A 72,089-nucleotide genomic window follows, 5' to 3' on the forward strand; every position below is an offset into this window, starting at 1 on the left:
TAAATTTCTCATCTGGAAACATTTTCAAATGCCTTATGAGAAGTGGTTTAAATACTAAGGTGCAAAAGGTAAGCAAAGGAAGTGGACATGGAGATGGGGTTGGGGACATTCGGGAATATGGTCCTTTGTAGCCTCTGATATTTCAAAGGAACACTAGACTGAGAGTCCAAGTCCAGCTCCCACATTAACCAGCTGTGTGATCTCAGGCAATTCTCTGAGCCTCAAAACTTCTTCAATTGTAGGATCTCAGTATATTATTTGAAGGATGAAGTGAGGTAATACATACAAAATGTTATCTAGGCATTCAGTTCTATGCATATGTGATTTACAAATGATCCAAGTTTTCTGTCTGTTTTTTCATTTTTCATAGCTAATTGAGTGTAAATCAGCTAAACCTGAATTTTAAGTCCAAGCTTTCAACATTTAGTTCATTTGCTGCTTGATACACTTTTGTCATGACATTTTAGAAGCACGGTTCAGATTTCTCTTCCTTTGTTCTGAAGGAGAATGAATCAACTTGCAAATATCACAGAGGCTGCATCCCTATCAAATTTAGTTGTGTGTGTCAGTTTCAGAATTTACAATCTTGCTGTTGTAACTAACAAGGCTATTTTCAGAGAAGTACTTCAAAAGAAAAGAGAAAGGGGGAAAATAGGATAAAAAAGATTTCTGTTAGCCACTGTAGCAACACAGTCTTGAAATGTGTGAGCTGTGTTGAACAAGATACATTGTGTCTTTTTCTGGATGAGGATAGCCTTGAGCCCTGGTGAGTCCCATACCAAGCATGCTCCAGTCATTTGTGCCTGTTAAAGAAGAACTATTTGCTCCTGAGCCCAGTTGTGACACCAGGGGCACTTGCCAAAAATTCTAGTGCAGCTCGTGTGGCACTGAGTCAATGCCCTGTAACTGTCTGACCATCCCATACTGCATGCTGCAAACTTCTCAAAATGGGGTTGGTCTTTTGCGGCCACTGAATCAATCCCAAATATATCCTGTCACCAAATCCAAAATAAATATGAGTGACAGGTGAAATAAAGGTATTCACTCAGTGAGACATATTACAGAGAGGAAGCCTGAGATAAAGACATCCTCTTCAGCACTCAAGAGAATCCATTGATTTGGGTGAAGAGGTTGCTATTTGAAAAGTAAGCCTTTTATGCTTTGATAGATTACATTATCCTGTGCTTAAGATTATGACTTTATCCTGGGGTGAGTTTAAGTGTGTGTGTGTGTGTGTGTGTGTGTGTGTGTGTGTATGTACTTTTTTCTAGAACTGGTAATAATATATAAGCCAGATCAAGCTCAACTGGTACTTTTTCTTTAAAAAAAATTTCTCTCTCTTTCATATACATGTATGCATAAATATGCATATATCCACAATATAAGTATCCTTTTCTTTCTTCCACTCTCTTTTTCTTTCTTCCTTTTTTCTCCCATCCTTTTCTTTCCTTCTTTTTCTCTTTCTTTCTTGTCCTTTTGCTTTTTTTGACCCTTCTCTTTCCCTGACAAGATAAATATGTGATTCAAAATCATTCTTCTCTCCTCTTTCCAAACTTCTTGGATTAAATAATATTCCTTTTGGTATCATTCTTCTATAAATTCTCCTTTTTATTGTCCTTATTTCTATCTACCTCTAGTCTATCTTAAATTCCATTTTTTTTTTCATTTATGGGCATACCCTCACTTGTTTCTTCTTTATTCTGCCTGTCCCTCTGAAAGATAGAGTTTCTGGAGAATCAATTTTGACCTCCTCTTTCTTTTCCACTTTTTTAAAATTTTGATGTTAATCACCTTTAACCCTGTGTAAATACCCTGGGGGCATTTTTCTGCTGTGTCTCACTCTTAAGGAATATCACTCATGAAGAAATTCGTATTATATAGTGGGAGTCATTCTTTATCCCAAGCTATCCAATGTATCCCACCCCTAGCCTTTACCATGATTACTTACCACTTCTCATATGAGGTTATGCTACTTCTAGTTCTATGTCCTCCCTAACATCCTGTGTACTGACCATGATTGGTAACTTTTCCATCTCATCCTGGGAAGGATCCAGTCCTTGGATTGTACAATATTGGTTACGGGAATGTAATCTCTGAGAGTTTCCATTTCCCCTAGGGGAAAATTTATATATAATCATTATATACACAAATACATATATTCATGTATGTGTACATACACACATATATGTGTGCACTTACAATGCCCTTGCCTCTTACCAGAGACATACAGTTCCCTCAATGCACGAGAATGTTCTTTAATGGCACTCAGTGCTTTCCCCTTCTAGGGCAAGATCCGTCTTTCATTTCCTCTCTCAAAGTCCTTCTCCTTCTTTACTTTTTTCTTATTCTTTCACAATTCTTACATTTATTTAGAAGCTAAAAAAAATTATTATTCATTTTCTTTGCACCTGGACTGAGTCAGGGAGCATCTTTATATCTCCTTCTTACTTCCTCTCTCCCTAGCAAGCAATTCCCAAATGTGTTCTTTCTCACCAAAGTTATTGATTCACTAACAGGGGAACAAGGGATTTAATCCATTCCAATTTTTAGATCATTTAAAATTATTAACCCATGAGGTCCTTTTTTGGATGATTCCTCTCTGTTCTTTCTTTTACCTATCATCCACTTGCTTTTTTGTTAATAGCCTATAAATATGAAGTAAGTTATTTCATTGCTTTTTTCTTGATAATTGTACTTATTTAGCTTTTTTGCAATTCCCTTATTTGTAATATTTGAAATTCCTGCTCATTTCTAGGTTTTGTAGGTTCTAGGATAGCCTTTTTTTTATTATTAAAGGAATGCTTCAAATGGCTTCCTTTTGTTGAAAGTCTATCTTTTTCTTTGCTGGATATGTTATTTTAGGTTACAACTTGAACTCCTTTGCTTTTTGGAATATCTGATTTCACTTTTTCCCCTAATTCCTCATGGCTATGGAATTATTCTAAATTATTTGAATTGATGTTTTATTATTAATGAAGGTCTTTTTCTTGGATGTTTGCAGAGTTTGTTATTTGGTAATAAACTTTTGAAATCTCATCACCATATGCCTTGGAGTTTCAAACATTGGATTTTTCTCCATGGTGGCAATCTAAAGATTCAATTAATCAATACTTCATTGTCTGTATTCAAAAGTAGTAGAAAAGTTTGAATTGTTTTCTGTGATATAGTATCCAGGTTACATTGTGTTCTTCTGGGACACCTATGATTTTTAAGTTGTCTCTGGGAGTCCCATTTTCAAGGTCAATTTCTTTTACTACTACAGACTTTACATATGCCATCAGAATCTTTTGTTTCTCTTCTAAAATATTTCTTCTACTTCCGTACTTCTTGTTCTCTAGACCTGTCATTTTCTTTTTTCAAAACTTCTGTTTCTTAACTTCTACAACCTACTGTTTCCTTTCATTGATTCAGACATGAGAATTCTGATTTCTGATCTAACTTCTCTCTTTTGAAACATTCTAGAATTCCTTGCCTCTTGTTAAATGATCTCTGGGAAATCCACAAAATGTTCTTTTTCACTATGAATGTGATGTATGAGAGTTTTATAGGTGGCACAAATTACTCATGACATGCTTTTCCATATTTGAATTTTTATTCATTTTATTTAAATTCATTTAAATTCATTCAATTTATTCATTAAGTCAATATGAGTCTCACTTTTGGTATATCTGCTTAGGAGCTAAGCTTATACCCACCCTACCTCTCTTGAAATTTGTGTGTGTGTGTGTGTGTGTGTGTGTGTGTGTGTGTGTGTCTTTTTCTTCTATAGCCTTGACCTTTTTCTCTGGCTTCCCTCCTCATTCTCAGCCTCTCATTCACCTGTGGCTGAAGAGCTTGTCAGCATTGGAAACTATGTAGGTTCAGCTGGCTCCCTGCTCAGAGCAAGCTCAGTGGGGATAGAACTGACTCAGGTTGGGCTTCTAGTCTGCTTTTCTGAAGTACAAAAAATCTTAGAAAAAGGGTTCTTAATCTGGCATTCATGAATTTGCATACACACATGTGCAAATTCATGAAGAGTATGTGGATGATAGATAGATAAATGAAAATAAATTGTATTTTAATGCAATTGGTTTCCTTTGTATTCCAAAGGTATTTTATTCATTTAGAAACATCATTCTGCTAAAGAAGCAGGTTTCACAGACTGCCAGAGGGATCCATAATACACACACACACACACACACACACACACACACACACACACACACACACACACACAAAAGAGTTAAAGATCCCGGTGGTAGCACTTCTTTCTACTTGATCTATGATATCATATTCTCCCTATCCCCACCTCCCTCTCCTCCAGTTACACTCCTTTTCCTCTGAATGAATGGGCAGGATCACAGTAATTCATTCTGCCTCTTGTGAAGCTATGGACATGAGGCAGAGGCAGCTAGGAGGTATAGCAGATCAGTGGAACTGGAGTCAAGAGGACTTGAGTTAAAATCTCACCTCAGACATTTATTAGCTTGAGTAAGTCATTTAATCTCTGTGTGTCTTCGTTTCCTCAAATATAAAATGGTGGTAGTGACAGCATCTATCTCACAAGGTTGTTGTGAGGACAGAATGAAATAATTTTCATCAAGTGTAATGCTCGGTGGATACAAGGCACTTAAAAATTTTGCCCCTTCCTTCTTTAAAAGGAGCAGGGTTCAGACTAATTGTCACAACAAAACTTGTCGGGAATCTTGGCGGCATATCACGAAACTCAAACCTTCAAGGTTGCTTGTGTTAATCACGCTTGGCATGAACCAGAGAGAGGAATGTTCTATAAGGGTTCTAAATATTTCAATTATCCGGTGCTATTTAATTTTTTGAGATTCCTATCTTCTCATCTTAAAGTTGATTAGCTTTTTAATTATTCTAGATTTGGTGTATATTTTATATCTTTTGAGACTATTAAATTGGATGAGTATGTGGAAAATACTACCTTGCCCATTACATGTCACATTTGTTATCTTTTAAAAAAAAAAAAGTCTAGCATTTATAGAAGCACTATGTTCTTGCTGTTCTTCAGTTATTTCAGTTGTATCCAACTTCTCATGACCACATTTTGAGATTTTCTTGACAAAGATACTGGAGTGATTTGCCATTTTCTCTCCAGATCATTTTACATGTGAGGAAACTAAGGCAAATATGGTGAAGTGATTTGCCCAGGGTCACACAGTTAGTGCAGTCAGATTTGAATTCAAGAAGCTGAATCTTCCTGACTTCAGACCCAAACACTTTATCTATCCACTGTGCTACCTAGTTGCCCATATATAGCACCTTATGTTTTTTGTAAAGCATTTTATTTAATAGTAATTAATAATAATCATAGCTAGTATTTACATAGCACTTTAAATTTATAAAATATTTTATATATGTTATCTCATTTGATCCACTCAACAACTCCGGGAGATGGGTACTATTGTTATGCCTATTTTACAGGTGAGAAAATAACTTTAAAATGGGCAAACATTCATTTTAATAGAAAAAAGGGCACTTCACCCAGGAGTATACTGGAGCCAGCTTGAACAAACCGGCCAAAACCAATTAATAAATTTTCAATGGGAGTATTTACACCTCAGAAATAAGAACAAATCAGGGTTTGATTCATTGTTTTCTTGATTGTCTAGACTTAAGGAAGTGTTAATGCAGATGAATCTTAAAAGTGTGTCCTGTGTAAATTTCTCACCCCCTTTACTTGTCATTTACCAGAGTACTTCTGACCCCTCCACCCCCCAATTTTTTTTAAAGGAGAAGCAGTGGGGAACAAGGAAAAGACCACTCAGTTTGGAGTTTGGAGGGCACGGGATCAAAATCATCTCCCCTAGTTATTACCAGTGAAACTGAACAAGTCACTTAACTTCGGGTCTCAGTTTCCTCATTAGTAACATGAGAGAGCTGGACTAAACAGAAGATTTTTAAGATTCTGAGGAGGTTGGACTAGACAAATTGCCTCTAAGGTCCTCTCTACCTTCTAATTCTATGATTCTTAAAATTAAGCACTAAAAAGTGGTTTGAATTTTTTCTCTTCTTTTAGCAAATCTCAGAAATCTCACTCTAAACCTTAGGGCTTAAGGGACATTACTGTTGCCTTGAATTTCCTTAACACTCATTCTGAGGATGTCCCTGACAGTCTAGTAAAAAGTCAGAAATACTTTTGCACCTCAGGAGATTACATTTTGACAGTGACTTGGAATGAAAACAGAGATATAAACAAGAGAGATCACAAATAGGAGAGTCTTCTCCATCAATCACAGACATTAAGGTTAATCGTATTTTTAAAACATTAAAATGAACTTATTAAAATGACAAAGCATTCCTGTTATACTGTAACACTAATTGAGGTGTAAACTCGATTTCAGTTCCTTTATCCTGTCACTTTAGCCTGTGAGCAACAGACTGGTTAGTTAATGACACTCCCTAATTCCATGATAAACAGTCCTTTTTGTATGATGACCTTTCCATTTATTTAATTCACAGGCAGTATTCAGCACAGAGAGTTATGACTGATTCAGTCACTTTTCGATAAATTGTCATATTTCCGAGTTACTTGCACACTCAGGAAAGCAAAAGCTTAATTATCTGTGATTTATACATCAGAGAACATTTAAAATAAATGGTGAGTAGATAGACATCAAACTATTTGTTTTCTTAAATTCATTAATGTCAAGCATCCTAATAACTTCACATATCACAGAACATTTTTTTAACCTGTTTCTATAAGTAGTGAAAATAATAATGGTGACAGCTAAAATAATACCAAAAATTAAGAACGCTGGATAGTTCATTAGAGTTAGATGGGAAGTTTTAAATTGGAGGCAGGTACATTACACAGCGCTTAGAGCCCTGGACCTGGAAGCAGGATATACCTGAATTCAAATCCTCACTCAGACACTTAGTATGTCTGTGACCTAGGCAAGACACTTACCAGCTTTCTGCCTCAGTTTCCTCATATGTAAAATGGGGATTTAACAGCACCTACCTTCCAAAATGTTTGTGAGGACAAAATGAGATATTTGTAAAGTGCCATAAGGATGCTAATGATGATACAAAGCTGAGACACCATCTATTCATGATGAGGAGACTGAGACCCAAAGCCTCAGTGACTTGCCAAAGGTCATATTCAGAATGAATAGAAGGTCTCCTGACTCCTCGTACAACATTCTTTTCATCATCAACGATAATGTCTTACATTTACACCATATTTTATACTTTGCAAAACCCTTTCACACAGATTAATAAAGTGGAAAGAGTCAGGGACTGGATTTAAAGTCAGGGAACTTCGATTTCAATTCCAGTTCTGACACTCCTATGTGACCTTGGGCAAGTCACTTCCAGGACCTCATCTACAAAATGAGAGGAATGAACTAACTGACCTCTAAGGTTCCTTCTAGTTATACATCTCTGATCCTATAATAATCTCATTTATTTATTTATTTTATTTAGAAGCCCAGCTTCATATTTCCCTTCTCTACTAAGAACATTTTCATAGAGAATAGTAAGGAGAAAGCTATCTTAGAAATCATCTAGTTAAAGTCTTTCATTCTTCAAATGAGGAAAGAAACCTAGAGAAAATATGCCTTGTCTAGTTGAATGGAAATTCCTCCAATAGAGTATAAGCTCCCTGAGGGTATGATGTGTTTTGTCCCCAGCACCTAATACAATTTCTGGAGCTGTTGTTGTCAGGGGTATGCCCAAGTGTGAGCATATACATCTGGGAAATCAGCAAGTCAATACAAATCAGGGCATGGGTTTTGGTTTTTGGCTTTTATCATAGATGGCTTAGACTTAAGAATGCAATGGAAAAAAATTTATTAACACAGATTAAACTTAAAAGTGTGTCCTGACATACATTTCATTCTCCCCCCTCAAAGAGTCAGTTGTTACCAGCATAACCCTGCACTCAGCACAGTGCCTGCTACATAGGAAGCACTTAAATACTAGCTGACTGACTCCTTGATTTAATAAATGCTAGCTGAGTTAAATTGAATTTTAACAATTGTGCAGTTAGATGACACCACAAAAATCTAACTTTTCTGAGTCCCCATCTCTTCTACTTTACCCTGCTTTATTTACTTGAGAAGGCTAGGGAGAAGCTCTCAACTTTTCTCCTTTTAACTTGCTTCAGTTGTGTTAGACCTTTAGAATAATTATATTCTATACTTTAACATTCTACACTCTAACATTCACTGTGAAATAGCTAAACAAATATATGGCAGGATTGTACAATACAAGTGGGGAAATACAAGTGCATTTGATGACACCTTAGGAAACAACATAAAGTAACGGAAAAACCAAAAATAGAAACCAGGACAGCAGCATTCCTGACTTCTCTCTATTAGTCAGCCCTCTTTTTCATGTTAAGTACAGTGGTTTCCAAACACTTCTGATCATCAATAAAAAAATTTTGAGCACTTCCCTCTTGCGTACACAAATTTGCTTATTTGTACTATACAACATATGTAACATATAATTACATATATGCACACGTGTGTGGTATATGATGCATGCATGTTATAATATAATGTGTGGTATACATGTATGCACATAGAACATATGTTTGAGATATGCTTATTTATAATAGATACATTATATATAGTTATAAAATGTATTAAGTACATATACTCACACATGTATATGATATACTGGTAATATATTAATTGTACTTGTAGGTGTATATATTTATGTCATAATTTCATAACCTATATAATACACCTATACATGTATATAATCTATCGATGTGTCATATTATGTATTACATACATATGTATAGCTCCTCCTCAGGAAAGGGGGAGATTAGGACCTTGCACAGCAGAGAAGAGCAGAACAGAGGAGGAATTCAAGGGAATAAGGGGAACACTGATGGGATGAGACTCATTTTTCCACCCTCTGATTGGTCAATAACATACTCTTGGAGTCACTTCCAGGATGAGGCCACAACTCCCTCTCCTCCCTAGGGATTCTAGCCCACACTCTGGAGAACATTGGTCTATTATGTCAGCAAAATACAATGAAGAATTTGACTATTGTAGACTGTGCTTCTAGGTGATTAAAGTCATACTGAAGTGATTTGGACTTCCCTGTTGTCTTTTTTTTTTTTTCTGAAATAACCAGAAAATTTTGTTATTTAAGCACAACCGTAGGAAATTCTCCAACATTAAGACTAGCATGTCACAATCTTGATTCATTCCTAAATCATTCTGATCTCATTTTGTGAAACTCCTATAGGATTTCTCCCCATTTGCTATACAAAGTATATATATACACACACACATATATGTATATGTATATGCACATATGTATATATATACACATATATATGTATATATACACAGACACACAGACACATATATGTGTGTGTATATATACACAGACACACAGACACATATATGTGTGTGTGTATATATATATACATATATATAATATCATCTAAGTGACCTTTAACATTTGCCCTTTGTCATTTACAGCAAAATTCGTTCAAGAATTGCATGTTGACTGTAATGAATTCCTTTCCTTTATATTGCAGTCAGTGTGCAAGAAATGAAAGCAGCAGTTATAAGTAATAACCTTCAGTATCAGACTAAACATTCTTCAGCTCTGGGGCTGCCTATAGAAAACAGATAATAAGAGAGAGAAGAATTTTGTGTTTGGTACTTGTGCACTGGCCTTTTATATAGACGATTATTTAAAGGATATTTGTCATTGAAGGAAGGAGAGTTAGAAAATTATGTAAGACCTCTTTTAGCTGAGCAGTCTGTTATTCCCAGCTGGCTTTCCCTGTGTTGTTTGCTTGCCTAAGGAAGCCTTGTGTGCTGGCCTATGCTGTGAGCTACCTGATAGGGCTGGGTAAAAATGACTTTGTGTCATGTCACTGCTAGTTACCTCCTTGACATCACCTTTTGAACCCTTCCTCAATCCCTCTGGAATGTCTGGATCAGAGGTATCAGGACCCTGAGATATGGACTGGTTGTATCTTTATTTTCCCAAGAAAACTGGTTGTAAAGCAAAACATTTAGAAAAGTGTGACATAGTCTGCAATGTGTCAACAGCTGTTGAGGCTAACTCTTCCACTGAATGGATCAATTCAGTTATTTTGTTATCCTGTATAATATAACTAGCTCTGCATCTCCAGAAGCAGACAATGGGTTATGATAACCTCCTTACCCATACCTGTGTCACTAGGTTATGGCTACTTAGATCCATCTGCTGAAATTGGTATGAAAACATTTTATTCTACCAGTAGCACTGTTCTACACAGACATTCTGACAACTATCCTTATAGATGGATAATTTAAGAAATTATTTTTGCTAGTGACTAATACAGATGACTCATTCTCTATATAAAGTGTGATCAACATAGTAGAACTATGTAGTTCAACATAGAGATGAAAGATTTTTCTTTTACATTTCTGAGAAGAGTGGCATTTCCTTTACATTTGAAGCTAGATAAGGAAAACTAAGCAAATTATGACAACTTTTCTCTTTTGAAGAGTAGGACTCCAGTGTAGTGGTCAGAAGGCCATCATTGGAATCAATAAGATGTGGGTTTACATCTTATCTCTGATACATACTGCAGTAGTATGCAGATTTCTTGGAATAAACAATATTTTTAATATGATTTTAATTCTTTTTTAGAGGGGAGAAGGCAAGGCAATTGGGGTTAAGTGACTTTCCCAAGGTCACACAGCTACTAAGTATCTGAGGTCACATTTGAACTCAGGTCCTCCCGACTCCAGGGCCAGTGCTCTATTCCCTGAGTCACCTAGCTGTCCCATGATTTCATTTTTAACAGTAATAATTGTGAGTGTATGTTCTGCTGACATTAAGCTGACTGAAAATGACTTAACTTGACCAGATGAAAACAGATTGGACTAATTTCCACATAGTTTGAAAGTCTCTATCAGCTGAGTGTTAAATTTCATTCCATGCAAGCATTTCTTTGCTCTCTTTTGTTGTGATTCTAATTCTGTAGTTGTTAAGAACAGATATTACTCCAAAGAAATGTACAAAAGTTGTAGCTTTTTGGAGCACACTTCAATGATTATTAGAAATATTTCAATGGTTACTGGTATAGGGAATTCTAGTGTTTCAAGTATGATTCAAACCTATAATAAAATAAGATCAGTCCTATAGAAGGGCAAAGGAAAGTTTTGTTGAGGGAAACAGCACCCACAACCAACAAACTATTTGTGCAAAACAGCCTATTTAAGCTTCAGAAATAAGTGAAGACCTTCAGAGGGATCTGGAAACTATAAAAGTTATTACTGATTCCTCTAACGTATGGTAAAGGAATATACTTCTTGAAATTCAACAAAACAGGAAGATTAGTAAAATAAACAAAAAAAGAAACCATTTGTTAATCATCGCTATGTAGTAAAGTAACTTGCCATGAGCAAGATAATACAAAGACAGGAGTATTGGAGAAAAGTCATTTTTACTGATAAAATTCACTTTTTCATTCAAATGTATCCCCAAACCATTGTTAGAATGTTATATGAGCCTGTTAAATCTGAGCATGTTCATCAGACTGTAAAATTTTTACCCTAAAAATGTTTTGGGGAATTTTTTACTTCCAGTAGGTCTGGAAGTCTTTTTCCCATTCAAGGAATGATGAACTCTGATAAATAGGGTGATGTATGAGAATTTGTTTTGGAATCACAGAATTCCCAAATGAAAATGAAATACCAAACATGGTCTTTTAGTATGCCATACATCTCAAAAGATTACAAAACATATGCACGAGATGAAAATAAACAAGTTTCACTGGTTTAGAGATACAACAAATCATTTTAGAAGCCTATTGACTGTAATCAAGGCTAGAGTTGGAGAAATGGATTTTTTGTCAAAAGTATACTCCTTAAAGTTTGATCCTTGAATAACATACATACGGATTCTATCACTAGAATCAAATTTAAAACCTTTACAATTTGGTGGGACCAACAACAGAGTTTATATGCCACCCCATAGCTTTCAATGCGTAAGGATTTATTGGGTACCTACTGTTGTCACGCACTTTTCTAGCCACTGGGAGTAAAAAGAGCAAATGAAATAGTCCCCTACCTATAAGGTGCTTAAAATATTTACATATTAAAATATAGACACTATAAATACATGTAATTTATATAATAACTAGAACCTTGGGGGATCAGGAAAAGTTTCCTATAAAAAGTAGGACTTGAGTTGAGCGCTGAAGGAAACTAGTGATTCTAATAGGCCTCAATGAGGAAGGAGTACATTCCAGAAATGGCAGTGGAGGGGCAGAAAGCAGCCACAGAAAAGTCACAGAGATTTTTCTGTGTCAGAAATTAAAAAAGATCAGTTTTCTGAACTGTATAATATATAGAGTCAACAAAAAGGTTGTTATCATCATGTTTACCCTCTTCTGAGTACTTTCCAACTTATTAATGTCCTCCTAAGAGGGTGGTTACAAGAGCTACACATAGTAATCTTTGTATGTAAGAGTGGGAAAGATAGGTTAGGGCCAGATTGTAAAGAACTTTAAAATATCAAACGGGGGGATTTATATTAGATCCTGGAGGTAATAGGGAGCCCCTGTAGTTTTTTGAGTAGGAGGATTACAGGGTCTGATGTTAACTTTTGAATATTCACTTAGGCCATTGTAAGGAGGCTATGGAAGTTGGAGTATACTGAGGCTTCATAGAATTGAAGAATATGGATTGGAAAAGAATTATAGTAACATTGTAGTCCAACCAAGACATGAATGAATTCTTACTCTAACATACCTGATAAGTGGTCGTTCAGTCTGGCTTAAGACATTCAAGGAGGGGAGCCCACCATCTCTCAAATTATGTGTCTCGAAGTAACCCATTCTACTTTTGAATAGCTCTAATTGTTGGGAGTGCTTCCTGACATCAAACCTAAATTTATGTCTTTGCAACTTCTACCTACTGTTCCTAGTTCTGTCCTCTGAGGTCAAACTGAACAAGCCTATAATCCCTCTTCCATAAAACAATCCTTAAAGACGACTATCACATTCTCATCAGTCTTCTTTTTCTCCAGGCTGAACAATTACTGGGCAGCTAGGGGATATAGCAGTTGGAGCGACGAGCCTGGAATCAGGAAGACTGACTCATCTTCCTGACTTCAAATCTGCTCTGAAACACTAACCGTGACCCTGGAAAAGTCTCTTAACCCTGTTTGCCTCAGTTTCCTCATCTGTCAAATGAGCTGGAGAAGGAAACAGCAAACCACTTCAGTATCTTTGCCAAGAAAACCCCAACTGGATCATGAAGAGTCATACATGACTCAACAACAAAAAAAGATCTGCTAGTTTAATAATCCTATCAAAAAAAGGAAATGAGATCAGTGTGGTATGATAAAGCCATGAAATCATGCTTTAAAATCATTCTTTTCTTTTCTAGATGTTTGACAACCTTCATTTTAATGATCTGTTTTTAAAAGTTCCCAAAAATTGAAGTCAAACTCAAAGCCCTTTAGTTTATACTGTTCTCTCACCATTTCTAAAAACTGGGACACTGATCTCCCTTCTGCAACCTTGTGGGACTTTTCATGGTTTCCATGATCTTTCAAATAGCATGACAGTGACTCAGCAACTGCATCAGCCAGTTCATGTGGGCCAAGTGACCTAGGTTCATTGAAGGTAGCTAGGTGCTCTTACTATCAATTTGATTATACAGTGGAAGTTTGGATTACAGTATACGCCATGGAATGCTGAGCCTAAGTCATAGCTACTTCCAAGGAAACTCTTATGCAATTAGGACTTTGGTGTTTTGAAACTGATGTACCAATTCTTATATTGGTCACTGAACAGGAAGAGCTGCTGTCTCAGTAAAACTTTTAAAAGGGAGTAATTCTGCCATCTTTTTCTCTTTCCCTCCTGTTGGCAGATTATGCCAAGACTATTTGGTACAATCCATGCGAGGGTAGAGGAGAGAGCTAGTGACCTTCTCTCCACTCTGGGAGAAATGGTGAACTAGGATCATATGACAGCAAAGGTACATGGACAAGTTTAGGTGAACTTGAGCCATGGGGTCCCCCTGGTTACCTCTTCTTTTTGTTGTTCTTTTGAATATAATTAAGTAGCAATACCTTAGGTGGACATATCCAGCTTTGGAAGACAACTTTGTGACTTTGAGTGGGTTGGGTCTTTGAGTCATAATTGACTGCCAGTAAGGAGATTTTGCATCAGAGAAAATGACTACCAGTGAGGGAAGGAGCTCTGTTCATGGCCTCTCTTGATAGAAGTCATGGACCTGGAGGGAGTTAGACAGTGCAGAGCCAAGGAGAATTATGAAATGCCTTTTTAGAAGTCTCTCAAATGATTTATATTTCAATGACCTTAAAGTTCAACCTCCAAGGACAGTATGAAAACAGTTATATTACTACATCCTGTTTTATGTTTCTGAAAATGCATGCTTGTGAACTTTATTTTTTTGCCTTTAGCTTCTTTTGTGGGGAGAAAATAAAACAAAACATGGTCTAGAATGTATATTGCTTACTTTTCCACTCATTCTGTCCTTTGGGGAAACCCTGGACTTGAGCCAAATATAAGTTTTAAGGAATTTTCCCCTGGTCATGATGATGGAAAAGTGAAAAGCTAAAGAGTAGAAAACAAGAGCCTGACCTTTATATTAGGAAGTCTTGCTCCCTCAGAACTGAACCCAGTCTCTCTAAATACAGCTCTGTCTTCCCTCTGTTTTCAGTTATTATCATCAGATCTTTCCCAAGTAAAGGTCCCCCTGCATTAATCTTTTTTTTCACTATAGATTGAAACTTTGGCTTGTCTTTAGTTTCTTTTGCTTGAGCATTCCTGATGCTATTTTTGCAGAATAGTGCCATGATCTTATATTAACTTTTCTGATATCTGGTCTTGCTTCCATTTTCTGTACATATCTTCTTAAAATCTAAGTTGCCATTGTAGAGAAAAGCAATCTCAAAAGATTTTTGAACTCTGGTCAATGCAATTGTAAGGCACAAATCCAGAGGACTGAAGATAAAATCCTCTGCTCACCTCCTGTCAGAGAGGTAGTGAACTTAAAATTCAGAGAAACACATACATTTTCAAGTACAGTCATTATTGGCATTTGTTTTGGCAGATTATACAAGCTTATGATAAGTTATATTTTTCATATTTTTTCCTTGGGTCAATCAAAGGGCAGTGGTGGGTGGGACAAATAAATAAGTACAATTTTAAAATAAATGAAATAAAATCTAAATTTCTTGGTGGGTTGCCAATATGTCTACATCAGTCTCTTCAGATAAATTCCAATTTTCCTCTTCCTTCAAATGATTTCTCTTTGCGTCTTTGGAGTTTCACTCTTAAACATCTCTTTCCAGAATTGATTTCATCTGTAGTATTTTAGTCCATGACATAATAATGCTCATCTTTCCTCTGAACCCTTTGAAAACTGCTTTTCCAAAACCTAAGATGTATGTCAGATAATGTTCAGATTTCTTCTAGCTTTATATTACATTCTCTTGAAAGCAGTATATTCTTCCTTACAGGGTTTTCACCAGAGTATTCATTCTCTCCTGTTAGTAAGAACCAGATTCAGGAAAAAAAAAAATCTGCTTAAGTCTGAGACACAACTTCAGAGGGAGTGTAATAATTTAGGAGCTAAAGGCCTAGATTGTGAGCTCTCCCATGAATTCGTGAGCTCCCCGAGAACAGGGACTTTTTGTTTATTTTATTTCCTTTCTTTGCATCTCTAGCACATCATAGCATACAGTTTGGGGAGGGATCTAGAATTTATTAAGTACCCACTATGTTCTAAATATATTTTACAAATATATTTCATTTGATATTTATTTGATGAAAAAACAACTCTATGAGGCAGGTGCTGCTTTTATTCCCATTTTACAGCTGGGGAAACAAAAGCAAACAGTGGTTAAGTGACTTGCCCAGAGTCATATAACTAGTAAGTATCTGAGGACAGATTTGGACTCAGGTCTTCCTGACTCTGGGACTAGTGCTCTGTCTGCTGCCCGACCTGGCTGCTACTAGACAATAACTGCTAACTGTGGAAAATGGAGGATTGTGGTTAGAAATATTGTGGAGGTACAATCACCAAGATTTCTGATTGGATATATAAAGTTAGAATGGATGAGGAATCAAGGATCACACAAATTTACCAAGCTCATTGGAAAAAATCCTAGTTTGATGTTAGGAGAGGAATGTGACTTTAGAGAGAAATGAAAAGTCTTGATGTACTTTCTATGTCTCTTCTTACTTCCTGTCCTAGAATTCATCAGTTTTTACAGTTAAGAAAGTAATAGAGAAGTCATCAGCAATATTGTTTCCAAGTCAATATTTTACTCCTCTATGAGAGTCCCATTAATACTGACAAAGTATTCCTAAGAAAATAGGGAAGCCCTCAGAAGACATTGTCAAGGACACAGCTGTCTCTGACCTTGTGAAATAATTATCAGCAAGCTTTTTAATGTCTTCTTCTGCTCCTAAAACCTTAGGCAGCTTATAGCAGATTACAGTGCGTAAGAGTTTCTCGTCGACACACTCAAAACAGGAGAATACAAATATAGATTTATGCCTTGATCTCCAGATCAAGGAGATCAGAAAGAGATCTCATCTCTCTTGCTCCACCTCCCAGTAACACACGTAGCTCCTTAATCACAGAAGAAGGGCAGCTTAAGAACAGTAGTATGGAAGACTGGACTTTCCCTGCTTTTCTATACCACCATAGTAAGAGATAAGTCCTGTGCTCACCTAGGTCTGTTATAAACAATGGCTGCCTTCCCATGCCTTCAATTCAACTGCTCTGTCTCCTTGATCATGATAACATTCCTAAACTTTGCTATTGCTGTTTGGTCATTTCCAACATTTTGTGACCCTATTTGGGGTTTTTCTGGCAAAGATATTGGAGTGATTTACAATTTCCTTCTCCAACTCAATTTACAGATGAGGACAATGAGGGAAACAGGGTTGAATGACTTGTCCAGGATCACATAGCTAGTTAACTGTGTGAAATCAATTTTGAACCCAAGAAGATGTCTTCTTGAATCTAGACTCAGTACTCTATACACTGTGCCACCTAGGTCCTAATAAGAATGAAGGTGAAGTCTAATGTCTGGGTAAATACATGTGTTAGAGGAGAGGGCATCTAATTTCCTTTCTGGTTCCCATCCAGAATCTCAGATTTGGAAAGGACCTCAGCAGATGCCACATAATTCAAACTGTGGTTACTCAAGAAACCCTTCTACAATATACTTGACAAATTGTCATGCATGCTTCCCTTGGAGAGTGAGGAAACATTCCAATTTGAGAAATATCTAGTTTAAAGAAGTACCTCTCCCCTCCCCCCAAATCCTCCTATATTCAAGTTCATCCTTTGTTCCTAGTCTTTCCTTCTGGAACCAAGCAGAATAAATTTAATCCCTCTTCCACATGACAAACATTTGAATACGTGAAGACAGCTATCATGTCCCTGGAACATTCTCACCTCTAAATAGCGTAGGTTCATTCAACCATTCTCATTCGTGTCTGCCCTCTTCTGGTTGCTTCCCACCTTATTAATGTCCTTAAAATGTGGTATCTGCATTAGAACATTATAATCTAGATGTGTTCGTACCTGGGCAGACTATGATTTCCCTACTCCTAGAAGCTATGACTCCTTTGATATAAATCTAAACATATATCCTCATCTTATACCTATGAAATTGACTTTTTAAGACTAAGTATAAGATTTTATATGCACTCCTATAAACATCCACCTTATTGGATTTGGCCCAGCACATTGAGATATTTTCAGATCCTGTCATCTTGTCAGCTATTCATCTCAGCTTTGTGTCATCTGTAGCTTTGATAAACATATTGTCTATGACTTTATCTGAGTTATTGATAAAAATGTCAAATAGTTCAAGATAGTATTTGTCCCAAGACAAATCCTTGGGATGTTTCACTCAACACCTCCTCCCAAGGTGACACTGAATTACTTGAGGCAAGCCATTCAAGCAATTCTGAATTTTACCCTACTCTCTTGGGAGCTATGTAAGGCATTCTTGGATTTAAAATGAGCTTACTAAATAGTCTCTAATATGTGAGAGTTAATTTATGACGTAAAAATTCATACAATTACAAGAACATTCTAGGTCAGGCACATTTTGAGACTCTTTTCTTTAAAATCGGAATAGCAACACCTCCAGTATCTACCTCACAGGATTGTTACGAGGCTCAGATAAGCTAATATCTATTAATTTGCATGAGATAAAGTACTCTGTGAACTTGAAAGTATTTTATAACTCTCAGTTACTATATTACTATTATCATTATTACATTTTGGTCCTCACTTTCCCATACCATAAAGGGAGAAATGAACCATCATAAAATTCTAGAAGTACGCCCTAAGCATCCTCCTGTGCGTGTTTGTGGGATGAATCTAGCTATTCAATCAGTTCTGAATTTTACCCTACTCTCCTAAGAGTGATCTAAGGTATACTTGGATGAGGAGATTATTTCTTCACATGGGAGCTCTGCATTTGACCACTTAGCTCAAGGAGAACTCAGGCATAAGCCCAACTTTGTGGATCACATTCAGAACATGGAAGGAGCAAAGTTGAGGTTGTATATGACTGGTGTTTCTGAGGTTATTATTAACATCATAGCAGTGGTAGTAAAGAACCCAATAAATAAATATTAATTAAAGTGCCTACTACATGTAAGTCTAGGGACACCTAAAAGAAAATGGAGAGATTCATTATGGGTGTAAGCAGACTGTGATACATTATAAATGAAGGACTATATAGGAAATGTAACGCCAAGAAGGTTTCTAAATAAATGTATGATGAAAAGAGAAGTTAGATGGGTCATAAGTATAAACTATGGATAGCCCTCGTGCTCTATTACATTGAATGGAACCTTGTGGTGAACTTACGGGAGACATGGACAAGAGCTACGTAAGATGAGCAGGTATGAATGGTTTGTGGTCTACATTTCTGGGGAGATACTATATCGATGAGTGCCTGGCACACAGTAGCTGAGATATATGTGTGTATGTGTGTGAGTATATGTATGTATACACACACATATACATATATTTATGTGTATATATACATATATACTGATTAGCACATCTATTAAAATATTGGAGCATATGCAGGTAGCTTGTATGTTCTGGGGACACAAGTGCAAAGATGAGACAGTCCTTGTCTCAAGGAGCTTACAGACTACTGGGGTGACTTCAATTACAATCACGTCAAAGAGCCATGAGTAATTGTTTATTAAGTACTGTCCATGTGAAGTACAGTGTTCTAGGCTTCCAGGCTACCAAGATTTTTTAAGTGTCTTTTCAGGAGTAGGGACACAGAATGAGGATAGGGATGAAATATACACAGATAACTTTAATATGGGTTGGAATTAATTATATTCAACAAGTGTTTAATAAAGTGACTGTCATATACAAGACACCATGCTCAACACTGAGGGTACAAAAGAATAGTTCCTTTCCTCAAGAAGTTTAGGCTATGCTAAGAGAAAGGAAATGAATTTGCTATTTTAGCAATTAAGAAAGAAATCAAGTCAGGAGTAATTTAAAATCTTCAAAGTTTCCATATCAAACATTGGCTACCCATTGCTATGATCCTTTTTAATATCATCAGATGCTTAGTGCTTTGTTTTTGAACTCTGCGGTGGTTTAATGAATCCTTGAGACTGTTAAGTAATCTGGGTAAAGTAGGAGACAGGGCATGATCACTGAGATTGACTGGTAATACATATCAGCTTAACACCTACTCTGAGTCAATGAGCAGTTTTTTCTGCTTTAGCTGCAGAGTACATCACCCTGGAATGTTCTAACTCTGAGCCAGCCTAAAGGCTGGATTCCTGCCTGGTGTTCAACAGTATTTCATTTATTCTTAGGACTCAAGGCTTCACAGAGTAGTTTAAAGAGTCTTTGATTTGGATTCACACAGATCCTTAAGCTGGAGTTCAGGAAAGGAGAGGGAGAGGGAGACAGGGAAACAGAAGGAGACAGAGGGAGAGGGACAGAGAGACAGAGACACACAGAGAGAGTTAGAGAGGGAGAGAAAGGGAGAAACTGAATTTCAAAAAACTCAGTGTTCTTTATAAGCTTATGTATTATATTTTATGCACTTAAAAACATTATTGTGAAGAGTCCTCAGTCTTCATCAGACTACCAAAGGAGTCTATCACACACACACACACACACACACACACACACACACACGTTTAAAAACTCCTGATTTATAGACTCAGAATCAGGGTTAAAATTGTCATCTTGGTATTTATTGCTTTTGTCATCTTAGACAAACTTCATCTCTTTTGGTCTCAGTTTCTTCATTTGTAAAATAAGGGATTTGGTCTAGCTGATTTTCAACATCCCTTCTAAAATGTTCTTCCTAAAGCATAGGTCTGATCATGTCACTGACTACTCAATAAACTCTAGTGTCTCCCTACCATCTCTAGGGTCAAATATAAAATCCTCTGACTGGCGTTCAAAGCTCTGTATAATCTTCCCTACACATACCTTTCCAGTCTTTTTCCACCTTATGACCCCTCCCCATGTATTCTGTGATCCGGTGACAGTGGCTTTCTTTCTGTTTCTTGCACTAGATATTTCATCTCCTGGTTACTTCCATTTCCATTGCCTAGTCCACATACTTGCAGTTCTCACCCTCCTCATCTCTGCCTCCTGGCTTCCTTCAAGTCCTAGCTAAAAATTAAACCTTCTACTAGAAGCTTTCCCTAATACCCTAAATTTTAGTGGCTTCCTTCTGTTAAATATCTCCAGTTTATCCTGTGTAAAGTTTGTTTGTTCATAGTTTACATATTTTCTCCCCCTTTAGATTGTAAGGTCCTTCCTAGCAGGAACTGATTTTTCCATCCAAAGGACACAAAGACCTCTTTCTATATTTAGTGGTTTTTAACAAGTCTCTGGCACATAGAAGGTTCTAGGGGTATAGACTGATTGATTTCTAGATTTAAAGGTATTATTCATTTTTTCCAGAAAACTGGGAAGCTTTCTTTCAGATATCACCTGCCTCAGGTTGGGTCCTAATGATGTCCTCTGAATGCTGTGTGTATTCCTCTTGCCCATTTTGTATGAAAGAGCTAATCTCACTGATGCCATGAACAGGAATTAAGGAACGGAGTTCCCAACACTCTGACTAAAGGATCTGTGCAGATCTTAGGCAGGCTGGCTGGCTCTTGGCAGGGTCTGGGTGGTGAAAGGGGGAAAGTCAGCCTGTCATGAAGTAATGGATTGAAATCCCCTAATCCATCCCACTCACTTCACCCACAAGACAAAAACAGGTATCAATGATCAAAATGTATTTTACTGTGTAAATATTAAAAAATAGCTCCAATATTTTCCCTCTCTCTGTTATTTTTCTCTTGATTTCTTTTTAGCAAATCGGCCTGTCACCAGCTAAGCCACGCTCTTACCTCTGTTGAAATTCTCTCAAAATTTTCTCTCTTCTTAACTACTGCAAAATTCTTTATCACGGTCAAACACCTTTGCTTTCCAGACTCTGACACATGAAGCATGGTGCGAATCTTTGCTTCTCTTTCCTCTTCTCTCTCTTTATCTCTGTCTGTCTGTGTCTCTTTCTCTATGTCTCTGTGTCAGTCTATCTGTCTGTCTGTCTGTCTGTCTGTGTCTCTCTCACATACACATACACACACGCGCGTGCGCACGCGCACACACACACACACACACACACACACACACACACACACACACACACACCCCTCTCAAGAAGTAAGCTTACCTGGTCCTATCCTAAAGTAATTGCATTAATGCATTTTCCAAAGCTCAGTCTTTCAAATATAAGCTTCCTTATTATCTTTATTATTATTTATTATCTTGTTATCTTTATTCTTAGGATCACAGGAATGAAAGATTGAAAGCTGGAAGGATCTAGAGATGATCCTGCTCTAATAGTCTGGAAACTACTTTTTTATACTATCTTTTAAAAAAATGATCATCTTTACTAATACATTGTGTATAAGGGAGAGGGGGAAGGGAATCAGCATTTATGTAGTGCCTATTATGTATCGAGCACTATGCTAAGTGCTTTATAAATATTATTCAGTTGGATCCTCACCACAACCCTGCATGATAGGTACTATAATTATCTCCATTTTACAGTTAAGGAAACTGAGGTAAACAGAGGTTAAGTGACTCAACAGGGAGCAAAGTGAGCATCAGAGGCCAGATTTGAACTCTGACTTTCCATTCTCCAGGTCCAGCACTCTACTGAGCCACCAAATTCCTCTATTGGAAAATATGCTCAGAAGAAAAATTGAAACAGATGAAATAAAGATGTAATAAACAATATTTTTAAACATGACTTTATTTTATTAACAGAATAAAAAAATTTTTTCTCTCACTCCAGTGTTGGCATTAATGACCTAATTATATTTTTTAATGAGAACAATGAGATTTAATATGCTTCACTAATTTGGAAAATTTAGGTTTAAATCTTTGCACTACATTGATTGAAAGGTCTAGTTCTAAGTTCAATTTCTTCTAATTGTTGGTTTTAATGATTGTCATAGCTGAGAAAAGAGTTCACAAAGATACATAAATCCAAATAGAAGAGGGAAGTCATTGGCTGGGTTCACTAAATCATAGTACTCATTTTTCAATCCCATCCATCAAATGGAAAATGTGGTTTTTTTCTTAGTTCAAAAATAATTTATTATGTACTTACCATGTACCAATCTATCTGAGTGATATACAAAGATAAGAATGAAACAATACCTGTCCTCAAAAGCTTACATTCCGTACTAGAAAGGAAAACACAGATAAGCAAATAAACATATATAAAAAATAATTTCAGTCGCACCAGGGATAATGGCAAGAGAGAACACTGAGGGATGCAGAGATGAAAAAGTTTTAGGAAGAATGAGGCACTGGTAAAGACAGAATGAGAAAAGGGGTTCAGAAATTTCTCATTAAATGGGGGAATTTCAGAATTCATGATTCTTAGAAGTAGAATCCAAGTGGCTAATGGTTGAGAACAAGTGTATGGCCAAGCCCGCCAGTGGTTGAAGCACAGATCGAGGAAACTAGGAAGACTGATGAACTGGAAGGGCATTGTGTTTGAGGGAAGAGAGCAGGGGAAAGTAAAGGGAAAAACTGTGAGTCAGGAGGCTATATGTGTTTGCTTGTTTTTCTCACTTTAGAAAAGTTATTCTGAATTTAAATACCAAAATGAAAAGAATATTGCCATATAGGGGAGGGAGTGAACATTTATCAAGAGCCTACTATGCGCCAAACACTGTGCTAAGCACTTTATAAATATTTTCTCATTTGATCCTCACAACAGTCCTAGGAGGTAGGTGCTAATTATTGTTCCCATTTTACAGTTGTGGAAACTTTGCCAAAGGTTACGTGACTTCTCCAGGATCACAGAGCTAGTAAGTGCCTGAGGAAAATTTTAAACTTAACTCTTCCTGACTCCAGGCTTAGCACCCTGTCCACATCACCACCTAGCAGAACACAAAAAGGAAACTGTATATGAGGCAATATATGTGAAGATTATGCATGAAAAGAACATGGAATGTATTATGTGCACATTGTAAAACCCATTTACAAATCTATGTACAATATATTATATATTTCATGCTGTTATATATAATAAATTCCACAATGCTTCTATATGTTATATATAATACATTCCATGTACACACACACACACACACACACACACATACACACATAAAAAAACAACCTGTGTTGCTTTTAAAATTGCTTTGTCCATTTCCTTCTAAACATTCTTCAGTTCTGACCTGACCCCCCTAATTAAAAAATTATAGAGAGAGAAAAGCCTTTTAATAACATAATCAAGCAAAACAAATCCAGAAACAGCCAAGAGTAAAAAATGTATTTCTCTTTTTGCACCTTGAATCTACCACCTCTGTGTCCAGAGTCAGGTAATATGCTTCATCGTAGGTTCTCTGGAGGCACGGTTGGTCATTTCATTAATCAGAATTCTTGTGTTCCCAAGTTGCTTTACCTTATATGTTGCATGTGATGGTCTCCTAGATCTACTTCTTTCACTCGACTTCCATTTATCATACTCAGGATTTTCTGAAATTGTCTCTTTTTGGGTAGTCAAGTGATACAGTGGTTAGAGTGCTAGACCTGGAGTCAAGAAGACAGGAGCTCAAATTCAACCTTAGACACTTACTAACTGTCTAATCCTGGACAAGTCACTTAACTGCTGTTTACCTCAGTTTCCCTATATGTAAAAATGTGAATTATAATACCACCTACCCCCCTGAGTTGTTATAAGGATCAAATGAGGTAATAATTTAAAATAACTTAGTATAGTGCCTGGCACATTGTATCTGTTATTTAAATGTTAGCTATTATTAATTCCTATGACAGTAATATTCCTTTATATCCATACATCACAACATACTCAACCATTTCTCAAAGGATGCACACCACTACCACCACCTCCACCACTTAGACTCTAGTTCTTTGTTTTTCTTTCTTATTTTCTCTTTAATTATCCCTCCAGGATCAGAAAGTTTATTTTGTTTGCTACTGTTTCCTGCTTCCTCACTTGCCCCTTCCTACTACTGTGTATATTCACGTGTATGTTGAAATACAAAATGAATAGAGGTCAACTCTACTTTGTACTCTCCATATAAGATGGAGCTCTTCTGAAGTCTGCACTTCCATTCCCTTCCTCTATATTTGAATATATTTCATACACCCCAACTATAAGAATAAGTAAGTTACCACCCCCCTTTTTCTCCTTTCTCCTCCAGTGTATTCCTCTTTTTACCTTTCTTTTTCTTTTGCCCTCTTAAAACCCTCAGAATAGAATTAATCTTATTTAGTTCTCTCAATATCTTTTGAAGATATTAAGGTTCTGATGAAACAGCAGCTCCTTCTCCTGCTATTGGAATGCCATTGCTACATCATCATCAAGTACTTTCCAATTGCCCAGATACATATACCTTCCTATATGTCTCTTATACTTGTATTAATCTTTTTATCATAAGTTCTTCAGATTTTTCTATTCCATTAAAGGTCTATCTTTTCCCCCTTAGGATTATGGTTGTAAAGGCTTTTCTCTTTTAGAATTTTGTATTCCACATGTGGCTTTTTAGTGGAAGTTACTGGGTCCTTTGACATCCTGCCGGTGGTTCTTTGGTACAGAAATTCCTTTCTGGGTGTTTTCATTGTTTTTAATTTGATGTGGAAGGTCTGGATTTTGGTCATGAAATTTCTAAAACTTTTCTTTGGCAGTGGGGGGAGAGATCCTTCAGAAGATAATCAGTGTCTTTCTATCTTCCCTTTGCCTTTTGGTTCTAATAGATTTGGGAAGTTTTCATTTATGATTTCTTGAAATATAGGGTCCATGCTTTTTTTAAATCATGGATTCTGAGTCCAATGACTCTTAAATTATCTCCCCTTGAGCTGAGTGGTCTGACTTCATTCCATGATAGCTGGAATTCAAAAGCTTTGACTGAAATTCAGGTAGTAAATGCCCATCTCCCCTTTCAATCAATTATTATTAAAACCTAATTAGTATTGAATTTTAACATTTTAAATAAGTAGATTAAATGCACTAGAATTCTTGGAAGACTTTTAAACAGGTTAGAAAATTCTGGTTCTAAGTTTTTTAATTGTGCAGATATGAGAGTTTTTATAGGTGACAAATCATTTTTGGTAATAAAAGCTTATTTTTTACATTTTTAATTTTTAAAATAATTTAAAGGCTTACTATTATTGTAACTCTACCTTGAAGAACTTTTCTCACAGAGACTATAGGTGTTCTCTCTGCATCTATAAAAGGGCATTGACTTTTAGTGAGATTTGCAGTTTAAAGTCTTCTAGGAGAGATATGTCATAGACAGAGAAAGAATGAGGTATACAGAGAAAAAGAACTAAGAGAACTTCTTTCTTGAGAGAATGAATGAGTTAATGGTACTTGAGAAAAAGTTACATAAGACAATAGACTTTAACTGTCAGTCTGAAACATTGGTTTCAATGAGGACTCAGCATCCCTAAGCTGTACTTAGAGGAGCCAATGGCTGTAGCTTTTTCCTAAAATTAAAGGTTTGCAAAGTGCTTTACAAATATCAATTCATTTGATCCTCACTACAACCATGGAAGGTAGGTGTTCTTATCATCCTCATTTTACAGATGAGGGCAGCTAGGTGGTGCAGTGGGTAGAGCACCAGTGCAGGAGTCAGGAGGACCTGAGTTCAAATCTCACCTCAGACACTGGACCTTCACAGCTGTGTGACCTTGGGCAAGTCCTTTAACCCCAACTGCCTCATCCTGGGGCATCTCCACTCATCCTGATGAATATCTGGTCACTGGATTTAGATGGCTCTGGAGGAGAAGTGAGGCTGGTGACCTGCACAGCCCTCCCTCACTCAAAACAAAGTCAAGAGCAAGTCATGTCATTATTTCTCTGATGGCATGGTCTTCTTTGGCAACGAAGGATGAACACACACATTTTACAGAGGAGGAAACTGGAGAAGTTAAATGACTCCCCCAAAGTCACACATTTAGTAAATGTCTAAGGCTGGATCTAAGCTCAGTCTTTCCCAGCTTGAGGTTTCACACTCTATCCATTGTGCCACCTAGTTTTGTCATGAGAAAGTTATGAGAAAAGGCTTTGACAGTGAACATAAGAGAAATGTGGAAAATGAAGTTTCTCCAGTTTATATAGACTGAGGTAGAGGGCTCAGAGATAATCAATTAATTATTTAATTAGAAGGTTATGCACTAATATCATGAGGAAATATCAGAATATAGCTCTTGAACGCTTTACACTCTGGGAATAAAGATTAATAAAGAAATAAGCCAATAGCGGTTAAAGACAGGGGTGACTACCACAACGGGGCTACACATGGGATTTTGACTCAACTCTGCTGTATTGTTCATATTAGCCAATGACTCAAAGAACAATATAAACTAAGAATGAGGCTAATTATTATCAATCATGGGTGTAAATCCATATTTCTAAAACTTTTGTTGATAATTTCAATTTTTGGTCGAATTTTTTTCATATATAATTAGATCATGCTCATTTCATAACCTGGTTGGCACAGAGTTCATGCTAGCAATAAAAGTGTCAACTCTGCCATTTTCTTGTTTGCTCATGTTTGCATTATTAATGTTATCTTCCAACCAAAGTTCTTTTGCAGGGGTCTTTTTAAGCCACTGTCCAATTTGTGAGGTTTAATTTATATTAGTCCTTAATTAGTTGATCCTTAAATTCAGTTTCAATAAACTGAAAGTTAACAGATGAGTGTTATATATCCCAAGGAAATATCCTGTATACTTCCTGGGATGTACTCATCCCACTTTGGAGACCACTAATCTAGCCCAGTGCTCTCACTTAAAAAAAAAAAAAAAAAAACTGGGTCCCAAAGAAATGACTTTAGCATATCAATTAGTTTCTCCTAGTATCCTTTGGGAAAAGGGCCTTTTATAATGAAAGAAGCATTGTGTAGTGAAAAGACCATGGTACCATGTTTGTTTCAGTCCCAACTCTTCTCTTTACTAGCTACAGTTAATAATAGTAAATAAACTTTGATTAAGTACTTACTATGAGCCAGACACTCTTCTAAGCTAGAGATATAAATACACACACACATACATACACACACACACAAACATACACACTAAGAGTCTGCTTTCAAGGAGTTTACAATCTAATTGGGAAAGACAACGCACAAAAGAAGCAGAAAAGGAGAGGGGACAGTGCTACCTAAACGTGAACTATCAGTTTATTTTTAAGTTGCTACTATTCTAATTATATCATTCTTCCTACTCATTAGCACCATGTTCCGTTCTCATCCTTAACTCTAAAAGGACCAATGAATTTTTTTTTCCTCTTCCAGTTCCTTTCATCTGACTCAGCCTTCTTGCATTTATCAACCTGGTAAGTTTATAAACTTTCTTCTGCTCATTCCAAAGTTTACTGTTTATACCCCTGGAATTCTCCCTTGTTGTAAGATGCCTGTTTTTAAAGTTGGCGACCACATACGCTGCTCAGTGTGTTGGTATAGAGTCTATATAGAAAATAGCGATGTTAAAAGTGCTTGCAATTTCATTTCAGGCATATAGAAGACTGGTGGCATTCAGTCTTGTTCTTTATCTTTTTGTTTTTCCGGGGGAAATGGATGCTCTTAAAACATGAGGACTTTAAAAAATGCAAATGATTCTTTCAGGGAAAGAGTTGCAAAGCGTCTCTTCAGTCATTATTCAGTGTTTATTTGTTTCCATCTAAACTCCAAAAATTATCCATGATGACTTGCTTTGCAGAGCTCATTTTCAGAACTTGCTGCCATTATGGAACAAATGGAAAGAAAGACACAGTGGAATGAGAAAAAAGTAGTTTACCTTAGGAAGATTACTTAGCAGCAAAGTACTTTTCTCACAAAAATTAAGCAGCAATACAGCTAATCCTTTGAAAACAGCACTCTGGACAGGAGCTATGGTACTGTGCATTGAAACCATTTTATATTCAGTAAGAATACAAAGCCAAAGGTATCTCGGCTCTTTAATGTATAATTATTAAACATTCAGCGGAAGATGTAGTAAAATATAATATAATACTATACAATATAATATAACATAACATAACATAGTATAGTATAATGTAACATAATATAATATATACTCCAACACGACAGTGAAAATGTGACTAATATGAAAATATATTTTTCATGATTGCACATGTATCACTAATATTAAACTGTTTACCATCTCCGGGAGAGGGAGGGGAAGAGAGAATTTGAAACTCAAGTTTGAAAAAAAACTAATGTTTAAAAGTTAAAAAACTAATGTTAAAAAGTAGGGAAAAATAAAATATTAAGATGAAAAAAATCATTGTAGTGAAGCTGTAATCTCATTAACGAGGGCATTTTGTTCAATGACACAGATCTCAAACCAGCCATGCCTTCCCATTCTTTTGTCCACGTCCTCCTGGACATTCTCCACATCGGTTCCCCTCACCTTCATGCATGCCTTCATCTTGTTCCCTTGACATCGTGTGGATATCAAGGGGACTGTCCATCTTTCACTCATGCCACATAACTAATCTTTTAGAAAATTAAACAGGGATGCTCTTAAAACATGACAGCCTTAAAAATGCAAAGAAAAGAGTGGGCTGCTGTGGTAAAAAGTAATTTCTCATTTTTTATTGAGTACAGGTAATTTCTTAGTCTTCTAAAAAATAGATTATGCAAGAGAAAATACAATTAAAAAGGCTTGAGATGGGAATAAGCATTTATACCGTGCCTACTATGTGCCAGACTATGCTAAGCCCCTCCTCTTTTAATATATATCTCATTTCATCCTTACAATAACTCTGCAAGGTAGGTAGGTGCCATTATTATTTTCATTTTACCATTGAAGAAACTGAGGTATACAGAGGTTAAGTGCCTTGCTCAGGGCCACACATTGGAGGCAGGATGTGAACTCTGCCAATCTTCCCAACTTCAGGCCCTGTGCTCAATCCACTGCAGCCCTAGAGAGGTAAGGATAGCAAGGGCAATATCATGAGACGGACATTCATCAAGAGCTTGAGAAGTTCTCATAGATGAGAGGTAATCAATATTCTATCACATTATCTTTTTTATCATCTTTACCTTCTCAAGTTTGTCACTATCAGAAAATCAGCGTCACCACCTTTGTGCAGGAGAGGGCTGATTCAGCTAAATTTCACGAAAGGTAATTTTATTTTTGACTCCTTCAATATTTTACACAGGTTTCTGTCATATACCCTGGCTTTGGACAACACTTTCCAAATATTTGCATGCAAGATTGCTGCCCTAAGCAACATAATTCAAATATCAGATAATCTGCAGAATAGGGAAGAACTAGAAAATTCATGACTTTTGGTCCTAATTACACTTTTCTTTTCCCCATACTGAATAAGCTCTTTTGAATAAGGCCTTATAGTTGCACTTACATAGGACTTTAAGATTTGCAAAGTGCTTTATAAATATTATCTCATTTTGTTTTCACAACAACTCTGTGAGATGGTGGGATATTATAATCCCCATTTTACAGATGAGGAAACTAAAGCTGAAGAACATTAAGTGATTTTCTGGGGTAACACAGCTGGTACATATCTGAGACTAGATTTGAACTCAGGGGTTCCTGACTCCAAGTCTAGGGCTCTTTCTACCTCTCCCCCAATTTACATTGTATTATAGACATCATCAATTTCAAGCAATAGTTGAGCTACAGTAGAGTCTTAGAGTCATATGTTCATAAACCTTTAAAGTTAGAATGTAAGATGTGAAAAAAATGTAAACATTTTCATTGACTCAGTCTGTAATGGCTTAAGGCAAAAGGCTCTTTTTTTTTTCAAACAAATCTTGAAAGAGAATTTTATATAATCTATAATCAAATATATAATTTATATAATCTAAAATCCACAACCCCTCCCCAAAAAATTCTGGAATCACATAGACCAGGTCCATTCCTGGGGTCTAACTCCCAATCTGGAGTTTCTCCAAGAAAATATCCTAACATATTCAGGGTATATCTTATGTCTAGGTTTCACCAAATATGGTGGAAAGGAGTTCCCAGGCAGCTAAGTGGTGAAGTAAATAGATGGTCAAGAAGACTTGAGTTGAAATCTGGCCTCAGACACTTACTAGATGTGAGACCCTAGACAAGTCATGTATACTGTCTACCTTAGTTTCCTCAACTACAAAATGGGGACGATAATAATAACACCTATGGGCAGCTAGGTTGCACAGTAGATACAGTGCCAGCTCTGGAGTCAGGAAGACCTCAGATACTTACAAGCTGTGTGACACTGGGCAAGTCACTTAACCCTGTTTGCCTCAGTTTCCTCATCTGTCAAATGAGCTAGAGAGGGAAACGGCAAACCACTCCTGTATCTTGGCCAAGAAAACCTCAAATAGGATCAATTAGAGTTGGACAAGACCGAATAATAACCACAAAAATAACCCCTGTGTCCCAAGGTTGTTATGAAGATCAAATCAGATATTTATAAAATGACTAGCACAATGCCTAGCACATAGTAGACACTTAATAAATGCTTATTTCCTTACTGTCTATAAAATCATCCAAGGCATAAATGGGAATCAGCTATGATATAGACTTTATTACTCTTGACAAAAAATGAAAATATCACAGGAACCCAAGAACTGATATGGAAACAGAGCACCCAAGTGATCCATTAGCTCCTAACCACCCACCCCAAAGAAATTTGGTATTACTAGAGGAACAAGATCCAAAAATTCCATTAAAATCCTCTCCAACAGAGTTCTACAAAACCTCTTCCAGATTCATAGTGCCACTCTATCATGGTTGGCTTAGGTTCTCCCTCCCTCCCAAGTTAAAAGTATTCGGGGATGCCTGAATAAACTACCCTCCATGTTAGACAGATATTGTCCAAATAATTCAATGACTTTCCTCTCGAAGTATAATAATTCAAAGGAACTTTATGGACTGTCCATTTCTGCTGCCAGCAGGCAGAAGGAGAAAAAAAAAAAGCAAGGAGGAAGTCCTCAAGAGAGTGAAAGAGACAGAGACTGAACTGAACAAGTCACTTTTATAGATCACAGGGAGTGAGAGCTGATTCATATTCAGTCAAACAGCAGAAGGTAGCCCCAGTCTTTAATCGTTCAGTCATTTTTCAGTCATGTCCAGCTCTTGTGACCCCATTTGGGGTTTTCTTGGCAGAGATACTGAAATGATTTGCCATTTCTATCTCTGGCTCATTTTACAGATGAGGAAACTGAGGCAGACAGGATTAAGTGACTTGCCCAGATTTACACAACTAGTAATTGTCTGAAGCTAGATTTGAACTCAGGAAGATGAGTCTTCCTGACTCCAGGTCTGGCACTCTATCCAGCTCCAGTCTGCAAAACTCCATCATCAGTGTGACATCAGGGGACAGGCTCACATTTCATGTATTCTGTATATTCCATGTCCCTTTCATTACCATCAATGGCCCACACCCTGTAATCTCATAAGGTTGACTTGGGAGTTCCTCAAATTATTCCAACACCCTTGGTCACTCCTTACATTTAAACAAGGGGTGCAGTGAATAGAGTGCTAGACCTGGAGTCAAAAAGGTCTGAATTCAAATCCAGTCTCAGATACTTAATAACTGTGTGATCCTGACCAAGTAACTTAACCTATGGCTGACTCAGTTTTCTCATCTGTAAAATGGGGATAATGGCACCTACCATTATTACATTACCATTATGACCATTATTAAAAGGTAAAATAATATAATATTTATAAAACTTTTTGTATACCTTAACACAACCTTATCTAAAACACCGTAACAGTTGATGAATTTTCTAATTATTCTTTAAACAAGATCACATTAGCCCATGTTCCATCTTCAGCTATGACATACAATATATAATTCACAGAAGACCTAGGCCCTATCTGTATGGTACATGGAAAGCAATATACTTGCCCAACTAGCAAGCAAGCGATGTTCAAAAGTTTGTGCAGAATTCAGAAAAGATATTTCTATAGGAACACTATTATACAGTGAGGTGGTGCAAGGGATAGAGCACTGAGCCTGGAATCAAGAAGACCTGAGTTCAAATTCAGCCTCAGGCACTTACCAGCTGTGTGACCTTGGTCAAGTCACTTGATGTCTGTTTACCTCAATTTCCTTAACCATAAAAGGGAGATAATAATAGCACCTACCTTCCAGGGGTGTATAAATAATGTTTGAAAAGCACTTAGAACAGTGCTTAACACACAGGAGATACTATATAAATGTCAGCTATTATTATTAATATGTTCCCCCAACCAATCCATAGAAGTTTCTTTAATCCATAACGTACATAAATTAAAATAGACTTCCAGTAGTGCTTTTAGTACCTAATGATCACTGGTAGCACTGTTTCTATATACCACAAATTCCATCCTAACTTGGAATCCCAAGAATATGTTTTCCCTCTTCTCACTTCCTCCCTTTCCCAAGGGATGGAAACACCTATCCATCACCTGTATCCCCTCTACCTACCAAACAAAGAGAGTGGACACCGCCTCAGAGCATCAGCAACAGGGGTTTCCATTCCCCTCTACTCTGAGATTCTTTCCCTTTCACTCATCATCACCAAGTGTTCCCACCTGGGAGTGGCACTGAGGTGAGGTGAGAAACTAATCCAGTTTGAACTGAAGACCGACTGGCTCCAGGAGACTAGAACGTCACAACATTAAAGGTATAGGAAAGAGAAGAAGCAGGGAAGCAAGTTCCTATTCCTTTGGCTGGTGGGAGAGCAGGGATGAGAGTCATTCTTCTGTAAGAAATGGATATAATAAGCGAGGCCTGTGTAAATTAAGGATTAGCACCTAACATCACTGCACATTTGATTCAATGTTTTCATCTATTTTAATAACCTATGAATTACAAGAGCTGGAATATTAATTTTAAAAATTGTTCAAAATCAGCTACTAAGAAGTCCTTAAACATAGCTCCCTATTGCCTCCAGGATCAAATACAAAATGCTCTGTCTGGCACTCAAACCCCTTCATAACCTAACTATCCCCCGCTTACCTTTCCAGTCTTCTTACACTTTACTCCCCCAACCCATGTGCACTTCTATCCAGTGACATTGGTTTCCTCAAAGACCCATGACTCCCTCTCAGCTCTGGGCATTTTCTCAGGCTGTCCCACGTGCCTGGAATGTTCTCACTCCTCAGTCTTCCTCCTGACCTTCATGGCTTCCAGTCTCAACTAAAATCCTATTTCTTACTGAAAATCTTTCCTCAACCCTTGTTAATTCCAGTTATCAATAATTAATGACATTATTATAAATTATTAGTAATTAATTTATAATAATTAATAGCTATAATTAATAATTTATTTTCCCCAGTTATTCTATATATAGTTTGCTTTGTATAGATTTGTTTGCTTGCTGCATCGCCATTAGATTGCAAGTTCTTTGAAAGCAGCAAGATTTCAAGGGCAGTTGTTTGCCCCTTTTCATATCCTCAGTGCTTAGAATAGTACCTGGCACACAGTAGGCATTTAAAAATATTTATCGATTCATTGCTAGATAAGGTCATATCATTTGGACATGAAATTGCATCACTATCTTCAGAGATTGATCCCTGCTCAATTGGTCATGCAGTAATAGTTTGCATTCGTATATCCCTTTACAATTTACAAAGCACTTTCCACACTTGTTTTTCTTTGCATTGGTTTCCACTATTTCATAAAGCAATATGGATCATGACAAGATTTTAGAAATGAACTTTTTGTACAGTTTGCATTTTAAGCTACTGTTGCTCCTGGCTTCCTTATCTCTATTTGATAAAGATATTAAATCTTTGTTAGATGAGGCAGTTTCTGGGTTCATTTGACCTACTTATTGTGGCAACTGATGTAGTTTGCATTAATATCTATCCTTTTAGTCATTTCCCTTTTGGGGGCAACAATAACTTGTTTAAGCAAGATCAGTTAGAGATGTTTTAATTGTATGTTATGGATTCTATTCATTTTTATTCTATCTTCTAATGTTGACTGTGCCACATGGGAAACACTGGCACAGGACCATTCAGCATGGCATGCCCACAACAGAAAGGGTGCTGTGCTCTATGAGCAAAGCAGAATCGAGACAGCACAAAATAAATGTAGAATGTGCAAATCTGGAGTATCCACCCAAAATATTCACATGGACTATCTGTGCCCAACCCAACAAGCATTCCAAGGTCGTATTGGTCTGATCAGCCACAGTCGGATACACTGAAATTTCACTTTATCATGGTGATACCATTTTGGTCCTCTTCAAGAAGGAAGGACAACAACCAATCAACCATCTTGTAATGTGATGTTAAGTTTACTGTTCCTTTTAAGAAGTCAATGTGCTAACTGTACTGATGTAGCTAATTCATACAGGATTCTAACATTAGTAACCAGTTACTACTGATCACTGGTAGCATGGTGTGGTGGGAAGAGTCTTAGCTTTGGAGTCAAAAAGCCTAAATTCTTATTCCAATTGTGCTAGCTATGTGACTGTGTGACTCCTTAACCTTTCAGAGTCTCAAGTCTTTTTCTGTAAAATGTCAATAATAATAATACTTGTAGGACCCACTTCCTTTATTATCACAGCCCCCACTCAGAAGACATTATGTATGCAAAGTACTTTGCAAACTTTCAAGTACAGTTAGCATAAATGCAGTGTAGACTAGTGGATAGAGGGTAGACTTGGAAGCTCAGAAGACCTAGGTTCCACTCCCATCTCTGACACAAACCAGTTATGGCACCCAGGGTAAGTCCTGACTGTTCTAGGCAACTCTCTGACTGATTATACATTGCAGAGAAGTTGCTGACCTGCATTGGTAGGAGTTTCCTCACCCTGGGATCAGTGAAATCTCTAGCAGAGTCCCTATTTCTACTGTCATTTTTCCTAAGATATAGACAAATTTATTTTTTGAGCTGCAATCCAATCAATGCTCATCATGTTCAGTTCCTTCTTATTGTTTTCATAGGAAAAGCATTTATGATATAAAAGTGTGAGGCACCTATGTAAGCTACAAATCCTTGAACTCTTTTGTTTCTTAATCCTGCGGCATATTTCCAATACGTTGCTCATATCTTTCTTTGAATTGGCCTATTAAGTAGTAAAATATATGTTGATTTAATTTGGAAGGTCATATCAAGTTCATAATAGAATTTCACTACTTCTCATCATCTGCAAGTTATACTTTGCAGACAAAGAAAAACTCTCTTCAGAGTATTTTTTTTTTACAAATGTTCATCATGAACACTGCAGTGTAAGAAGATTAATTATCCCAGGAAATGTTTCTTGTTGGCTTTAGAGAAACTTATGATAACACCAACTCCACTAGATTTCTGATTTGTCTCTCCAAGGAGAACCTCCAAATCATCCATTAACTTTAATTTCCTTTTGTTTTCTAGTAATATTCTTAAATGCTCTAAAAATCATGAGATTCTGAAAACCCTGGCTCCCAATTCTACCAGTCTGCCAACCATCACTGAAGTGGTGAAATAAGGGCTGCTTAGGAATTAAGGTCATCATATATATACATATGCATACACACATATGTATATATATATACAAACATATGTCTATATATATACATACATATGTGTATATACATACACATATGTATATATATACAAACATATGTCTATATATATACACACATATGTATATATATACAAACATATGTCTATATATACATACATATGTGTATATATATACACATATGTATATATATACAAACATATGTCTATATATATACATACATATGTGTATATATATTTTTTCATTGTTTCACTAGTTGCTATGACCAAATAGTTCATCATTTATTGGGCAATCTCTTGGTGATGAGTCTCTCCACACTTAACTAGACTGGTCCCCAGTAAACAGCCAAAGTTTGTCTTGATGATCATACTCAAATTGGCCAAAGCTTGACCTCCACTGGTGAAGTCAAGAACTAGTGTTCTGCACATACCACAATGGATATAGAACACTTTAGGAAACAAATACCAACTGAGCACCAACTCTCTATCCTTCATTTTATAAATGGAATAGAAAAGATAATAATTCACCCAAGAGTACCTGGTAACATTTAACTTGACCAAGAGGATTTGGAGAGAAAAATATCCATAGTAATTAAAGGGTCTTCGGTTGTATGAGGGAAAGGGTGATTTTTTGTTTTGTTTTTTTAATACCAAGTATGTTAATAGCAATTGGAGAGTGAAGGATATTTCAGATCTCCCTCTTCAATCAAAGTCAAGCCTAGCATAGAGGAATGAAATGTGATTCAAAGGAGAATGGCACTGGTAGGGCCGGCTGGCTTAGACAGCCCATCAACAGCCTACACTGGATTTTAGAGACAAGAGTGCAACTATCTAAAGAGCTTGTCTGAGAGCCAGCAGCCCGTCCTGGAAGAGTTTCTGGGTGTCAGCGTGATTTATAGATATAGAATGATGAAAGGGTGTGAGGATGTAAATAGCACATTCTCTCACTTTTTTTTAAACAAATGGTGACTCCTGGGGAAGACAGTCTAATATTTTCATGAAGTATGCTATGAACACAATTTCATGATATGAAAGGGCAAATTCCCAGGAGCCATTAGTATATGTCTCATTTGCTTTGTAAAAAAGCAAGGTGCTGCTGGCAGCAGTCAGGATACTATTATTCTGTGGCCTCTGAGCATTCCAGCTGTGCCTATGGCTGTTTTTTTCTTATTTTTTCTTCTAAAATCATTGATCAGATCTTTCTATTGAACATAACAGTTTACAGTAAAAATCAATTTCCCCAAAGGGAAAGCTGTGAGCTAACAGTATTTTAATTTTGTTTCTTACTGTTCTTCATTTTCCAAACTCAGTTCAACGTAGAATTCAGAGAAATGAATTGTTTGATGGATGGTACTAAGAAGACTAAATAGGACTCCCAGAGAGTTTGAATTCCACTTTAAAATTTATCATACCTTATTTAGAAATTTTTCTAATTTTATATGTATTTTTCCCAGTTACATGGAAAAACAATTTTCAACATTCATTTTAAAAATTAAGTTCCAAATTCTCTCTCTCTTTCCCTCCCCCCCATTGAGAAGGCAAGAAATTTCATATAAGTTATACATGTATAGTCACCCAAAGCATATTTCCATATTGGTCATGTTGTAAAAGAAAACACAGAAAAAAAATTGAAAAATAAGGAAAGGTTTTTTTTAAGTATACTTCAGTCTGCATTCAGACTCCATCAGTTCATACTCTGGGGATGGATATAATTTTTCATCATAAGTCCTTCAGAGTTGTCTTGGATCATTGCTTTCCGGAGAATAACTAAGTCATTCACAGTTGGTAATCTTATAATATTGCTGTTGATGTGTACAATGCCCTCCTAGTTCTCACTTCACTTTGTATCAGTTCATATAAGTCTCTCCAAGTTTTTCCGAGAGCATCTAACTCATCATTTCTTATATCACAATAGTATTCCATCACAATCATATACCACAAATTGTTCAGCCATTCCCCAACTGATGAGCATATCCTCAATTTCCAATTCTTTGCCACCAGAAAAGCACTGCTATTTGGGCATAATTCCAAATTGCTTACATAATGGTTGAATCAGTTCACAACTTCACCAACAATGCATTAGTGTCTCAATTTTCTCACATCCCCTCCAACATTAATCAATTCTCCTTTTCTGTCCTATTAGTCAGTCTAACAGATTCAGGGGGTAGTACTTCAATATTGTTTTAATTTGCTTTAGAAATTTATTTTTAAAATGTCCTTTTAGATGAACGGGCAGATTTGAGAAAATCCTGGAAAGACTTGTATGCACTTGTATTCACTTGCTGACAAGTAAAATGAGCAGAACCAGGAAAACATTGTACACGGTATCAGCAACATTGTGTGATGATCAGCTGTGAATGACTCAGCTCTTTTCAGCAACAAAATGATCCAAGACAAGTACGAAGGACTCACAAAGGAAAATACTATCCATATCCAGATAAACAAGTGATAGATTCTGAATGCAGTTAGAAACATACTTTTTCACTTAGTTTATTCTTTCTTGTGTTTTTTTTAATCTTTCTTGTTTCACAACTGTTACTAATATGGAAATATTTTTACATGATAACACATGTATAAACTATATCAAACTGCTACCATTTCAGAAGAGGGAGAGAGAAAATTTTGAAATTCAAAATCTTGTAAAAATAAATGCTAAAAATTTTCTTGACATATAACTGGGGAAAAAATAAAATATTCTATTTTTTTAAATGTCCTTTGAATAAGTTTAAAATTTGGCCACCCATTTCCCAACCAGATGATTGAAAATAAATTAAAATCTTTTTATGTTTCATTTTCCCAAAGGGAAAAGGAAGACAACTCTCCCAAACACTAGTTTCAGAAACAAGGGAGAAACAATTCTGAGGAGTACTTGGATCTCCTTGGAAAATGGACACCATGAAAATAAGATTCTTCCTATCCTAAGGGTTGTTTGCGTTTTACTTGTATTCTTTTAAAAACAAAACCCTCATCAGGTAACAAGAGAAAGTGACCTACCTCAGTAGCAATCCTTCCATCACAGACTTCCTAGAGATGTCACTTCCCAGTTATTTTCTAATTCAAATCCCAATTGGAGCCTCATATCTCTTACATTTGGCAATTCAGAGGAATGCACACACAAATAACTTCATTTTTCTCATATTCTGACAACCTTGTAAAGGATGTTTTAAAATGTTATTCCTCTAGTTCTTTAAAAGTAGTTTTCAGATGGCATTGTAATGATTCTATTTGAGTTGGCAAGGCCCTTCTGACTATGACCTTCTGTCTATTTCTCAATTGTAATATCTTTTTGGGATTTACTCTTTGAAGTACTATTTGAATGAGATAACCACTAAATAGTGTCATATTCCTCCCTACAAGTACATAAGGTCCCATAGGAGAGATAGTGTGACAGAGTGAATAGAGAGTAGAGAGTTGGAATCTGGAAGACTTAAGTTCAGAAACCACATGAGATATTTACTAGTCTTGTGATTTTGGATAAGTCTACTAGTGCCCATGAACCTCAATTTCATCATCTATAATAGGGGAATAATAATGGTATGCACAGGGTTGAAGCATTGAAGATAAATCTTAGTAAATCTTTCCACTTCTGCTCTCTGTACCCACCCCTTCTTCAAACTAGTCTTCAAAATATTGACAGATCTCGTCATGTCATTCCTACCCTCAAAATCCTACAATGGCTCCCTATCAAGTAAAGTTCAAACTCTTTGGCCTTGTTAATATTCAAGGTCCTCCACAATCTGGATGCCCTTATCTTTACATACTGATCTCAAACTGTTTCCCTTCATGTACTCTATGGCTCTAGCCAAAATGAAGTATATACATTTTTCACTTTCTAGCCTCTAGACTTTTGATTATGTTCTTTCATTTACCCACAATGCCTTTCTATCTTTGCCCATAGAATTTCTTTTTCTTGTTCTTGTTAAGGCATTTTTCAGTAGTTTCCAACTCTCTGTGACCTCATTTGCATTTGGTTTTTGGGAGGACAGTTACTGAAATGGTTTGCCATTTCCTTCTCTAGCTCTTTTTATAGATGAGGAAACTGGAGCAAACAGAGTTAAGTGACTTTCCGAAAGTCACTACGTTAATAAATGTCTGAGGTCAGATTTGAACTCACAAAGATGAGTCTTCCTGACTCCAGGCCCAGTACTCTATTCACTGTACTACCTAGCTGGTAGAATCCCTACCCATCTTTAAAAACCTGACAAATTCCATTTCTTCCTGATCTTCCATTAGTTGGTGATTTATCTTTTCCACCTTGGCTCTAACAGAGTTCGTTTTCATATTTCTCCGAATTATTTTTCATGTACTTTTAATTTCCTAATACTTCGCATTAGGGTTATTATATGTGTCATGATCCTCTTCTAAACTATAAGCTTCATAAAAGAAGGATTCTCTTATGTAAACTTTGCACATCATTTTAAAATGAGGGGATTGGCCTGGATAATCTTTAAAATTCTAAATCCTATGACCCTATGAGTTCTATTATGTCAGTTAGTAAAGTTTCTGATCCAGTCCAGTCTAATTCAATAAGAGTTTGCTACATACCTACTTATGCAAACTACTCTGCTCACCTCTGGGAATACAAGGAAAAAACCAGAGCAAGTTCTCAAAGAGCTTAGTTCCTATATACAGTGTCTACATAATATATGAACAGATAAGTATATACATGATCAATTGAAAAGGATTAAATCAATTCCAAATAGATCACAGATCATACCACCAAGATTTAGAGCTAGAAACAGAGTAATCAATGAAGGCTTCTCATATGAGGTGCTACCTAATCAGAGCCTTGAAGAAAGCTAGGGATTCTAAGAGGTGAAAGCTAAAAGAAAGCATTCCTAGCCTTGGGGACAGCCTAGACAATAGCACAAATTTAGATGGAAGACAAAATACAGAATTTAGGGACTAGCAAATAGGTCAATTTTTCTAGAACTATAGCATTTGAAGAGGAGTGATATAGAATCATTCTGGAAAGGTAGGCTGGAGCCATATTGTGAAGAGATTAAAACGATAAACTGGAGAGTTTGTATTTTTTCCTGAAGATAAAAAGCAGGCACTGAAGCTTCTGGTGTTTAGCACAGTTCCCAGCACATAATAGCCACTAAATAAATGCTAGTCACCTGACCAACTGATGTTACAAGAAGATAATTTTGGCAGCCATATAGAGGACATATTGTAGTGCGGAAAGTCTGGAAGCTTTGAGTCCAATTAGGGGACTGTTGTGGTGGTCCAGGTGAGGTGGTGAATACCTGAATTAGAGTAGTAGCTGTGTGAGAAGGGTGAGAGAGAAGGGGGTGAATTGAGAGATGATATGGAGGTAAAATAAGTAAGTATGACTTGGAATCTAAGTTGATATGGAGGAGGGATGAGGAAGAGAAAATAGTTCAGGATAGCATCTATGTTGTAAACGCAGATGAGTGGAAGGATTTGGTACCCTCAACAAAAATAGGGATGATTGGAGAAGTGATAGGTTTAGGGAAAAGGTAATGAGTTTTGTTTCAAGCATGTTGAGCTTGAGATGTCATGAAAGTGAATTCAACAAAATTAAAATCAACTAAAAGAAATGTTTTGGAACACTGGGATACTTATTGATATCTTGACCATTTTCCAAATGGTACCATGCACTCATGAATAAATTTACCTTACAGGAAATTGAACTAGGTCCTGATTAGTATAAATAATGTATCCCATGAGGTGGTTGTATATATTAGAATTCATACTATTGTAAATTATAATTATTTAAAATATGGTCATTGACGCCAACTCAATGAAAATATGAAGTGCAATTTTGAACAATGTGATCACTTCAGGGGATTTATTATTTGGACTAATTGGGAAGTAGTTGAAGTACTTCAAGAAAATATCATATTCTTTCTTTTAATATGTCACAGAGTCAAACTCACTCAACTCTGTGCAATGATTCCATCTATTCAGCAACATTTTTAAACAACTACTGTGTGCTAAATGCCATATGAGACAAAAAATATTCTTAAAAAGACACAGACCCTGTCCTAATAATGTCTACAATTCTGTTGGGGAGATAAGATATACCTGCATGTGACTAGAATGCAGAGTAGAATGAGACAACAGAAAAGCACAATCCTATTTTCCTACCAAATCTTACTCCTTCCCAAAGATTCATCAAGGTGATTTGCTAGCTCCCACTTCTACACCTTCCATAGAACACTCCCAGACAATAATCCATCAACAGTAAGATTGCACAGAGATTAGAGTTGGACTTGGAGTCACTAGGATATACGTGCTAATCCAGTTTCTCAGATACTTACTACTGTCTGACCCTGGGCAAGTCATTTAACTTCCAAGTTTCTGAAAATTGAAGGTATAATAAAACCTACTTTACAAAGTTGTAAAAATCAAATGAGATAATATCTATGCACACCACACACACACATGCACACACACACACAATGCTTTACAAATCTTAAACAGTTATATTCAAGTTAGCTATTATTATTATAAAAGATAGGGTTAACAGTGGCATATCTCTAATGAATTGTTGGCACAGTACAGTGTTATGCCAGAGTTCTCTCTCAAATGCAGCTTTTTGTCATAAGATGCTTCTATGTTGCTTTCAGATATAAGCCTCAATGTGAACTGTGGACCTCCACTATGCGAAATGCAAGACCCAGTTATGGTCTCCTCTGACTGGTTTTGGGTTTTGTTTTTGTTTTTGCTTTTTGTTGGTTTGGTTTGGTTTGATTGGGGAGGAGGGTTGGGCTTTGGTGGCATTTTGTTGTATTTGTTTCAGTCCACTTCCTGGTTCCCACCCACAATCATCCTAACCATACCCCCCTCCCCAAAAAAAGTTACAATTTTTTTTTGTTTCTTCCAGAAAATGAGTAAAAACTATAGAAGGAAACGTCTTGAAATGACTGTATATGATGCAGATGGACTGAAAAACTTCTGGGAGAAAAAAATTGAACACCATGCAAAGCGAGTGCAAAGTGAAAACTCTCGAATAAGCAGGAGTGCCCTGGAGAAGTGAGTAGTTGTCATGCAATGGTAAAGTTTGTCTGGGCTTTATCCAACCCCCACCCATATATAGAGTGGTGGATTACATACAGATTATAGTGTTGCTTCATGCTGACAAGATACTGGAAGCCCTTCAACTTATTAACACTGTCATCTTGGAAGTTACTATAAAGATTTATTTAGAATACTAGAGAACCAAAAGATACCACTGTCACTTCTTAGGGGCCATCTATTTGCTTCCTGGGAAAGGGTTATATATCTACAAGTGATTAAATGCACTAACTGGGAATTAATTCCAAGAAGAGACTACTCTTAATTTCTGCTTAGAATTGTTAAAGAAAAAAATAATCAGGAAAGGAAAGGCAAGCAGTTGGAAACATTAAATGAGCAGTGGAAGAGTTTTTCCTCCATGAGAGTTGGGATGCTCCATGTGTTGATTACATGCTTCTGAAAGTATCTCCAAATAAATCACTCAGAAATCTTTAGGACTATAATGCCATAATTCTGCAGAAATTGCTGCTCATGAATGATACCGTTTCTGGAATGAACCTTGTAATTAATGGTGAAGAAGTGGAACTTTGGGCTTTGACAATTCAATTTTTATGGGGTTTATATGAACATGAAGTACTGTATATATAGTAATGGCGTCTAGATTTGATTTCAGAAGTTGGTAAGAAGCTTGAGACCAAAACTAATATTCTTTCTCTTTGCTGATAGACTAAATCCAATCTGTCTATGGTACACAAATAATAGAATATTGGGGGCAGGGGGTGGGAAGGGAGGAGGGGAAGAGTGGAGAGAGTGGTCTTAATTTGTGATTTTATCGGTACAGGGAACTTTCAGTGTCAAAACTCCCTCTACCAATGCCAATGGGCAACTCAGCTGTAGCTTCTAATCTTAGAGAGGTGCCTAAAATACTGAGAGTTAAGTGACTCACCCACGGTCATCTAGCTAGTCTATGTGAGAGGACTTGATAGCAGGTCTTTAGCACCAATGCCAGCCTCTTTTTACAAGTATTATTTTCATTGCACAGATGGAGAAACTGTCAGGAAGGCTGTCATAGATCTGGAGCTGTAACGGAACTCTGAGACCCTCTAATCCAATCACCTTTTACAGATGAACAAACTGAGGCCCAGGGAGAATAAATGACTTACCCAAGGTTACACAGGTAGTAAGCATCCTAGGTAAATAAGAACCCAAGTGACTTTCTAGTCAGTACTCTTTCCTTCTATCACATGTCTAGTAAGGGGCTAAAATCTAGATCTTCTGATCTCAGCTCCATTGTGCATTCCATTCCACCAAGCTCCTGCTTCAAAGGAAAGATAACTTAATTTATTACTTATATGACCTTGGGTAATGTCTTTGAGATCCAGTTTCCTCATCTGTAAAAGGAGGGGATTGCATTAAATGAGTGTGGGTTCCATGCTTTGAGTATTGTATAAAACTAATTTTGTGACCCAAAAACGTATTCCTTAAGTGAGTGTCACCATAGGATATATCCAAGTGGGAAGATTAATTTGTAATCATACCAAGAAAGTGTGACTCTGAAGAGTAAGAAATTAACAAAGTGTTCTATGTGAAACATCCCCAGTGCTAATCTCAAAATGAAAGTACCCAGCTGTTGTCCTTGTTAAGCCAGTGCTGGAAATGAAGACTGTCAGTCTTCAGATCTGGCACAGCCAGAGGAGATTTGATCCCACCGTACTGCCTGTGCCAAGTGTGAAAGGTTCCCTTGAAAATCTACTCTGTCAGCACCCCCTTCCCTCTATGTTCCACCGTGTCTTTAAGATATGGGTCCTGTCTCTGTCACTCAAGACTCCTTTTATTAAGCACATATATGGTTAGATGATACTTTAAGCACCAAATCTCCAAGCTTAAGCAAATCTACTTACCACCAAAGCACCACACACAGTTTTCTGTCCCCTTCTCTTCTCACTTTTCATCTGCCCACCCCTCTCTTGACTGTTCCATTTGACTTTCTTGTACCTTCCATGAGATTGCCCTCCATGCTCAGCATGGACTAGTGCCTTCCTTTTATCTGCTGAATCCTACCCCAAACACCTGTCAGGAGGCAACAGAAAAGTTCTCTCATGATGCAGTTGTCATTACACCAGCCCTGAAGGCCAAGGACATACTGTTGGTGTTTTCCTGTTGATGTAGTGGAAAGAGCTCAGGGTTTTAGAGTCAGGAGACTTGGCATCTGCAGTTCAGTCTCTGATACTTACTGCCTAAGTGATCTTGGGTAAGTCACTTAGCCTTTCTGAACCTCTTTTTTGCCATCTGGAAAATGAGGAAGATGATAATAGTTATATTACCTAACCCACAAGGCTTGGGAGAGAAAAAAAATTAAAACTTAATGCATTACAAAAATGTGAGTCCTTATTTCATTCCCTATTTTTCTTGCCCTCTTGTTTCTTCATACAAGAGACTCCCTTTAATATTATCTTCCCTTTTTAGTTTTAAACTTCATTTTTATATTGAATTCCAAATTTTCTCCCTCCCTCACCAAGTCTGTCACCCATTGAGAAAACAAGAATGATATCTATTACACATATGAAACCATGCAAAACATATTTCCATATTAACCAAGTCTGAAAAAAAGAAAAAAATATGCTTCAATCTGCACTTTGAGTGTATCAATTAATACTGCCTTCAAAGTTCTGTAGGATTTCATTATAAATGAGGTAGTAATATAATAAAGTCAATTCTAATATTTCCAGCAATGAACTTTTTTAGTCATGGTCCAAGATGGACCTCCATTATAATACAGTATAAAATCCACCTAATAAAAGGTCATATTATAGTGAGATATCCATCAATTTATAGTCACCCCAAATTCTCCCTTTCTTACCAGATATTTTCTCTCATAAAGGAGAGAGGAACACAAGAAGTAAAAGCATTTACTATTCACTTACTATGGGCAGTTAGGTGGCACAGTAGATAGAGCATCAGCCCTGGAATCAAAAGACCCCAGTTCAAATCCAGCTTCAGATACTTACTAGCTGTGTGGCCCTGGGCAAATCACTTAGCCCTGTTCGCCTCTGCTTTCTCATCTGTAAAATGAGTTAGAGAAGGAAATGGCAAACCACTCCAGTATCCTTGCCAAGAAAACCCCAAAGGGGGTCACAAAGAGGCAGACATGACTGAAATGACTCAACAGCAAAATGAACTTAATAGGTGTAACCAGGCACTGTGCTTATTTACATACGTACATTGCCCTCAATTGCTATTGCTGAGAGGCTGAACCAAGAAGTCCCATCAGTACCACTACCACTAGCAATTTAGAATCACAGTATCTTGGTGTATAAAGAGATCTCATAGGTCATGTAGTTCAACTCAACCCTGAATAGGAATTCCTTTTATAGAACATATACATTCATTTTCCACTTAAACACCTCTGGTGATTGGAAATTCATTTCCTTTCCAAGCAATCCATTCTACTTTGGGATACCTCTAGTTCTTGGTAAGTTTTTCCTCTATATTAAGTCTAAAATTTGTCTTCTGCAATTACCATTTATTCCTCCAATTTTTGTCCTCTGTGGCCCAAGCTGATGAAGAAGGTTCAACTCTGTTTCACATGGATATGCATAGTGCTGGTAGACCTAAACATTCATTTCCCATTGAGCTTCTGATAACTTGTAAAAACAGTAGTAAAATACTGAGTGACTTTCAGCAAACAAAGTTATACACCTCTTCGACTGATCCCATATCACTAACAGCTAAAGAAACTCCTCAAAGAAAACATTTTTAACTGGGGAAAATATGCCATACTGGCTTTCAAAAAATGAGTTTATGGGAGTATGCAAGTAAGAGTAGTATATCCTTAAGAAATATTTTAGTTGCTTTTCTGTTTATGCGTTTGGTTGGGTTTTTAGGAACAGGGATTGTCACTTCCTCTCAAAAAAAAAAAACTAAGTAAAATTACATAAAATCCCATTCCATGAAGTACTAACTAGGACATCTAAGATGTCAACATTGAAGTCTGGTGTGTGTGTGTGTGTGTGTGTGTGTGTGTGTGTGTGTGTGTGTGTGTGTGTGTGTATGTGTTTCCTAGCAAGGATGCCAGCAATTGTCATTGGCATCTATTCTCTGGGATTAACACATCCATCTTTCAAAAACTGTTGGAGATCAAAACTACCCAGTTCTGAATTCTCAGGTGTTTATATAGAAATACAAACACTAAGCCAGATTTTCTCATCGCCCAAGGGCACCTCTGAAGACAAAATGAATTCCAAGTAGACACTTAGTGCATTATAGAACACTCTAGCAAGCTATCATTGTAGCCTGAGTTCATGGCAATTCCAAAGTCTCCTAACATACAACCAAGGAATTAGCTTAATATGGGTGATTTAGTCTTGAGCTTAGACTTTCCCTTTACATGGAGTGTTAGTGAAAGATCATTCTCTTCCACCAGCAATCATCATAACTATTCCCAAAAGAGCTTTCCTTTGCAGGACAAGAAAGCAGCAATTACTGAACAAGAATGGAATGTCTGGCCATGTAGCTGGCTAAGAGTCATAGATTCAGAACTGAAAGGGACTTGCAAGGTCACCTAGTCCAACCCTCTCAATTTATAGGCAGCTAAGGGCCATAATGGACAGAGGACTGAACTTGGAAAGCCTCAGTTCCGATCTTGCCTTAGATACCTACTAGCTATGTGGATGGATCTATCTTGGCAAGTCACAACCTCTCAGACTCAGTTTACTCATCCTGAAATGGAGATAATAGCACCTTCCTTGCAGGGTTGTTGTGAGGACCAAATGAGATATTTGTGAAGTGCTTCGCAAACCTTTTTGTTGATCGATATCAGTCACATCCAACTCTTTATGACCCCATTTGGGGTATTCTTGGCAAAGATACCACAGTGGTTTGCCATTTTCTTTTCCAGCTGATTTCACGGATGAGAAAACAGAGGCAAATGAGGTTCTGTGACTTGCCCGGGATCATATAACTAGTAAGTATCTTGAGGCTGGATTTGAACTGAAGTCTTTCTGACTCCAGGCCCGGTGCTCTATCTACTGTGCCATCTACCTGCTCAATTGCAAGCCATAAAGCTCTAAATAAATACTAGCTATGATTATTAGTAGACTTAAAGATGAAATGACTTGTCCAAAATTAAAGAAGTAGCAAGTGGTAGAGTTGGAACCAAAGTCCTCTGGACTCCAAATCCAGCCTTCTTTCCACTGCAGCACATCTGCAGCATCCCTCTCCGAAGGACCTTAATGGAATGTCTTTTGAAGTAATAGCATGACAGCATCCCTATAACGGTCAGGAAAGGCAGCCCCTATCACAGTGGAGTTTTTGTTCCAGAGCAGAGCTTAAATATGTGGGAAATACTGACTTAGCAAGCTTCTAAGGAAAAGAGAAATCACTGTAGGAGCAGGGGGACCTCACATATACACATCCACTTGTAAGAGTAATCAATCCATTTATGTGTGAAGTATGGCTGGAATAGCAAATGCTGTAGCTGGATCACTTGAACCCTTTCTTAAAGAAAGTATTCTGAATTAGTTGTTCTAAGCATCCTACGCCCTCTTCCCAGATCTGTCTCTGGGAGATGAAGAAGTTTGGCAAGGCAGACATTTCCTCCCTCCCAAGAAAATACTTCATAAGTGTCATTCCTCTTTTCAATGTTCACTGATTGATTCATGGGTTTCCCACAACCCCCTCCAGAAGAATACAGCCACCACTATCCCAGCACAATGAGAAAGACAGAAAATAATGTCAGCACTAAACTAAAGCTTTCTCTTCTCATGTAAACTACAGCCTTGAGTGAAAAGTATTTGAATAGATGAGGGCCCTTTCCTTGTGCCTAAGGACATAACCTACAAAAGATGACATTAAATACTAATGAGAACACTTTGCAATTGTGTGACTCATTAGGAATGTGACAAGGTCACACAGGCTTCTCAGTGTGAAGTGATACGACCCACTCATGTGTTTTCCAAATTTCTCAGCCTTGAAAGTCAAAGGGCTGCTGGGGGTAGTGGGATGTGACAGGGTAGAGCTCTCCAGTGCACCTGTGCCAGAGTGATGAGAGAAGCTGAGGTAGGGGGAGGGAAAAGAGGGGAAGAATAATAATTTTTTAAAAACTTGGGCCTGAAAGTTGCCTCACATATGCTCAAAGTATCTTTTCTCTGTCTCCAGGCTCCGCTGTGAATGGGCTCAGAGACTGGAAAGGAGACTCAAGATGCTCCAGCAGTCCCAGGAATTACCCAAGAAGTCATCCCTACTCCCAATCAAATCTTTCCACCTTGTCGATAAAACAGTAGCCTAAAGTTATAAATCAAATGGTAATAGGAAAAGCACTGCTTCACGGGGAGTGAAAGCCTCCTTAGGAGATTTCTGTGGAGCAGTGAAAAGATGAAGCCCAAGTCGAATGTTGGGCAGGAATTTTAAAGTGTTAATTTGAGATATGTGTGTCACATAGGAAGATGCTCAATATGAAATTGTAGCCATGTTTATTGTTTCGTTCAGATCACAAGAGAATCCTCGTCATGATGTAGATTTAGCTGTTCTATGGATCAGAATCTGTCTCCCCCAACTTAAGTACTGCAACTGAAAGAAGACCAGTCTTGGAGTCTGGGAGACCTGGGTTCAAGTCTTTCATCTGGTTGTGTGACTTTTTAACCTCTCAAAGCCCCCTGGTAATTCTCTAAGATTAGAAATCACAGATGAATTTTTGACTGACATTGCTGGAGGGAGTTTCCAAATTAGAAGTTCTCCATACCCATGAACCCAAAGGAAAAGAACAACGTCCTCTCCCTGCCCACCACCTCTACATACACACACAAATCTCACAGTTCTTTTCCCTGACACCAAAGTTTATCAATGACTACACTCTACTTCTTGTCCTGTTCAGTTCCATGACTTCTCTTTCTTCGTAATTTAAGGAAAATTTGTCTAGCATTAATGCTCAAAATTAACTCAAAAGGAATTTTAGCACAGGAAACACCAATAAAACTATACTTAACTATTCTTCAATTCTTTCTTCTAAATGTGCTTACAAATACTTCTTTTTATCCATGTAGTAACCCTATGAGATAGATGAAGCAAGTACCATCATTCTCATTTTTTGTAGTTAAGTAAATTGAAACATAAAATAGAGAGATTAAGGACCATAACACATGGTACAGATCTACCTTTGAAATGGGAATCAGAATACCTAGATTTGGGTTCTGGCAGGGACACTTCCTAGCTTTGTGATGGTGGAAAAGTCATTTAGCCTTACTAAACCTCAGTTTCCTTGTTATGTATAGAAATTAGTAGTTAAATCTTACAGATAATTTGAAGTTACCCTATAAAGTTTAAGTGACTTGCCCAGGGTCACACAGCTGGTAGGTATCAGAGGCAAGATTTGAATACAGGCTCCAAGTCCAGGATTCTAGTCACTAAACTGTGTTAGATCTTCCTAAATGATAAAAACGTCATAGGATTGTAGTGAGGAAAGGGCTTTTGTAGACTTTAAAGTGATTTATATTAACAGCTCTTTCTTATCTTTTTCCATGAGGTTTAGCTAGTAATTAACCAGGTAAAAGTCACTACCCTCCTATTATTCTTTTATATTTAATGTTCTAATATAGGTAAATAAATAACTGACTCTTACAGTTTGATTAGAAGTATTAGAATATGAATTCATCCTCTGTGGCTTTACTGAAAGCTTCCTCTCATAGGAGAACAACAGGTATGATATGCAGGAAATCCTAATCCCATTTTTCTTATCTGTCCTGCTAGGTCCCTATACTTTGAAAATTTTTAGTTTTGTCTTGTCTGAAATTCTGGCTCATATTCATTTATGAAAATATTCATTTTCAAAATAATTTTGGATTTCAGCTGTGGTTTTGTCCTCTATTTCATTAATAGCTGGAATTTACAGAATCTGCATTTCAGATTTTACTGGATCCTCCAATTTCATCAAATTTGGATTTAGGGGAAAAGATGTCTTTATTATTTATTTTTTTCAATTAACAAAAATCTATTCTCTCTCCCTCCTAATACTCTCCTCCTACCTCATTGGAAAATGAGAGAGAAAAAATAAAACCTTGTAACAATTATTAATAGTCAAGCAAAATTCTCCCATAATTTATGTCCCAAAAACCCCCATGTCTCTATTTGTACCCTGTCTGTCTCTTCTGTTGAGATATGAGTAGTATGTTTCCTCATGGGTCTTCTGGAATCATAAAAGGTCATTGTATTGATGAGATTTCTTGAGTCTTTCAAAGATTTCTGACTCTACAATGCTGCTGTTACTGTAGGAATTCTGATGAAATTTTATTTTATGATTGTCCTGTACTGTCTGGCAATATCTTATTTTATAACTTGGAGCTGAGGGGAGTGTTGACAGAAAGTAACATGAAACCTTTGTCTATAACTGATGAGATCAGTTACCAATTCTATCATTTTATAATACTGGCACATAACAAAGGTATTCATGCCTTAAGTCCATTTTACGAACGTCTCTGCTCTTCTGCTTTAATGGTCAGTATCTGCACTGAAGCATTTCCAGCTGGAGATGTATTGGTATTTCTCATTCATTATTATCATGAAGTGACTTAGTCAAGATTATTGAGAGCAAAAGCTTTTAGACTTAGGGCTGAAAGAGACCTAGGTTATTGTCTAGTCCAACTCCATTTTACTGAACCCTAGAGCCATTAAATACTAGTTCACCTTACTGCTAGTTCGGTGCTCTTGATGGATCTACTCTTATAAACTAATTTCTAGTTTTAATGTCATTGAAGTATGTAATGTTCAAGATCAGGCTATAAAATCATCTGCTGAATATTCACTTGGTCACTGCTGCTACTGCTTGGAAGATCTCATCGATAAATAAAATTCTGAGATAGTATGTTAATTAAAAATATGAAAGTTATGCATCAATAGACATGACTTGCACAGTAGTAAGATGCAGGGAAGTAATTTTATATGATGGTATATTTAGAATGGAATTAGTGTCTTCATGACTTCATGTTTTAATTTTTTTGGAGCACACTCACAAAGTGTGTGTTCGTGTTAAAATTAGGAGGTGCAATATCTTCCAGAACATTTGTGTTTATGCCTTACTATCACGTAGTGATGATCTCACTCACCCTTTGGTATCCAGACCACCTCCTTTGACATTAAACTCTTTGATGCTAAACACTGTCTTGGTCATGGAGAATCCTAGTGATTTCTCAACCACATTTTTTCTATTTTTAGCATCCACCTTTTCTTTGTGAAAGGTTAAGTAGAAGCTCTTGAGGTCAAAAGGCAAAAAGTGGAGAACAAAAGAAAAGAAAGAGAAGGAATCAATTGTAGGTAGAAAAGGCATAAGTTATGGGCACAGACAGTAAGAGAAAAATATTAATGAGTCAGCGTTGTTTATCTTTTTCATATTTTTTCAGAAAATAGGCCAATATGGTAGACAACACAGGTGTAATAGAAAGAGCAGTGGTCTTGGATTCAGAAGTCATGAATTCAAGTATCAGTTCTAACACTTGCCAGCAGTGTGCCTTCTCTGAACCTCAGTATCTTCATCTGTAAAGCAAGGATTTGAATATTTGCACAAAATATCTCACAGGGTTGTTGTGAGGAGTTTTGAAAGTATGAAGTATCATATAAATAGGAATAATTATCAAATAAGAAACAAGTCTAAAGTAATGTAATTAAGAGCATAGCTACAAACACTGCCCAAGAAACCTCTATGCTTCTTCTATGCTGGGGAAGAAAACCACTCTCTCTCAGATCTATTTACTTACTAAGAAAGTACGAGGAAAACTTTTCTGAAATGTTAGGCTGGGATCCCAGAAAGTAAATTTTTCCCTAAAATTTGCTTTTGAAGGCAAAGAACTGATTTTTAAGAAGAATGTTGGAATTCAATTAATGAAACTATCAGTAAAAGTTATGTTGAAAATAGGAGTTCAAGTTAGCCTCATGCTCACAGAATTAACTGCCTTTAATAACTTCTCAGCTCAAGATAAAGACAATCAGTGGTATTTCCTGTTCTGAACACTAGGTGAAATATAGTTTCCCAAGTCTTAAGACTTGTTGGAAATGCCATATAGTCAAATATGGAGCCCTATGCCATAGAAAAATGTATTTCTAAAAATGCTGTTCTTAGCACAGTGATCATATTTTTAAATTTTCACCAAAGCCTTTTTGTAAATTAAGTCTCTGTGTTGTGCCTGATTTGAATGTACTAAACAACTGTGAATATGGGGAGCATTTGTCTGTAAGTCTAAATGTGTATCAGTTGGATGAACATGGCTTTGAAATATGGTAGAAATATTCAATAAATATCAAGGTTATGTTAATCTTTGGACTGTCTTCTTCATACAAATATAAGCTGTTCAATTCTGACCCCTATTCAAAACTCGAGCAAACAAATATAAAAGTCAGACAGAGAGGGCAAAAAACAGGAATATCTTTACATTTTATTCTGTTAAATCTTTAGGTAATGTCCCCATCATTTCTTTGGTCAAATATACTTTGCTCTATTTCTCATATTTACCAAAATCATAGCTCATTCATTTTTGTAATATACTTGTAACAGAGGAATCAGTATATTACTGGTGTACTTAATCGATAGTCTATAGGGAATAATGTTACTAGTACCTAAGCCATTCAGCAGTAGAAATTAGTATACATGCTGTCAATCAAGCATTTGCACATGGACACACACATCTGTTCTCACCACCCAGCACCAGAGAGGGCTATGCGGAATCAGCACTACTTCTGGTTATGGGAGAACTTAGCCCTTCCAGGAGGGTTAAAGCCATGTCGAGAGGGAGGAAGAAAATGTGGAATACAAAAAGAGGGAGGAGAAACCATGACCTAAGGGCAGGAGAGGTGGGGGAAGGCATTGCCAACACTGCTGCAAATCTATGGAAAGGTGTCAAGGAGTACAATGACAAAGCAAATGGCAATACTTATTTATGTCATTTCCACCGATAAAGTCATGTCAATTTCTGATGTTGAACTATTTGACAGTGCCAAGGGTTTTGGAGATAAACATGTCCACAGAGATTCCTTCCTGGAAGGAAGGAATGGAAGCATTGTTAATTCAAAGGATCTTGGGGTCAGGATTCTCAGCTCTCTCCATCAGGGTCAGAAAGAAAGTGATGGTGATAGCGGTAGTGGTTTCACTTGCCTAACCCATGCTGCTTCTCATCATCCCCTCAAGATGCCCTGCCATTTTATTAGCCAGCCTGGCTTGTCTGCGCCATGAGTAGTAGTTCACTAGCAATTGTTGCAGGTGGTAATGAAGATGGGTCCTTTCTCGGCAATGATTTCCCCCCTTAATAATGGCTGTGGGGATCACAACTATCAGATTGGCTAACATAACTAAACAGGAAAATGTTAGATGTTGGAGAAGATGTGGGAGAGTTGGAACACTAGTTCATTGTTGGTGGAGCTGTGAGCTGATCCAACCATTCTGGGGAGCAATTTGGAACTATGTGCCCAAAGGGCTATAAAAATATGCATACCTTTGACCCAGCAATACTGCTTCTAGGGCTATATCCCAAAGAAATCATAAAAATAGGAAAAGGAACAACATGTACAAAAAATATTTATAGCAGTTCTTTTGTGGTGGTCAACAAGTGAAGGGATGCCCATCAACTGGGGAATGATTGAACAAGTTGTGGTACATGAATGTAATGGAATGTTACTGTGCTATAAGAAATGATGAGCAGACAGACTTCAGAAAAACCTGGAAAGACTTATATGAACTGATGCTGAAGTGTGCAGAACCAGGAGAACATTATACAACGTAACAGCTATAGTGAGTAAGAACAGTTTCTGATAGACTTAGCCCTTCACAATGCAAGGAACTAAAACATTTCCAAAGGACTCATGATGCAAAATACCATCCACATACAGAGAAAAAATGAATGGATTCAGAACTCAGAATGAAGCAGACTTTTTCCTCCTTTGTTGTGTTTTGTTTTGTTTTTCTCATGGTTTTTCCCATTCATTTTAATTTTTCTAGGCAACATGATTAATATGACAATGTTTTTAATAGAAATGTATATGTAGAACTTATATAACATTGCATGCAGTCTTGGGGAGGGGGCGAAAATTTGGAACTTATGGAAGTGATTTTTGAAAACTGAAAATAAATGAATTAATAAATTTGGAGGGAAAAAAATAACAACTATAGGGGCTGAATATATTGATGCCAGACTTAATTTGTTTTTCAATCATACTTGGTCTTATTGCCCCTCAGAACTCCTGAACTCAAACAACCCACAAGTTTCAACTTCCTCAGTATCAGATAATACAGGTGTGTGCAGCTGCTTTTGGTACATAGCTTTTTTTTTTTTTTTTTTTGTGAAAAAGATGGTGAGCAAGCTGGGAGATGGTAATGCTGAGGATGTCATCTTGGATATTTTTTTCTTTGTCTCTTTCAACTCTTCTGAAAGGGAGACCAAGTCATGACCAAGGGGCAGAACCAATATTGTTGACTAGATAGAAAACAATGGCTCAAAGGGAGCTTCTGGGAAAAAGTGGCACCACCCACATGAAAGCGTGGGTCAGTCAAGAAGTACCTAGTCTCCTACTCATTAGCCCAGTGTCTACACACACACACACACACACACACACACACACACACACACACACACACACGCACATGCTACATTTAGCCCTAATTATGTTAACTACTTGCAAGACACATAGTCCCTGACCTTCTGTAGTATCTCAAATTTCACATGTCCGAAATGAAACTCATCACCCTCTCCCTATTCTTGCCCCTCCTTCAAATGTCCCACTTTGTTTGAGGGCACCACCATCCTGCCAGGGATCTATTGGAACTATCCTTGATGCTTCACTCTAGCTCATTCTCCATATCCACTTGCCACGTCTCATTGATTGGTTTTACATTCACAAAATCTGTGGCTTTGTTCCCTCCACTCACATAAGCTCCATCCTAGTTCAGGTCCTCATCACTTCTCACCTGGTCTATAGAGTTAAGGTCTTTCATTGGTCTCTATTTTTCTGCTCCTGTCTTTTTCCAAACCATCCTCCACACAGCTGACAAAATATTCTTCCTAAAACACAGGTCTGACCATACCACTCCTCTGCTAAAAAAAAAAAAAAAAATGGAATAAAATACAAATTCCTTAGTGTAGCATTGAAGGTCCTCCCAATTTGGATCCCAAGTACAATTGCAACCATTTTTCATATTGCTTCCTTTTAGAAACTCTGTCTTCTAAGTCAAACTAGACTATCAGTCACTCCCCTATCCAAACTCCATTTACCACCTCTGTGCATTTATATGTCATTGTCATTGCTTTGCATGCAATGGATTTGTTCTTCATCTCTCTCTCTCAAAACCTTTGCATACCTTTAAGACTCAACTCAGTTGTTACCTTCTCTATCAATTCCTGCCCCACACATCTTTTTTATCCTTTGAGTTGTCAGTGTTCTCTCCCTACTCAATTATCTCTGTAACATACTTATTTCTATGCCTGATTTGTCACTGTCATCTTCTCATCACTACCACCCTGCACCCCCCCCCCCAGTAGAACGGAAACTTGTTGAGGACAAGTATTATTTCCATATCTGTAAAATGGAGACTAATACCTTGTAGAACCTTCCTCACAGGGTTGTTGAGAGACCCAAATGAAATAATGTATATAAAGGCACTTTACAAACAAGTCTCTGTGGCAGTTTTAAGACTTCTAGGATAGCCTGTAAAGATGTTCATTGTTTTCCTTATGAAGAATATTTTTTAAAAATGAAAGTATAAATTCTGAGCACAGAAAAATATGAAAATGTTGACACCTTAATAACTATTAAAGCTTCATACTGCTCTAAGACTTTTGTGACACCTTATATAAATGTCGATTGTTTTCATCATGAAGTATAGACAGGAAAGGTATCAATACTGAGGAGAGAAAATCATGAAAGATATTTGTAACCTCACCCCCAATGAAATGTTATTTCAAGTCTTGTACTACAATGTGAACCTACTTCACATTACTCAGTGCCCTTGATACTGTTAAAAAAAAACAGCACCTTTGTATCAAATTATTCCCTCTGTTTTGTCATAATCTACTTGTACCTACTATTTATTCTTTGCATAGGAATCATGGCCATCTTTGTGAGTCATCAGCATTACTTTCCTCCACCTACTTTTAAATATATGGAAGGTCACACTCACAGAATTATAGCCAAGTATAAAACCAGCCACAGAAGCAGATGGACTGCCAAGCAATAATGATCCTCTTTTTATACAATCATCCCTGGTAATAAAGAAAGCTAGGGAAGACAGTGGGGGGAAATGCACCATAGTGACGAGATAGAATACGTGCAAAATTTTTTTCAAAGAATTTATTTATGTTGAGGCTATTTTAACAATGGGAGTCATAGCATAAAGAAAATGAAGATATTTTAAAGGAGCATGAGGTCCCACCTCTCCCTATCTTTCTTGTTATTGTTTGTACATATTTTTTTAAATTACCACCTTTTTTTGCTTATTTATCCATGCCCCTAGTCAAACAATATGAAAAATGAAAAATATTTAAAAACTTTAAACCTGAATATTCCAGCAAAACGAACTCCCACATCGCCTGTGCCTGATATGTCTCCCTCTGCATTTTACGTTCTTCAGTTCTCCAGCAGGAGGTGAACATGGTGTTTCATCTTTGTCTTCTGGACTTGGGGTTTATCAACTCATCTTTCTAAATGTTTTTTTCCTATTCCTTTGTCATTCCACAAATTATTCTCCTTCTGCTCACTTCATAGATATTTCCCCATTTTCTTCCAAAACTGTTCCTTTCATCACTTCTTCTGTCACAATAATATCTTATTACATAATTGATTTAGCAGTTCCCCAATAGGAAGACACCACCAAATTAGCACTCCCTTAGCCCCCCACAAAAAATATTATGCAAAAACAACTGCATCTAACAGTGTATGTGAAATTTCAAGCTCTTAGTCTATCACCTCTCTATTGAAAAGAAGAAGCAGAGGCATTTCCTCAGCTTTTCTCTGAGACCAGGATTGATTGATAAAGACTGTTAAAACTGCATTGATTTTTCAACACCATAAGCATAAATAGAGAGATCATTTTTAACACTTGCCAGACAGCCTATATACCAAAGATTCCCAGCCCTTTTATAACAGCTCTATAAAAGACCAAAGGGTCCCTTGTTTTTGGAGTTAGTTCTGAGCAGAAGCTGGCACTAAGAACATTGACCTTTTTCTTTTATAGCATGGGAGTTCTGGAGTAGTAAGATAGCTCTTGAGGGGAAGAAAAGGTTAGGACAGGGTTCTTAGTTAATATAGAACAAGATCTAATGACTCAATTCACATAGCTAACTATAATTAATTAATTCCAAGGCAAATAAGCCAGACACTGTTCCAGGCACAAGAGACAGAAATAGAAAAAGCAAGATAGTCTTTGCCCTCAACAATCTTACATTCTAATAGAGCCAAACAACACAGAGAGATGGTGGCCAGGGAGGAGTGTATTGAAGCAGGATGCCAAAGAGATACTGATTAGTCATAGTGTAATTGATCAACTGGGGTAGCTAGGTGGTGCAATGCATAGAGCACTGGCCAGGAGTCAGGAAAACCTGTGTTCAAATCTGATACTAGCTGTGCAAGTCACTTAACCCTGTTTGCCTCAGTTTCCTCATCTGTAAAATGAACTGGAGAAGGAAATGGCAAACCACTCCAGTATCTTTGCCAAGAAAAACCTAAATGGGGGCACAGAGAGTCGGACGTGACCAAAATGACTGCACAGCAACAACGATGACAATAATTGATTGATTGGCATGGTTTTTCCAGAAATGTTAGTGTTCCTTCATTACTATTCTTTGAGCTAAAACTAAAAATCAAGGTAAAGGATGGAAGGGGAGAATACAGGTCCAGGGACTTAAAGCAGCATGGTCTAGGACCAGATAAGACAAATGCTGACTAATAGGAACTGAGTCCCAGGACTGGGAGCTTGAGTTCTAATGGGAAGAAGAGGTGATGGCTAGAGTTGCAGGGGACATAACATAGAGAAAGGCATGAAGTTTCCATGTAATGTCAAACCATCCATTCATCAAATATTTGTTAATCACCTATTCCGTACATGTTATTGTATTAGCTACTATGAATACAAAGAGTAAAGCATGAGCCTTGCCCTTACAGGAGGTTATCTATGCATATAAAGAATGATAATAAGGAAGAATGCAAAAGTAAAATAAAGAGAAGGAAATAAAAAGTTAGAGGAATTCAGAGGCAAGAGAGATTCTTTCCATGACTATAATATGCCATTAGGCACCAAAAGATATGGACAAACAGTAGTCAAAAGAATCCCAAACTATTAATAACCATATTGAAGAATGTTCTAAACTATTAATAATAACAGTAGTATAAGTCAAAAAACTCTGTATTTTCACTATCACATTCTGCAGACAGGCAAAAATGACAAAAGCCATTGTTGGAAGGGTTGTGAGAAGGTGCCTTGTTGGTAGAACTGTAAATGAATATAGCCATTATGGAAAGCAATTTGAATTATGCGAATAAAGTAATTAAAATTTCTATACCTTTTCATCCACAGGTTCCATTACTAGGCTTATACTTCAAGGAGGTCATTGATCAGAAAAAAAGTCTTCAAGTACTTCAAATTAGTGACATTTTTTTAGATAGCGAAGAATTAGAAACAAAGCCAATGTCCATTGATAGAGTAATTGTTAAACAAATTGAGGTACATACACAAGATGAAATATTACTATTCTGTAATAAATGATGAAAATGATGAGTACAGAGAAATACAGAATGATTTGCATGAACTGATGCAGAGTGAAATAAACAGAACCAAGATAACAATATACTCAATAACAACAATGTAAATGGAAAGAGCAACCACAATAAAATCAGAAGTGTATGTTACAAAATTATCAAGAACAAAAATGAAAAGATTTGAGAAAACAGCCTCATCCACTCCTTTATAGAGGTAGGACGTATGTAGGCATTGTATATTGTACATATTTCCATGTATGGATTGGTCTTTCTCTTCTTTTTTCCTTTAAAAAAATTATCTTTTATATGAGATGGCTGTCTGGGAAAGAGGAAAAATAGGGGTGCTGGGAGAAATTTTGATTATGTAGGAAACCAAGATATAAAAAAAATTTTATTTTAATAGTGTATGTAACATCTTGTCGTTGTCATGTCCAACTCTTTTTAACCCCATGTGGAGTTTTCTTAGCAAAAATACTGGAGCGGTTTGCTATTTCCTTCTCTAACTCATTTTACATTTGAGGAAACTGAAGCAAACAGGGTCAAGTGACCTGGGTTTCGTAGCTAGTAAGTATCTGAGGCCAGATTTGAACTCAGGTCTTTGTGACTCCAGGTCCAGCGCTCTATCCATTGTGTCACCTTGATGCCTGTGTATAACATTAGTCACTGGCTTGTGTTATCATAGATTACCAAAACCTATTTGATATAATACAATTGTGATTTGATCAGACAGATCTCTTCTAGCTCCAAGATTTTAGAAATCTCCAAGGAATGTAATTCTAATGCTATTACTTAAATAAGAGATTACGCCCTTTTGTTGTCATTGTTGAGGGGGCAAGAGGGAGATACATTTGGTTTGGATACTACAGACACTTCCCAGAAAATATCCAAATATTCACATCTCCCTCCCAACTCAGCGTGAAGTATATTCCCTAAAAACAGCTAAGCAAAATGGCCTGATTACACCATCACACATAATAGCATGCCATTTTCCACTTTTGTAGTTTATTTATTGTTAGTAGAAGGGCAGTGCGTTAGTTTCAACTCTGAAATATGGTACCATCATTGTCTGTTTTATTTGACCCAAGTGTTGTTGCCTTGAAATATTGTCCTTATTTACACTGCTAAAGCCATTGTTTTATTCTTTGACTCTTCTTTCTTCGCTCTGCATCCCTTCACATAAATCTTTTCATGTTTCTCTGAATTCTTTATATTTACCATTCCTTTATAGCACAATTATACTACATTCAATTCATATATTCCAATTTGTTCAGTCATTCATGAATTGTGATGGGCACAAATATTGTTTAACACAAATAATGTTGCTAGGAATATTTTTATACTATGGGCCTTACCTGGAGTTAGAGTCCCAGTAGCACAATGGACAAGAGATTTCTTGAATTCTGCTTGATTTTTTTATTTCACTGAATCCCAAGCACTTAGCACAATGCCTTAGCACAATGCTTATTGAGTGATTTACTTGGTGGCATGAAAAATTAAAGTTTATGACTTCTCCATTGCTTTCAATTCTTTCTATTTAAGGTTTTAGAAATGGAGCATTCTCTTGTCACCAAATTGACAGGGTATTGGACTTTTCCACCATCCCTTATTATTGTCTCTTCAATGCCAGGTAGTCTCATCTCTCCTTTGACCTTCCTCTTGTTATGAACATAGCTTTAAAAAAAAGTTTTTAAGTTGTTGTTCTCCTTGGCTTTCCTTGACAACCTCAAATCATTCATACTTTAGCACTCCTGACAACATTCTTATAGAACTGTGTCAATCATTTGTATTCATCCTTCCTTACCTACCCTTGCTTTCATCTTTTATTCATGTCTGTCAGCCAATGAAATCCTTGTACCTCTGTCTCTTTAGACAGCTCCCCCTTTTCTTCCTCACTAGAACCATTCTTTGTCACATCTTTAAATTTCATTCTTCAGAACTTCCCCTACCTTTTGGTCTGATTTTGCCCATAGAAGCTCAGGCCAGGGGTCCTAGTCCTACCTATGCTCTCTCTATACCCTTTGAAATCTGTTCTCCTAAAATCAAAAGGAGCACATCAGAGTATGAACCTATGCCACATCTTTCCCTATGCAACACTCTCCCATTCATATCAATTTTCTCACTTAGCACTCTGTAGAATTTAACTCTATATCCAACTCCTCTTACTAAATACTTTCTCCTCATTTGGCTTCAGAGACACCATATTCCAGTAATTCCTCCACCTCTTTAACCATTTCTAATCTGTCTCCTTTATTAAATCTTCATTTTCTTCCCAATAAGTGAAGTTGGTTGCTTCTTGTGATCTTCCCTTAGCTCTTTCTTCTTGGCAACTCTCTTTTCAGTTTCATTTGATCTCAAGACTTAAAGTGGAAGGGCACTGTATCTTGAGTCAAGGACCTCAGATTTAATCTTGGCTTTCTCACTTACTAGGTGACTATGGGAAGTAACTATCCCTCTGGGAGGTTTTCACTTGAAAAATTAAAAGGCTGGTCTAAGTGACCCTCAAGATTTCTTGCAAATCTAACCCTATAACATCTATATAGATATTTTTCCAATCTCCAGTTCTGACTTACATTCTGAGCTTTAGATCTATATCTTCATCTGTCTATATCTCCTTGAAGTCTCCCAAGACCTCAATTCAGTGTGTCTAAAAGTGAACTTGCTATCTTACTCCCTAAGTCAGCTTCTTCTGATTTGTCTATTTCCACAAGTAGTAACACCATTCACCTCCTTTCTCATGTTCAAAATGTCGATGTTCTCTTTTATTCTTACCTCACACTCTCCCATTCATATCAATCAGTTTTTGTCACTTCTATTTTAAAAGCATTTCTTGTATCCATGCCCTCTTTTCTAAATCCCTTGTCAATACTCAGTGCAAAAAACACTTATTAAGTACTAACTCTACCTGTGCTAGTGCTAGGGATGTACACACCTTAGAAAAGATATAATTCCTGCATGCAAAGAGTTTATAGTTTAGAAAGAAAATAAGGCAAAAATAGATAACGGGAATACATAATGTTGTGTGATGAGTGCATGAGATTGTTGTAGAGCAAAATGCTATAAGAAGTATGCTGTCTCTAGGGTGGGAGCAGGGGAAGGAAGAAAAGAGATAAAGGAAATTCACATGATAATTTTGTCGTACAGTTGAAAGAAATAGCAAGTTGTGCATCGTAGATTGGCAGTTTCATGTACAATCATCTTTTTTATCCTACCATGTTGTAGAAATGCTTGTTTTATTCCATAAATTACAAATTTTAAAAAAAAGTATGAAGAGAAAGATTAGTGTCAACAAGGTGGATCAGAGAGAAGGTAGCATTTGATCTGGATTTTAACTGTTAGGACAGAATTCAATAGGCAAAAAGAAGGAGGAAGGGCATTCCAAACATACCATGTCAATAGCCATGGAATCCAGAACCTAAAGAAGTTCAGTTTGACTGGTGCATAGTGTACGTGTGACAAGTTATAGAGCCATGTGACTGGTGGGAAGGAGACTTTGAACTTTCTCAGTAAACAGGATAGAACCACCGAAGATTTTTGAGCAAAGAAGGGACGTGACTAGATATATATAAAAAAGATGGTTCTGCTGGCAACATGAAGAATTGGTTAGAGAAAAAGAGTCAGAAAAACCTATCAAAAGGTTATTTTGATACTCCAGGTAGTCAGCAATGAATACATGTAGTGAGTTGCTGGAAACAGAAATAGAGAGAAGGTTTATTAAAGGAAGGACAGGTGAGAGGATAGATAGAGAAGATAGATGAGAATGTGGATAGAAAGGAGAGAAGAGATAATGTGGAGTTGGAACTGGCTCTAATGCCTTATCAAGGACTGGAAGTGATTGCAAGTTTTCAGAAGCCACACCAGTAAAATTCAAGACCTGGCAGATTATGCTCATCTGGAAAGTTTTGAGTATGGGTCAGGGGAAGAATTGAATGCTTGTCATCTGTGGACTAGCCTCAATAAACTTCAGAAAAATTCATCACCAGGTTGACTACAGTATAATGAAGTCTTCTGCCCCAGCAATGTTCTAAGATTATCAGTCAATCAACATTTATTAAGCACCCACTACACGTCAAGCACTATACTAAGCACTATCTTCCAAATTATATATGGGCTATGCTTTATGTTGGTAAAGGTAGTACCATTGTCGATGAGAATGCATATCTTCAAAGTGTGTTAAATTAGTAACAAATTAAATACAAGAGGTGAGGCTTTTTCTATACATTGGCATTCACCTATCCAAACTATTCTAATAGTCTCCTAAGAGATCTTTTCATTTCTATTCTCTCCTTTTTCCTAATGATATTTCATATATACCTCCATACCACTTCCTATTCAGGTTGCTCTTCTGATTAGAATAACTCTTTGGATGAAGTTCAAACTTCTCTGTCTGGTATTCAAGGTCCATCCATCATGTGATGCCATCCTACCTTTCCAGTTTTATTTCATATATAATCCCACTTCTACCCAAATCTGGGATTATTTTCTGAGGAATAGCCTGGTATAGCTGAAGGAAATGCAACTCCCAGTTGACTGAAGGAATGCTGAGACAAGATGCAGTGTATTATTTGGATGAGTGGAGAAGGGGTTTCTTAAGATGGTCAGAGAATTTTGAAAGAGAGAATCACAAAAGGTAAATTCAGACTGCTAAAATCCTTTGGAGTCTTAGACAGGTGGGAAGCCAGCTTCCAACACGATCCTTAACTTCCAGGACTGACAACCCTAGAAAATGTTAAGAGCAGACTACCTTGGGTGGGAATCATCCTCTCTCCTTGACAATTGATATCTCACTCCTTATGAAGAGCTCATTTGCTCTATCTATTCTTCTAAATCTGCATAACTTTCTCAATTACTGTTTACTGTTTGCTCTGATAAAGAGGTTGACTAGCTATTGGCGATCCTCTTTTGTGTGAACAACACCTGGTGTAAAGAAGCTAAATTGGTAATAGCAAATTAAGCATTACCTTGCTTTTGAGAGTGATTGGGGGAAGAGGCATTGTTCTTAAGCCACCAGATTGTACCCCTAGACTAATCAGTATTTGAGAGATAGTGGAAAGATATAATTTTAGCTCAGTATCCCCTCTGTAGACAGACAAGGAAGGGAGTAAGTCCCCAGTCATGGCCTTCCTCCTGCTCCCCAGAACAGCAGAAATTATAGTTTCTCTTAGAGAAGGGTAGGTCAGATCCAAGATTAGATATCTGTCCATACTATGTACAAGCCAAGTCATATTATTTTTTTATATTTAAATAGCTGCACATCACGTATCTTCCACTAAAGGTGTCAAACACACAGTGCAGACTGCATTGAGGCCTGCAACACTTCTGAGTATGATACAAAACAGATTAAAATGTAATTAGGATATATTTTTTAAAAGGGAAATAAAAATACAATAACACATAAGGAATGTCAATATGTGGTTGTCTAATTCAAATTGTGGCCTACAGGACTCCTTATGTATAGTTTTGTTATTGTTATTCAGTCTTGTCCAACTCTTTGTGATCCTATTTAGAATTTTCTTGGCAAAGATATTGAAGTGGTTTGCCATTTCCTTCTCCAGCTCATTTTACAGATAAAGAAACTGAGGCAAACAGGCTTAAGTGACTTGCTCAAGGTCACACAGATAGTAAGCATCTGAAGTCAGAGATGAACTCAGGGAGATGAATCTTCCTGACTCCAGGCCTGGCATCCTATCCACGATACCACCTATGTACAGTGGGTTAGTGGACCATTCTGTTTGAATTTGACACCGTCTCACACATGTTACTCTCCTCACACTCTCTAAGTTTGAGCCAAACTAGACTATTCTATGACCTCCAAACATGCTTTGCACTGTCACATATCCTCACATTCGTACAACCTCTCCTCTATGCCTGGAATGTCTTCCCTTCCCCAATTTGTTTATTGGATTTCCACCATTTTTGAAAATCAACTTTGCTTTGACATAACAGCCAAACCCAAACTCATAAACAAACCACCCCCAAAGTATTTTCTTTGAAAACAGTCAGGAAAAACTGAAAAGAGTGAATGTGATTGTGATCTACGCAACCTGACATTTTTGTAGTTTGTCAATTGAAAGAATTCTACTTTAACTCATTAGTATCTGAATCTTCCATTGTATTAGTCCTGAGTTTTCTTGCAATTCAGCAACGTCTTCATCTACCTAGTTGTAGTTGCATATTTGGTTCTGCCTTCTTTACTATGCTTCGCTTCATACAAGTTGTCCAACATTTCTTTGAATTTCTCATGTTTGATGTTACCTACACCAGAGTAAAGTTTAATCAGCCATTCCCCTGTTCCAGCTTCTTACTCTTTCTAACTTCTTACTATTATGAATAATGCTACTATGAATTTTTTGGCTTATATGGGTATCTTTCTGATGTCAAAAATCTCCGATGTAAACTTAGTAATAGGATTACTGGATATTAAGAATGTTGTAACTTTTCTTAAGTAATTCTAAACTGATTTTCAAAATGTCAGTTTAATTTATAGTTCTACCAGGAGCAAATTAATCTGCCTATCCATTCTGTAAAGCCTAATTTATGTATCATCTCCCTCATCGTGATTTCCCTAATTCTCCATTGATAATAATCTTCCCCTCAAATCTCATGCAGAGCTGTATTGAATTTATCAAATATTCTCATAATTTATAGTTATTTGGATAGGTTTCTTATCATTCCACTAAACTATAAGCTCTGTAAAGACAAGGAATATATCTTACCTAAAATTAACTGTGCACCACAGAAAACTCACAGAGGTACCTCAGTATACTTTAGAGAGAAATATAATGGATGAATATCCACTATATAAATACCTATCCATGAAACCACCTAGATATTTAGATCTCTTGTGTATTGCAACCATGTTTGCCTCAAGTTCAGTTCAATTCCATAACCACTAAAAATAAAATTTTATTGGTGTTTCCCTACTCTGTGCTGAAACTAAGTGCCAAAGCTGCTGAGTGCTAAAGCTCAGAGAATCTTAATTCCATTTGTAATGTCATAATTCTGGGGGAGCTGAGTTTTTAAAGATGGCTGTATTAAAAATTAAGCACCATGAAAAAAACTAATGTGGAGCAGGAGATAAGAATGAAAGCATATGATCCAATTCCAGAGTCTGAGAATTTGGGCAATGCTCAACAGGCACTCACATCTAATTAGCAAGTAACTGTGGTTATAGAAGAATGAAATTAAAATATTATTTTTCTCTCATTTTACATGATTTTTTAAAATGGCTACAAAGTTGATAGAACATAGTTACATTAAGTTGTTTGGAACTAAGTATGTAAAAATGGATCTGTATTTCTTTTGATCTATGGGTACCAGGAAAAGTTACTGAAAACCACACTAAAAGGCGGAAAACTTTAGATTAATAGCAATGACCAATATTGATCCTGGAGAACAGATGAGGAAACTCCTTTTTTCCTTTTGGTAAAGAGATAGGGGACTTGGATATAAAATACTTTTATATACTACATATACTTTCAATTTTGTTTCCTGATTGGTTTTGCTTATTACAAGAGAAAGTTCTTCAGAGAATGGGGGAACATCAATAAAACTTTTTTTAAGTGATTGTAGAATTGAGTTAAACTGAGCTTGAGGCAGGCACACCTGCAGTACTCAAAAGATCTAAGTATCTATGTGGCTTCCTGGATGAAGTGACAGATCAGGAGTCAAGAAGACCTGAGTTTGAATCTTCCCTCAGACTAACTGTGTGACCCTGAGCAAGAACTGAGCCTGGTGACCTTGCACAGCCCTCCCTCACTCAAAACAAAGTCAAGTTCCAGTTATGTCATCATTTCTCTGATGACACAGTCTTCTTTGGCAATGAAGAACAAACACAACCCTGTGACTAGACTCAGCTCCTCCTCTCCTGTCTGTCTCCCTTCCTTCTCCTCTGGAAAGGAAGGTAAATTTGAATGGCCAAAAGATACCCAGTTGACTCGAGTGTTACTGGCTAGTCTCCCTTCCCTTCCCTCTCCTTCTCTTCCCTTCCCTTCCCTTCCATTCCCTAAACCTTGAGCCTACTGCACTGTGAAGCTCAGATACCATGGGGCCCCTGTCCCCTGCCTAAAGGCTTTCTTCTGGACCCTCCTGGCTTCAGAGTGATTATCAACAGTAACTGTTGCTGTTTCCCTCCCAGCCTGAGGTCTTTCTTTTTCTTGACCTCATTAAAGGGGCCATGCCTTGGCTACTTCTTAAACAGGCCTATTCAATGAATGGGTGTTACCTCACCCTAACTAAGTAAAAGCATAGCCCTTGGCCTAAAAGGGCCAGGGTCTCCCAGTGCATCCTGGGTCATCCCCAGTCATCCTGAGGAATATCAGGTCACGGGATTCAGATGACTTTGGAGGAGAAGTGAGGATGGTGACCTTGCACAACCCTCCCTCATTCAAAAACAAGTCAAGTGCAAGTCATATCATTATTTCTCTGATGGCATGGTCTTCTTTGGCAACGAAGGACGAACACAACCCTGTGACTCTCAGCGAGTCATTTAATGTATCAGCCTAAGTTTCCCCATATGCAAAATGGCTAAAGCAATAGCACTGTCTTCTCTAAAACTACTATCTTCTACTCTGTAGACATCACATATATATATATATATATATATTCCTCAATTAATAGATGAGTTTCTTGGGCATAGGGCCTGTTTGTACCTTTGTTTGTATCCGCAGTGCTTAGTGCAGTTCCTGAAAGCACTTAATAAATGTTTGTTGGTGATTGATTGATTGACTGATTTACTTGTTGTGAGGAACAAATGTGATATATAAGCACTATATAAATGCTAGGTACTATTATCTTGTGTTCTGACAATTATCTGTAAGCTTACTTTTTAAAAGTCAAATACAATATTGTAATATTTCAGGAAACACTTCAAAGGCAATGTTTTAATGAAGCTTGTGATGAAAACTTGCAAGTGAAAAACTTATCAGCAATTTATCGTTTTGGATAACTTTGGATTTATGAATATTAGCTATTTTGCATGAAGAGCACATTCATATACGAGATTTTTTTCTGGTACATAAAAGGAATATGAAAAGACACAGATTCCTGCAGCCTAGCAGAGTTATGATAATCTAGAAGAGGACATTTTTTAGAAAAAGTAGCTATTTTCCATGTATGTCCTAGATTCTGCTATGTTTTAACCATTTTCTTAGGAATAATAAAAAAGTATCATGGAAGCAAAAGAGTTAATTGATTAAAATAATATGGTGAGTAGTAAGAAATAACTACATAAAAAGAAACTTGTATAAATATATTAGTTACAAAATAAGGTAGAGTAATAATTGTTGATTATAACATTTTCATAGTACCAAGAAAAAATTATTTCTGGGAACTAATGGACTGTATATGCCAACAAAAATGTGAATGTTATACTGGGTTCGTGTCATAGATGCAATTTATGATTTAGGTTGCATGGTTATAGTTATTACATAAATACTTTCATAGGTAATAACTTAGTACCTCAATAATTCAAGGTAAGAACCTCTGAAAGTATAGTGAGCTACAGGGGACAGCATTTCCCATCTGAAGCTAACACATCTACTAACCTGGAACTAAGTTTCTTCAAGGTCCATTTGTGAAATATACGTACTTATGCTGGAGTGATGACAGCAATTCCATTTGTGCAAAATAAGATGGTGCTTCAATCATAAGCATTAGACAGACAACATTTGTATGAAGGATTATGTCACCAACCTTAACAGAAAGCAGTCATGTCAGGAAAATTTTATACATGCTCCATTGATCACTCATCTTGGTCCTTCCTCTTCCCACTCCTCACCTTTATTGGACAACTTGAAAGTCATTACCAAAAAAGAGCCTAGGCATCGTCTTTCAAGAAATTATCAAGGAAAACTGCCCTGATATTCTAGAACCAGATGGCAAAATAAATACTGAAAGAATTCACCAATCAGCTCCTGAAAAAGATCCCAAAACAAAAACTCCTAAGAATATTGTAGCCAAATTCCAGAGCTCTCAGGTCAAAGAGAAAATATTACAAAAAGCCAGAAAGAAGCAATTTGAGTATTGTGGAAACATAATCAGGATAATACAAGCTCTAGCAGCTTCTACATTAAGGGACTGAAGGGCTTGGAAAATGATATTCCAGAGGTCAAATTATCTAGGAATAAAACTAAGAATCACCTACCCAGCAAAACTGAATATCATACTTCAGGGGAAAAAATGGTCATTCAGTGAAATAGAGGACTTTCAAGCATTCTTGATGAAAAGACCTGAGCTGAATAGAAAATTTGACTTTCAAACACAAGAATCAAGAGAAGCATGAGAAGGTAAACGGGGAAGAGAAATCACAAGGGACTTACTAAAGTTGAATTGTTTACATTCCTACATGGAAAGATAATATTTGTAACTCTTGAGACTTTTCTCAGTATCTGGGTAGTTGGAGAGATTATATAGAAGTCACAGGGAGAGTTGAATACGAAAGAATGATATCTTAAAAAATAAAATTTAAAGGGTGAGAGAGGAGTATATTGGGAGAAAGAGAAAGGGAAAAATAGAATGGGGGAAATTATCTCCCACATAAAAGAGGGGGGAGGTTAGAGGTAAAAAAGTGAACCTTACTCTCATTGGATTTGGCTTAAAGAGGGAATAACATGCATACTCAATTTGTAATGAAAATCTATCTTACACTACAGGAAAGTAGGGGGTGTGGGGAAATGACAGAAGGGAGGGCAAATGGGAGGAGGGGGTAATTAGAGGTAGACACTTTTAAGGAGGGACAGAGTCAAAAGGGAGAATAGAATAAATGGGGCACAGGATAGAATAGAGAGAAATATAGTTAGTCTTTCATAACATGACTGTTAACAGATGTGTTTTGCATGACTACAAATGTATAACCTATATGGAATTGTTTGCCTTCTCAATGGTGGTGAATGGGGAGAGAGGAAGGAAGAGAAGTTGGAACTCAAAGCTTTTTTTAATGTTAAAAATTGATTTTACATGCAACTGCAAAATAGGACATACAGATAATGGGGTATAGAAATCTATCTTGCCCTACAAGAAAATAGAGGGGATGGGGATAAGAGAAGGGAAGGATGTGAAAGAAGGGAAGGAAGACTGGGGCAGGGTAATCCGAATACATGCTGTCTTGGAGTGGGCAGAGGGGAGAAATGGGGAGAAAATTTGGAACTCAACATCTTGTATACATGAATGTTGAAAAATAAAAAATATGTAATTAATAAAAATACAGGAAATATCTTTTTTAAAAAAAGAAAAAGCTTATTTGAAACCAAACATAGTCCTGTTCTTAATAATACTACTGAATCATTAGCTACAAATTTGTTGATTGAGACTAATTCTGGAGACTGTCATTAATTAGACATTTGGAATGGAATGGACATTTCCCTTTTTCTGGGCCAAGCTTAGCTCAAAACACTCTGGTGATTCAGGTTTGGAATTAAAAATAAGTGATATAAATACTTGAAAACCATAAAATATAATAAAACCAACTTGAATTTCCTTACAAGATTTTAAAAGATGGAATTTCTTGTTAAAGACAAATAAAAAACTATACCCTTTTACCTTCCTATTTTTCATGGCAAGTTACATTAAGTCAGAAAGGCTTCCTTCCTCACAGAGGGAATTCTACTAAAATTTTCACCCCAACTCTATCCAGAGTGGAATTTATATACCTCTGTTCTTCCAGATCAACTAAGTCCCAAGCATGTCCCAACTGACTTATTAAAGGAAAATCACCCCAGTGTAGATAAAGTAAATACTGTTCCTATAATATCCCACCTTTTAGTGGCAAGAGCCCAAAAATCCTCCAGAAGACCATCCATCATTAATAATTCCTTAAAATTGTTCTGACTTGAGAAAGAAACCCAACACAGGTTTCAAGAGAGGCAGAACATAAGTAATAAAAATTAAAAAATACAAAGATTCTCTTAAAAATACAATCCAAGAAGTGGAAATGATATGTCAGGAGCAGTTCATAAGGATGTTCCAATGTAAAACAACAATGAAGAACAGGAACAGTCCTGGGTACAGTATCAATGATAACATCTCCTGTACCATCAGCAATTGTCATTATAGGAGCAGGTCATCTGGAGCAGGGTAGCTAACAGATCATTACCCTCTTTCATACAGTGTATCCCTAGTTCTACACTGATACCAAGACTCACCCTGTACTACCACTCATTCATTATTCTCTGTCCCCTTAGCCAAAACTTCTCCCACCCTCAGAGCCCGATAAGTGGAATGTTAACTCTTTTTTTGCCCTTTTAGAGGTCTCTAGTGAGAGTCTACCTCCTTCTTCTGTAGGTGTTGAACAGATTCCTCTTCATTTTCTCCTAGGAATGCAAGATTAGTACCAACTTCATTAAAGAATCCTCTCTCCTTGAGGTGAACTCCTTTTCACCATGATTATAAAAAGCCGGTTTTAA

At 36.9% G+C, this 72,089-nt stretch overlaps 1 protein-coding gene across 1 annotated transcript; it reads left to right on the forward strand.

Moving 5' to 3' along the window:
* The first annotated feature begins 941 nt into the window (after positions 1-941).
* FAM240C (family with sequence similarity 240 member C) lies at positions 942-49,465 on the forward strand. Its single transcript, XM_072596869.1, has 4 exons — positions 942-1,145; positions 27,821-27,861; positions 42,839-42,987; positions 49,126-49,465. The coding sequence occupies exons 3-4, from the start codon at positions 42,842-42,844 to the stop codon at positions 49,253-49,255; spliced, it is 276 nt and encodes a 91-aa protein (XP_072452970.1). The 5' UTR covers positions 942-1,145; positions 27,821-27,861; positions 42,839-42,841; the 3' UTR covers positions 49,256-49,465.
* The last annotated feature ends 22,624 nt before the right edge of the window (positions 49,466-72,089 follow it).

Source organism: Notamacropus eugenii, chromosome 3 (genome assembly GCF_028372415.1).
Source record: "Notamacropus eugenii isolate mMacEug1 chromosome 3, mMacEug1.pri_v2, whole genome shotgun sequence".
NCBI lineage: Eukaryota > Metazoa > Chordata > Mammalia > Diprotodontia > Macropodidae > Notamacropus > Notamacropus eugenii.

Excerpts from the sequence above, each read along its gene's own strand:
- FAM240C (XM_072596869.1), top strand. The coding sequence starts at position 42,842 with ATGAGTAAAAACTATAGAAGGAAACGTCTTGAAATGACTGTATATGAT. Across the intron at positions 42,988-49,125 it reads AGCAGGAGTGCCCTGGAGAA|GCTCCGCTGTGAATGGGCTC; the intron begins GTGAGTAGTTGT and ends CTCTGTCTCCAG.